General features: G+C 47.1%; 2 protein-coding genes and 1 non-coding gene across 3 annotated transcripts; 2 read left to right on the forward strand and 1 right to left on the reverse strand.

The window, feature by feature from the left end:
- Positions 1-7,934: 7,934 nt before the first annotated feature.
- Positions 7,935-9,195, reverse strand: LOC109769094 (uncharacterized). The gene has a single exon (XM_020327832.4). The coding sequence runs from the start codon at positions 8,840-8,842 to the stop codon at positions 8,237-8,239; it is 606 nt and encodes a 201-aa protein (XP_020183421.1). The 5' UTR covers positions 8,843-9,195; the 3' UTR covers positions 7,935-8,236.
- A 6,774-nt stretch (positions 9,196-15,969) lies between these two features.
- Positions 15,970-23,809, forward strand: LOC109769091 (eukaryotic translation initiation factor 3 subunit A). The gene is made up of 14 exons (XM_020327824.4): positions 15,970-16,131; positions 16,353-16,433; positions 17,267-17,748; positions 18,144-18,359; positions 18,428-18,796; positions 18,885-18,914; positions 19,497-19,724; positions 19,858-20,019; positions 20,656-20,877; positions 20,954-21,157; positions 21,506-21,709; positions 21,801-21,881; positions 22,298-22,499; positions 22,908-23,809. The coding sequence occupies exons 2-14, from the start codon at positions 16,388-16,390 to the stop codon at positions 23,498-23,500; spliced, it is 3,039 nt and encodes a 1,012-aa protein (XP_020183413.1). The 5' UTR covers positions 15,970-16,131; positions 16,353-16,387; the 3' UTR covers positions 23,501-23,809.
- Positions 23,810-25,777: 1,968 nt separating this feature from the next.
- On the forward strand, positions 25,778-25,851 carry TRNAD-GUC (transfer RNA aspartic acid (anticodon GUC)). Its single transcript has one exon. It is a non-coding gene; the product is annotated as a tRNA-Asp (tRNA).
- The last annotated feature ends 46,238 nt before the right edge of the window (positions 25,852-72,089 follow it).

Consider the following 72,089-nt stretch of genomic DNA (forward strand, 5'->3'; position numbering starts at 1 on the left):
ATTTTCGAGGACCCCAGAGATGAATCCTAGCACCATTTGGCGAAGGTATGGATGGTGTAGTTCACAAAAGATTCGATGATGTTGAGATGGTCACTCTAATACTTCTTGGCCCATCAAACTTTCCCCCAAAGCTCTAGCTCTCGGTTCTCAAATTTCACTGACACGTAGGGCGCACTCATCAGTGGTCATGTTGTTTTTTCCTTTGTATTCCCTGAGTCCCTTGCAGTGCGCGGATAGGGAACCAGGGAGGCGACTATCCTCCCCGAGCTCATGGAGGAAGTACTCCTCCTCGGGGTGGGTGGAGGTGCGGGAGTTCTGCCTGAAGGGGCGACGACACAAGTGGAGCGGATGTGGGAGGGGGTGATGTGTCCTAAGAGATCTAGACGGCGATGGTGTTGCCGCCTGGGGAGGGGCAACAGACACGGAAGTTGTGGGAGGGAGAACGCGCCACAACGGAGCATGTCGGTAACCCCGTCATCACGTGGGCCATATGTGAGGAGGGCGTGGGGCGAAAGTTATTCTCAATAGTGTCATTAGTGGATGGATGGGGAGTTGTAGTGTGGGGTGTTGGAAATATGCCCTAGAGGCAATAATAAATTGGTTATTATTATATTTCCTTGTTCATGATAATCGTTTATTATCCATGTTAAAATTGTATTGATAGGAAACTCAGATACATGTGTGGACACATAGACAACACCATGTCCCTAGTAAGCCTCTAGTTGACTAGCTCGTTGATCAATAGATGGTTACAGTTTCCTGACCATGGACATTGGATGTCGTTGATAACGGGATCACATCATTAGGAGAATGATGTGATGGACAAGACCCAATCCTAAGCCTAGCACAAGATCGTGTAGTTCGTTTGCTCAGAGCTTTTCTAATGTCAAGTATCATTTCCTTAGACCATGAGATTGTGCAACTCCCGGATACCGTAGGAATGCTTTGGGTGTACCAAACGTCACAACGTAACTGGGTGGCTATAAAGGTGCACTACAGGTATCTCCGAAAGTGTCTGTTGGGTTGGCACGAATCGAGACTGGGATTTGTCACTCCGTGTAAACGGAGAGGTATCTCTGGGCCCACTCGGTAGGACATCATCATAATGTGCACAATGTGACCAAGGAGTTGATCATGGGATGATGTGAGTTACGGAGCGAGTAAAGAGACTTGCCGGTAACGAGATTGAACAAGGTATCGGGATACCGACGATCGAATCTCGGGCAAGTAACATACCGATAGACAAAGGGAATTGTATACGGGATTGATTGAATCCCCGACATCGTGGTTCATCCGATGAGATCATCGTGTAACATGTGGGAGCCAACATGGGTATCCAGATCCCGCTGTTGGTTATTGACCGGAGAACGTCTCGGTCATGTCTGCATGGTTCCCGAACCCGTAGGGTCTACACACTTAAGGTTCGATGACGCTAGGGTTATAGGGAATAGATATACGTGGTTACTGAATGTTGTTCGGAGTCCCGGATGAGATCCCGGACGTCACGAGGAGTTCCGGAATGGTCCGGAGGTAAAGATTTATATATGGGAAGTCCTGTTTTGGTCACCGGAAAAGTTTCGGGTGCTATCGGTAATGTACCGGGACCACCGGGAGGGTCCCGGGGGTCCACCAAGTGGGGCCACCAGCCCCAGAAGGCTGCGTGGGCCAAGTGTGGGAGGGGACCGGCCCCAGGTGGGCTAGTGCGCCCCCCACCAAGGCCCAAGGCGCAGGGAGAGTGGGAGGGGGCAAACCCTAGGTCCAGATGGGCCTTAAGGCCCACCCTAGTGGCGCCCCCCCTCCTCCCCTTGGCCGCACCCTAGATGGGTTTGGGGGCTGCCGCCACCCCTGGGGAGGGAACCCTAGATGGGGGCGCAGCCCCTCCCCTTCCCCTATACATACTTGAGGTATTTGGGGCTGCCATACACACGAGAACCTCTCTCTCTTGGCGCAGCCCTACCCCTCTTCCTCCTCCTCTCCCGCGGTGCTTGGCGAAGCCCTGCGGGATTGCCACGCTCCTCCATCACCACCACGCCGTCGTGCTGCTGCTGGATGGAGTCTTCCCCAACCTCTCCCTCTCTCCTTGCTGGATCAAGGCGTGGGAGACGTCACCGGGCTGCACGTGTGTTGAACGCGGAGGCACCGTTCTTCGGTGCTTAGATCGGAATCAACCGCGATCTGAATCGCTACGAGTACGACTACTTCATCCGCGTTCTTGCAACGCTTCCGCATCGCGATCTACAAGGGTATGTAGATGCACTCCCCTTCCCCTCGTTGCTAGATTACTCCATAGATTGATCTTGGTGATGCGTAGAAAATTTTGAATTTCCGCTACGTTCCCCAACATGGGGGACTTAACAGTTTGAGGTGGGGTGGGGGTCAGGATGTGGGTCGGGCCGGCCCACCAGGTCGTTGACCTGATCCAAAAATTCAAGGCCACTTGTGACGCCCCTGATTCGACCGTACACTAATCATGCACGCAAATGTGTACGATCAAGATCAGGGACTCACGGGAAGATATCACAACACAACTCTACAATATAAATAAGTCATACAAGCATCATAATACAAGCCAGGGGCCTCGAGGGCTCGAATACAAGTGCTCGATCATAGACGAGTCAGCGGAAGCAACAATAGCTGAGTACAGACATAAGTTAAACAAGTTTGCCTTAAGAAGGCTAGCACAAAAGTAGCAACGATCGAAAAGGCAAGGCCTCCTGCCTGGGACCTCCTAACTACTCCTCGAAGCCGAACTCCACGTAGAATCATCCTCGGGATCTCTAGCTCCTGGACTCCAGCATCTGGTTGTGACAACCAGGTATAGAAAGGGGAAAAGAGGGAGAAAAGCAACCGTGAGTACTCATCCAAAGTACTCGCAAGCAAGGAGCTACACTACATATGCATGGGTATATGTGTAAAGGGCCATATCAGTGGACTGAACTGCAGAATGCCAGAATAAGAGGGGGATAGCTAATCCTGTCGAAGACTACGCTTCTGGCCACCTCCATCTTGCAGCATGTAGAAGAGAGTAGATGGTAAGTTCACCAAGTAGCATCGCATAGCATAATCCTACCCGGCGATCCCCTCCTCGTCGCCCTGTCAGAGAGCGATCACCGGGTTATATCTGGCACTTGGAAGGGTGTGTTTTATTAAGTATCCAGTTCTGGTTGTCATAAGGTCAAGGTAAAACTCTGGGTCGTCCTTTTACCGAGGGACACGGCTATTCGAATAGATAAACTTCCATGCAGGGGTGCACCACATAACCCAACACGCTCGATCCCATTTGGCCGGACACACTTTTCTGGGTCATGCCCGGCCGCAGAAGATCAACACGTCGCAGCCCCACCTAGGCCCAACAGAGAGGTCAGCACGCCGGTCTAAATCCTATGCGCACAGGGGTCTGGGCCCATCGCCCATTGCACACCTGCACGTTGCGTACGCGGCCGGAAGCAGACCTAGCCTAGCAGGCGTTCCAGTCCAATCCGGCGCGCGCCGCTCCGTCGCTGACGTCAAGAAGAGCTTCGGCTGATACCACGACGTCGAGTGCCCATAACTGTTCCCGCGTAGTTGGTTAGTGCGTATAGACCATGGCCAGACTCAGATCAAATACCAAGATCTCGTTAAGCGTGTTAAGTATCCGCGAACGCTGACCAGGGCCAGGCCCACCTCTCTCCTAGGTGGTCTCAACCTGCCCTGTCGCTCCGCCATAAAGTAACAGTCGGGGGCCGTCAGGAACCCAGGCCCACCTCTACCGGGATGGAGCCACCTGTCCTTTCAGCCCCCCTCATCAGAATCACTTGCGGGTACTTCTCGAGCCGACCCGACTTTAGTCACCACATGTGTCATGTATATAAAGTATATAGTATATACCCGTGATCACCTCCCGAAGTGATCACGGCCCAGTAGTATAGCATGGCAGACGGACAAGAGTGTAGGGCCACTGATGGAACACTAGCATCCTATACTAAGCAGTAGGATAGCAGGTAAGGGTATCAACTGTAGCAACAATGACAGGCTATGCAACAGAATAGGATTAACCGAAATCAGTAACATGCTACACTACTCTAATGCAAGCAGTATAGAGAAGAATAGGCGATATCTGGTGATCAAGGGGGGGGCTTGCCTGATTGCTCTGGCAAGAAGGAGGGGTCGTCAACAGCGTAGTCGAACGGGGCACCAGCAGCGGCGTCGGTCTCGTAGTCTACCGGAGAGAAGAGGGGGGAAGAAACAGTAAATACGGAGCAAACAAAGCATCACAAAACCTAATGAGGTAATACGCGGTGCTAGGTATGCCATAACGCGGTATTAGGTGATACCGGCGAAGGGGGAAACATCCGGGAAAGTATCCCCGGTGTTTCGCGTTTTCGGGCAGATGAACCGGAGGGGGAAAGTTGCGTGTTCGCTATGCTAGGGATGTGTGGCGGACAAACGGGCAGCGTTTCTGGATTCGTCTCGTCGTTCTGAGCAACTTTCATGTACAAAGTTTTTTCATCCGAGGTACGGTTTATTTTATATTAATTTTCAAAGTTTAAAATCATTTTTAGAATTAACAGAATTAATTTAATTCGAAACTGGATTTATGACATCAGCAAGATGTCATGCTGACGTCAGCAGTCAACAGGCGTTGACTGGTCAACCTGACCAGTGGGTCCCACTGGTCAGTGACACATTTTAATTAAACATATTAATTAACCTAGTCAGGATTAATTAGGGGTGGGCCCCACTGTCATTGACTACTTAATTAGCTAATTAGGTTAATTAGGTAACTAATGCTTAATTAGTTTAATTAATCAAAATTAATTAAGTTAATTATTTTTATTATTATTATTTATTTATATTTTTTATTATTTTTTTAATTTTCGTTCTGGGGTGTGGGCCCCTATGTCATAGGCCCCGGGGGCCTTAACGGGTGATGGGTTCTCGGGCGCTAGCGCCCAGGGGCGTGCGGGCGTGGCCGCTAGCGGGCCCGAGCGGTGCAGCGGGGTCGTGTCCGGAGCGGCGCGAGCCCGGTGCGGGGCGCGACCGGTGAAAGGAGCGGGCGCGTTCGGGGAGCTCGACGGAGGCACTTGGTGCGAGCGACGGCGAGCCTGGGCGAGGGGGAAGAGGCCCGGCGAGGCAGGGCAGTGAGAGGTAGGGGCGGAGCCGGCTATGAGGGAGATGATAGCGCGTAGCAGCAGGGGCGAGAGGGTCATCGAGCGGGAGCGAGGCGGCTGCGGGGCGTGCCCGACGAACGGCATCAGGGGCGGCAGCGGGAGCAGTGGGGCATCGGGGCGGTGCGCGGATGGGCGTCGGCGCCGAACAGCAGGAGCGACGGCACGAAGCGGGCCGGGCGCAGCCTGTGCAGCGGTGTGCGCGTGCGAGACGGCGCATGCGCGCGGTGACCGGGCTAGGAGAGGGGGAGCTCACGGGGTAATGTAGGGAACTGGCAGTGGGCGTCGAGGAGGAGGACGGGGACGAGGTCGACGGCGAAGAGGACGGCGGGGCAGCTCCGGCGAGATGGCTCCGGCGACGGGATCCGGGGAGTCGCGGCGTCGGGCGTGCGGCGAGGGGAACCGTTGTCCCCGATCCAGATCGGGACCGAGAGGGGGGGGCGCCTGGAGAGAGTGGGGGTCGGGGGGTAGCGGTTTTAGGGTTCCGGGGGGGCAAGGGGGCCATATAGTCCAGGGGAGGTGCGGGATGGGCCGGCTGGGTCGGCCTGGTCAGCTGAGCCGACTGGGCCAAGAGGCCCAGTGGGGGAGGGGCTGGGGGCCTTATGTTTTTATTTTATCTTTTGTTTTTGTTTACAATTTTGCCATTTCTTTTTATTTTATTCTCTTTTCTATTTTGGCTAATTGTCTGGGCACCAAATGAGTTTTGTAAAATATAATAGCTGGCCCACAAATCACAACACAATATATCCTACCATCAAAAACTAGTTTGGCATAAATATCATTTCAGATTTATTTTGTATTAATAAAAAGGTTATTAAATAATGTTTTCAGCCACTGTTTGAGGTTGTTTAAGTCACCTATCAAATTTCAATAATGTTGTTTACAATTTTATCATAGCCTCTGATTTATCTACTATTTATTGAACATTTTAGTTTTAATATTTGAAAACTTTTATTGTTTGCATGATTTTAAATTTTGAATTTGAATCGGTTTCGAACTAACGCGAGATTAGCAACAATAACCAAGGTGACGTGGCATCGTTAACGTGGGATTACTGTAGCTTAATTATCCGGGCGTCACAAATGGGTCCTGTGGGTCGGTCTCAAACGATATTTGGGTCAACAGAGCTGGCATCAGGTGACCCGTTGGGTCAGTAATAGTCTTATATCTCACAACAGTTGCGATCTTGGGTGTGCCGGTGTTTTCATAGGACCCGATTTTGCGACACGGTGTTTCGTATAATATGAACAACAAAATTGTCTTGATATGTTTCGGCAAGATGAGCACGTACGAAACCACAAGCAGACATCTTGATTTCTTTCTATTAACCACGTATTAGAAATCTTATTAATTTTACATTAGTCGGATTCCATTAAACCTTACCTGATTTTAACATCTCATTTGTCGAAAAGTTAATGTAAAGCAAGATTTTGAGTTGACCCGAAATACCCATCAGGCCAACAAGGCCATTGACTACTTTTTATATGGGTCGGCCCGTGGCCTCTGAAATTGGCCTTGAGGCCACAAGGGCCGGGTCCAAGGCCAGGTCCAGACCGGCCCATTCCCATTATGAGGTGGGTGGCTCCCATTTTCGAGACCTCGGCAGATGAATCATAGCACCGTTTGATGAAGGTATGGATGGTGTACTTCACGGAAGATCCGACGATGTTGAGTTGGTCACTCAAGGCGCACTATGCGAGACCAACACAACATCAGATGAAATATACTCCCTCCGTTTCAAAATAAATGACTCAATTTTATACTAACTTTGTACTAAAATTAGTACAATAGTACAAAGTTGAGTCACTTATTTTGGGACGGATGGGGTACTTTAAATATACAATTATATCCACCTGGCGTATTATTTTTTATAAATGGATGGTTAGAGTTTCACTTTAATGACCATACAATACAGGACACAACCTACATTTGCGATAAAATCAATGGATTTTCACAGCTCGACGATGCCAACACCAACAGTTGGATTTCGGACTGATAAAGTGAGAGCACAAGGAGAGGCTCGAAGTTTTAAAAGGAATGAAGAGTCTGTCTATAGCTGGAATTTGATCACGTCAGTGGACTTTCTGATTTAACAAACCACCCACTTAAAAACATGATTAAGGAAGGACAGAGTGCATGCATGATGCATTGATCCGAATATTATCTTTGGTATCTCATTGTTTGCATCCACACAAGCCAACATGGACTAAAATAATGCCCATTTGTGGCTTGTTGTTTAGCTTGGCAACTAGCAAGTCCAGCTGAGGTCCAGTGCACAAAGATATCCTTCCTGCAAATGCAAAGTAGCATCCAGCTCCTCCCTCCAACCTGTGTGCCGTCTGTCTGGCTATCAATCATGGCACACCAGATCATAATAGGGTCATATATTGTGTAGATCATTTTCACAATTTTTTTGTGCATCCCTAAAAAACTAACAAAAATTACAGTTAAAAATGGAGCATTGTTGACATAATTTTTTTGATTGATGCCCCAGGATCTTCTTTATTGTATATACCAGAGGTATGTAGATTGTAGAATGGATGGGAAAACAGATTTGTCAATTTGACATGGGCCAAAAGAATGTAGTGTAGAGCACTTTACAGAAAAGAGGAAAAAGAAATGGAGAAAAAGAAGCTATCCTTCCTGCAAAGTACTACTAGCATCCAGCTCCCTACACCACAACCTGTGTGCCGTCTGTCTGGCTATCAATCATGGCACACAAGATGATAACAGTATCAAATATTTATGAGATCATTTTCACTATTTTATCGTGAACCCCTAAAAATCTGCCAATACCAAATTGCAGTTAAGAAATGGAGTGTTCTTGTCATACCAAATATTTTTTGATTGATGTGCCCAGGATCTTCTTTATTGTATACTTGTGGATGGAGAAAAAACAGATTTGTCAATTTGACACAGGCCAAAAGAATGTACTGTAGTGAACTTTACAGAAAAGAGAAAAAGAAATGAAAAAATAAAAGAGAAAGCTAGAAGCTAATTCGACCATGTACACTCGAGAGCCAGCTCAATCTAGCTGCCTAACACTAGCGTGGCACCAACCGGCCGATCGGGCCGGCCGCCGCGTCGCGTCACGGCGCCTCCTCGATGGTGTCCAGCACCGGCTGCCACGACCGTAGCCGCCTCAGCCCGACGGTGGTGCCGCTCGACTTGGCCCCGGCGCCGCTCGTGGGGTGTCCGGCGGGGGCATCCTGGAGCTGCAGCAGGCCGACGACAGGGAACACCCTGCCGGCGTCGCCATTGCTCGGCCTGGAAGAGGCGCCGCGGCCGCCGTTGCTGCTGTTTCCGCCCCGTCGCCGTCTGGTGGTGGTGACCACGATCCTCCGCCACGCGGCGGTGGCGGCCGTGGCGGCGCCGTGGGAGGCGGCGGCGAGCGCGGCCATCTCGTCGTCGGTGAGCACGGAGTAGAGCATGTCCATGGGGAGCAGGAAGTAGGCGCGGCGCGGCTGGAGGAGCTCGTCGGCGGCGACGCCCGGCACGCGGCAGCCGACGGCGAGGCGGCACGCGTCGCACACGAACTTGCCCGGGTGGTCCAGCATCAGCTCCGACGCCCGCACCGGCCGCGCCAGCCGCGTCACCCGCCCGTCCGCGTGGATCACCTTGCATCCGCCGCCGCTCGACGCCGAAGCCGAGCCGGGCACCGGCGCCAGCGACATGCACGCCGGCTTGTTCCCCATGAGAGAGGTAGAGGTAGAGAGAGAGAGAGAGAGAGGGTCAGGTGGTGTGACCGTGTGAGAGAGGGGTGGGGTGGGGGATCAATGGAGACGGTGTGGGTATATGATCGACGGAGGTGGTGGTAAGTTGATGGTGGGTGATGCATGGAAAAGGACAAGCAAATGATTAGTGTGCTGCAGCTCAGGGGTTAGGACAGCAGCAGCAGCTGGCTATCAGCATTCAGCTCGCTGAACTTGTGGCCACAGCTAGCTACCACTCTGCATTGTTTTATTAGCTAGCAATGGCGATGTGGCAGCGGGAGGCAGCCGGACAGCTTGGCGTCGATCGCCATGGACAAAAGCGAAGAGGAAAACAAAGCAAAAAAAGAGTTCGGGTTTGATCTCATCCGGCCGGCGGGCTTGATTATAATTAGCAGCATAATTTGACAGACCATGGTCTTGGTAGGACGTCACTGTAGCGCTAGTCTCTCCCCGCAGGCTGCGCCGCTTAGAGTATGTGGACGGGCGACGGCGACGACCACGACCGGGGAGGGCTTAACAAATTGAGTCCGGCAGCAACGACCTCTCCGTGCTTGCTAGCTAGCTACTCATTGCTGAGTTGGACACCACGAACAATTCAGAGGTTTTTCTTTTTCGTTCTTGATTAGTTCAAGTAAGGGGGGACGCATCGGGCCATTTCCCTTCTTCTAATTAACTGATGAATTCAATAAGAAGAATATATGATGGGTTCAATCTGCAGAGAGGATCGAGTCACTGGATCTGTCAATCTGCAGATCCATCATAAGCAATCTGCAGAGAGCTTGCTTGTTCTACGGAAACGTACACCGCACACGATCGAGTCACAGTGAACGATCGATCACTCGGTAAATCGTCAAAAAATTCAGAGTTGCTCGCCGTCCTTGGGACGTTCATTTGACATTTGGAGTGGACCATGGAAGATGATAATACTATCATTTATCAACGCCACGGCGGTTGCTTTTGAGTTCAGACTTGAGAGCCTAACTGAACATTGAGGTTGATTATCAATTCAGTAAAATAAGCGTGATTGGAAATCCCAGCTTCAGGAGCTAGTTTAATATATGCATATATATTAGCTTACTTTGGCACATCGTGTTTTAGTTTTGCTTTCATTCCAACCATTATTCTGCTGCTCTATAAAATTGGACGGACGGATGGATGTATGGATTAACAATTCAGGATTTGGGGGTTGGGGAGACTTGGCCTGGCTCTGGAGCGGCGCGAAAGCGACGCGGACGGACGCCAGCTTGGCATTCAACGTACGGGAGCTGCAAATCTCAGGACCTGGCATATGTATATTTGGTTCTCGAACCATATATTCCCGCAATCTCTGCCTACCTCTGTGCTTGCCACGCCAATCATCTCTAGTTTTGTTTTTTTTATTATCATCGGCGATGCAACGATACTTTTTATATGAGCTTTTCATGGCGAGATTGCTGTGAGCCTCTGACATGCTTCTACGCCTTTGGATCAGCACACAACCATCTTGTGTCTCCACGTAACCCAGATATGTATAACCAACAAACCACAATTTTGGTAAATATAAAAAAAAAACGCACACACACACACACACACACAATTTTGCTATACCACTCTGCTCAAGTTGTACCTTTTTTTATTAATGATAAATAATAATGCTGTAATTCTGAAACTAGTAATGATAAGTTAGAATTTCAAAAAATAGGAAGGACGCCATCAATACTAGCGTCCAGACCTGGTCGCTGTTGCAAACCACGTCCACACCTGGACGCTATTCTTAGCAGCGTCCGTTGTTTGGCTCAACCTAGCCCAGAAAAGTCCTCGCCTTCGTCCGACCTAAGGGCAACTCCGACGCGGCAACCTAAATTGACGCAGATTTTGTTCGTTCTTTGTTCATTTGGATCGGTCAGCCGGATGTCAATTTCCATTTTTGTCCGCCGGTCCGAAGATGCGAGCAACACGGACGAACATATTTCACATTTGCGCTGGATTTCATTTTTTTTAGATAAAACAGCCAGCAGAAGTCCAATTTACATTAATTAAAACTAAAAAAAATAAATGAAAAGATAAAAGAAACAGTTAGCGGCGGGCAGTAGATCTAGGCATCGTCATTTTCCTCCTCCTCCTTGGCCAGGTCGACATAGATGGCGTCTCCATCCACGGGAACGCCTGATGGATGGCTGGCAGCGTAGCCGCTTGCTGCGCCACCAACTGATGCTTCTCCTGCCGCTCGGCCTCCTCGTCTATCATGCTCACCCGCACGGGCGTGCATGATATACGATGGCAACGTGCTCGTCCACGACCATGATTGCCCAAGCAGCGACCATGGCTCCTCCTCCATAGGCTCGGGCGCGAGCGGTGCTGGTGGCGGTGGGGGCATGTTAGCCTCCACTCTAGCCGCCGATTCAACCTGTGTGTGTGCAAGGCTAGGCCACTTGGCGAGCTCCTTGCACTCGGCCTCCTCAATGGACCTCATTGTGGCCTCCTCGAGGGCCACAATGTAGGACTCCTAATCCTCGCCCCTTCACCATGACCGATGGCGATGGTGGACCAGCGAGCGCGCGTGGTGCGCGGGACGCATCCTTGAAGCACGACCGACAACGCTGGTCATGCTCAGTGGCGAACTACGCGTCCTAGTTCGGCGAATCCATCATGGAGGATGGGTCGCGGCGATGGTCGTCCGGGAGTAGACACGATGATGGTGGATCTCCATCAGCTGCGTGCGGCCTGAGTCCGGCACGGTCGGCACCAGAACCCTATCGAGGTTGATATGCCACCCGTGCGGCAGGTTCACGTTGGGCTACGACACCGACACACCATGCTTCCAAAAGTGCCGGCAGTGGTGCACTGACACATAGAGGCAAAATCACGACAGCCGACTCAAGATCGACTTATCTGTTATCATAAACTAGCCAGTTACCAATTGTATTGCCCAAAAGTAACAACCTAGTCACATATATAATATACGCTTGTAACCATTGAGTAAATTGTACACAAGACCAAACAAAGAAGATTCAACGAGGCCATGGAACAACTCACATGCTCCAACCATAGGTCTAGTGGATGATCCTAATGATGAGTGAATGATCCTAATGACAAGCAGCTAGTGAGATGATGTTGCTCCTGTGATGATCGATGATGTCCGTGCTAGAGCTTGCTTACCACCTAGCAAGGTAAGAAGCGATGGCTGCAGATCGTATTAGAGTATATAGGTCATGAAATCTCTATCTATCAAAGTAAAATGACTCGGTTGAGCCCAATCAGAGCACCAATGAAAGGGCAATGACTGGACGCCATCCGTACTAGAGTCCAGACCTGGACGCCATCCGTACTAGCGTCCAGACCTGGACGCAGTTAGCAATGGAGTTCATCCTGGACGCTGTTATTCCTAGCGTCCTTCCTATTTTTATAATTTTCACCGGCCATTTATCAGTTTCGGAATTATAGAATTATCATTTACTATTAATAAAAAATTCGGCAAGTTGTACTTGGACAACCTGAGGGACAGCATTTCGAGGATACTGAGCTACCTTGATTTGACCTTTCTGGTGGCTCGAGTGTTGTGGGGTCGCTAAGGGTGTGTTTGGTTCCTTGCATAGCCTCACGCTGCAGCGTGTCCACCATCCTGGCCGAGTCTAGGCTGACTTAGCTGATGCAAAATGAGTTTGAGATGTATGTTTGGTTGTGTGCATGTTCTAAGGCAGGCCAATGTGAGGCGTTGTTTGGTAGGTTGTACACTATATCCTGGCTGAGCTATTGAACTTTGTTAGGTCAAGCCGATACCAGGTGCGCGTCATCCGCACGAGCTCTTTACCAACGCTTCATGACGCCGTCGCGACGCCGAGCGGTCATGCCTGGCCGGCATAGGCACGCCTCCCCATCCGATGAAGCTCCTGCAAAGCACACGCATCGGATGCGTGTTCACCATCCTGGCGCCAACGGGCAGAGCAGCACGGACGTCCGGCGGCAGGGTCACGGGAGCTTGGACCGGTGGATGAAGGGAAAGCTTGGATGTTGGGATTGAGGCGGACGAGGGAGCTCGTATCGGCGGCGAGAGGGAGCTCCTAGCGGCGGCTTCGCTTGGTTGGTGTGCTCGATCCCATCTGATGCGTGAGAGAAGAGAGATATGGGAGGTTGCGGTGGCACTTTTAGAGTAATTACGGAAAATATAAGGGACAATCCAATGTACCATTTCGTTTTAAGTGGTGGCGCGGTTGCGGGCGCGAGGCTGCATTGAAGAAACGTCTGATTCCCGCGTTCCTCTTAGCCAGGCTGAGAGACCTCTTTTTGCATGAGGAGGCCATGCTGAGGAGGCCACACAGGAAACCAAGCGACTAGGATTTTGTATCCCCGATACGAGCCAGGTGCGACCTAGTTAACCAAACATGCCCTAAACTCTCCACTTCGGTGTGTGTTGTTGGTTATGAGTAAAAAACATCTATATAACCATAATGCATCTGTTGGTTTTAGCAAGGTTCTAGAAGGTTTAATATTTTTTTCTTTATTTTTGTGTTTTTTCTACCGGTTTTGATATACTTTTTTTTCTCCCTTCCTTTTTTTTCCTTTTTTTTCTTTTCATGTTTTAATTCACGAACATTTAGAAAATATATTTAAAAAATTCTAAATAAAATTTCCAAAATCATCAATATTTTTAGAAGTTATGAATATTTTAAAGTTCACAAACATTAAAAAAATATGTGTGCCATGAAACAGTTTTAAAGTCATGGATATTTTTTTTCAAATTTATGTTTTTTTAATTAGCAACTACCTCAAAATCCATGAACATCTCTTGATTCGATGAACCCTTTGAAATAAAAAAAAGATAAACGGTTTTTTCCGAGTTACAAGGGGAATGAGAGGTGAAAAAGCTAAGCGAGCGAGTGTAATAGGGAACCACACTATGCAAGAGTATCATGGGCTGCATGTGAGTGTTATAGCAGCAAATCCATTGTTTCAACATGGAATAGCAGCAAACCACCACCGACCGACACCAAGACCGAAATGTGTAAGGACAGGATAATCACGCACAAACAAGTCTGCTCTATTATCAGAACAAATACCAACTCCAACAACAGCCCTACTCGGTATACAAATGAAAAAACCACCACCAAAATATTTAAAGCGCAAGCCAACGCATCTAAAATCAGAACCTAGCAACCAACCAAACATGTTTTTGATCAAGTTGTTTAAAGTTCATAATATGATTTCTCAAATAAATGATTTTTGCAGGAGGATAATACTTTCCAATAAATGCATTTTTACATTTTGACTAATGCTATTTCTGGGCAAAGACAACAACCATTCCTTAGCTCTATCTCTTATGGAGAAGGTAAATAATTTTAGTTTTATAATGTCATTATTGTCCACATCTTTAGATTTTTGCATATCACAAAGTTCAACAAAATTATTAAGATGAGCAGCAACATCTTCATTATAATTTGCATAAAATGGTTGTTTCATAACAAGATTTGACTGAGCAGGTTTAATTCACACGACCTTGCACTGGTGGCGGGAGTAGCAATAAGAGTACTAATAAAATCATTATTATTGGTATTAGTAAAATCATAAAGCTTTGTATTGTTGGCAGTAGACATGTTTGCAATAAGAACATGAGCGGCAATTAAAGAGATTTTTGGTGTTTTGATTTTTTTAAGCAAGCAAAGCAAAAAAAAAGTAACTAGGCAAGATAGATAACAATAATGTAGTGTGATAATGTGAAATACCTCTTTGTATAAGACTCCCCGACAATGGAGCTAGAAATCTTGCCTTGTAAGAGTGTTTGGGTACCCCTCAAGTATAAGGATGAAGCAACCTAACGGTGAGTATTTTCCTCGGACGGCGTGTTTCGAGATGTCTGCCGGACTTTGATCGCTACGGCTACCCAGATGGTGTATTTTACCATGTCTGCTCGGCCTTCCAACGCTGCGGCCATCGCACTCTTCCTTATTCTGTCAATCGTCTGGTCGTTTATCCTAGGTTCCTTATGCTCACGTGGTTTTGGGTGGGGGTGCCCGGTTCAGGTCATTTGCCGAGGGGAGGGTAGTCGAGTTTTCTATCTACCCAACTGTAATATGAAAAGAATATCTCAGTTCATTTGCTCAAGCTAACGACTTTTATATCACCCAAAGAAAGACATGTACAACGATCATCATTGCCCATTGTTAGTAAATACAAGGCAAATAATACGCAATACAAACATAATCACTTGCAGACAATTCACATAAAAACATCCTTCAAATAGTTAATCTATGATCTTAGTTACATTTGTCGTTTGCCTCTTTGTGAATCATTCATAAAATACGTTGTTCATAAGTTGCTTGCCTTCTTGGCTTCAATTGGTCTTTGTGCCAAAGGCGTAACGGGTCATCTATTTTTTTTGAGCCAACAATGATTCCGAAGCATGAAAACATAGTAATTGATCATTATTATGTTATAGACTTCATTAGGATGCACGTGGGTTACAATGGGCTTCCGGGCTGAAATTTGTGTTGTTGGATACTACAAGCATCCATTTCTGATTGCATAGACCCATTTGAACAAAGGCCGAATCATGGACACAATAGTCTTTGCGCAAAAAGACGAATCATCCACTTCAATTTATCTTTTTGTACCCCCCCCCCCCCCCCCCCACCCAGCCCCCCCCACACACAAATTAGTCTTTTTGTGCCAAAGGCACAACATGTCATCTTATTTTTTTGAGCCAGCAATTGTTCTGAACCAAACCCGAGACTAGCGGGCAAAATAACATCATTGTGTTTTTTTTAGGGGAAACCATCGTTATGATTTAAATTTCATTAGGCCGCACATTTTTTTACGTGGGTTACAATGGGCTTCCGGGCTGAAATTCGTGCTGTTGGGTAGGACAAGCATCCATTCGAACAAAGGCCGAATCATGGTCTGAAAAAAAGAAAAGAAAACCGAACTTGGGCCCTGACTTTTGCTCAAACCTCCCTCTGCTTCCCGCGAAATTACCCCGTCCCGCGGGCGAAAGCACCACCTCTGGAACGGGACAGGGAGAGCCACAGCCTGATCCCAGCCGCTCGTCCCACCATCGGACGGTCCCATCGCCCGCGAAACGGGCGCCGAGAGCCGTGGCATCAACAAAATTCCTCAAATGCCCCCAGCATCTTACCATTTTCTCTCTCCACCCCATCCCGGCTCGCTCCCCACGCAACCCTAATAAACCCTACCTCCTCCTCCCCGCCGCCGCCACATCCACTCCCCCTCCGCCCCCAGATCCTCCCGCGCGCCCCCGCCTCCGCCGCCCTCCGCCCCCCGTCTCCGGCGATCTACAGGTACCCCCGCTCCCCACCCCCGACGGCCATCGCCGCCCCCTGCCTTTCCACCTCATCCGATATAGCGTCTCCTCCGTCATTTTCGGCGATTTTTTCCCGGGATTTCCCCATCGGACCGGCTCGTTCGTCGGAGGCCGGCGTTCGATGCATGTTTCGTCGTTGGTTTGCCGTGAATCCGTGAGCTAATCCGGCTTCCTCTGTTGTTTGTGGCTGGGATGCAGGAGTAGATCGCCCCCGGAGACCCCGCGCCCCGACCATGGCGACCTTCGCGAAGCCTGAGAACGCGCTCAAGAGAGCGGAGGGTGAGTCACCGGGATCTTGTCTCACTTCGGCCGCTCAATTTTATCCGCCGTGGTTTCCGATTGTTGTTGTTTGCGGTGGTGTTGCTGTGATGCCTACGTACGGGAACTTAGGGCGACTATAGGTTCTACTGTCTGGTTCATTTGGTAGTTCAATCAATCTCACATGGTCACGAAATGTATAACGTATCTGTTGAGCGGTGCATTTGAAACATTCGAGTTGATTTGGAACCACCGAGTCCATACCACAGAGGATAGGCTCTGTTACAACTACTGAATGAACTTACATGTTCCATTTTGGTTCTCTGGCTTATGACATAGCCCATAGGCTTCCTTTTTGTCCATATATATGCCTGGACGCCCGAACTGCAAGATAGTCTTAAAGGCAAGTTAAGCTGGTTTTGAGACATTTATTGGATCCTAAGTTGCTCCTGGTGTTATGTATTATACTACCTTTTATTCCCTTCTGCGCCAAGACCACATAACTTTGCAGAAGCCCATGATTTGTTGACTTGTGACGGGCTTGGCATTGTGGCTCCTCCTACCAGTTTTATCCTGATCGACCAACTTGTTTCTAGTTGCAGCGTTTTCCTTTCCACAGCAGATTATAAACTGAGCACAATGTAGCACAGTTCAACAACCGCAAACTTGAGCCTCAAGTAAATTGATTAGGATGTTCCAGTGCAATTATTACCGTATGGTTGTTAACTTCTTGCACCAAAATATAGTCAACAGTGGTTCTCTGCATGCCTTTCTCTTATATGCAAAATCTTGGGCAATTTTTCATATTTTACTACAAGATGTTCACACTGTTTACCACCTTTGGTTTACTGCAGAGTTGATACATGTTGGACAAAAGCAGGCGGCGCTGCAGGCGCTGCATGATCTCATTACATCAAAGAGATACAGATCATGGCAAAAACCTCTTGAGAAGATCATGATGAAGTATGTGGAGCTTTGTGTAGATCTAAGGAAGGGCAGATTTGCCAAAGATGGCCTTATTCAGTACAGAATTGTCTGCCAGCAAGTTAACGTGTCATCTCTGGAGGAGGTCATAAAACACTTTATGCAGCTGTCCAATGAGAAAGCTGAGGAAGCCAGGAATCAGGCACAAGCACTGGAAGATGCTCTGGATGTCGAAGATCTAGAAGCTGACAAGCGCCCGGAGGACTTGATGCTCAGTTATGTGAGCGGTGAAAAAGGCAAAGACCGATCAGACAGAGAGTTTGTCACTCCATGGTTCAAGTTTCTGTGGGAGACATACAGGACAGTGCTCGAGATACTGAGAAATAATTCAAAGCTTGAAGCGCTATATGCTGTAAGCTATTTTACTGCCTTGCTATTACCCTAGTGGTCACTTAATACGTAGTTATATTTTTTGGTTCTGTCCTTTTACATGGACTTCCTATGAAATGAACTATTTGATTCCATCTGCACATACTTGACCAATTCACTCTATTGGCACCCTTTTCTTTCCTTTGATGAAAAGAAACCTGTAGCGTGGACTTTGTTCCATGAACATACTATTCTTTTACTTGATAACTTGTCTGGTTCTTTTGCACTCTCCCTAATTTGTAAGAAGTAATAACAATTTGGCTCCTTTTGTACAAAACATTACCAATGCATTATGTAACTACTGTTATTTACCTTTTGTATTATTGTCTACTAAATGCTTTTCACTAGCTGATCTTCCACTGACTTTTCAATATGCAGATGACTGCGCACAAGGCTTTTCAATTTTGTAAGCAGTATAAAAGATCCACCGAGTTCCGTAGGTTGTGTGAGATCATTAGAAACCATCTTGCAAATTTGAACAAATATCGCGACCAGCGTGATCGTCCTGATCTGACTGCCCCCGAAAGCTGTCAGCTGTATCTTGATACCAGGGTTGAACAACTGAAAATTGCTACAGAACTTTCCCTATGGCAGGTCTGTCCCACAACTCATCTTATCTTAAAGCTAAAAGAAATAAAATTCACCCAGCCTTTTTCTTGCAGGAAGCCTTCCGATCTGTGGAGGATATCCATGGCTTGATGAGCTTGGTTAAGAGAACTCCAAAGCCATCTGTCCTGGTCGTATATTATGCCAAGCTGACTGAAATATTCTGGATATCTGAGAGTCACCTGTATCATGCATATGCATGGCTGAAGCTTTTCAACTTGCAGAAGAGCTACAACAAGAATTTAACTCAGAAGGATCTGCAATTACTAGCATCTTCTGTTTTGCTTGCTGCACTTTCTGTTGCACCATATGACCATAAATATGGTGCATCTCATCTTGAGCTTGAAAATGAGAAGGACCGTAGCTTGCGTATGGCCAACCTTGTCAATTTCTCCCTCGACTCCAAGCGCGAGAATAGAGAAATGGTTTGCCTTCCATCTGTTCTCCAAGTTTAAGATAATTTTCCATAATATAATTATTTGTTTTCTGATAAATCTTCTGTTCACTTTTCAGGTTTCAAGAGCAACTCTTCTTTCTGAGTTGGTATGCCTTGGATCCTTTTTGGTTGCTGTTATTTTTATGTTATATACTGCCATATTGTTCAAGGTCTCTTTTATCACATGGACATGCCACACATGGGCATCTTGAACATAATCTGCTATTATGCGGGTGCTTGTACACATTACAAAGCATTCAGATATGAGAGTAATCTCCTCTGATGCCTGCACTTGATTGTATGCGCTTAGCTGATTGCTTTTTCTGCTTTCCAGTCAGAATAATGCATAACCACATTGTGAGCATCGCTGTCTCGTCAAGCAGCGTTGCTAAGATGTACACACTTATCTTGTACTACATGGCATGAGAGTCATTTTTCCTTCTAATCACACCTCCCACACCCTAATATCTGTTCAATCGCTTTAGTTAGCTTGGTAGCTCTGACATATATGAAGATTTGCAAGTCTACGCAGAACGGAACATCTGTTGATGCATCCCTGATGTTCTGTTCTGTTTCTGTGATGATTGAATTTACTTGCATTGCTTGTGATATTTTACTAGCTGGCTGTCTACATCATGCAATTTGTCTTGCATACACACTCACTCTCATTCTGATTGCTATGAAAATAGGCCGCCAAAGGTGTGATTTCATGTGCTTCCCAAGAAGTAAAAGATCTATACAACCTTATGGAGCATGAGTTCCTTCCTCTGGATCTAGCATCAAAAGTACAGCCTCTGCTATCCAAGATTTCTACTATTGGAGGAAAGCTTTCAGCTGCATCGTCAGTTCCGGAAATTCGTTTATCACAGTACCAATCTGCATTGGAGAAGCTTACTGCACTGAGGGTGCTGCAGCAGGTCCTATGCTATGACCCACTAGCGATAATATATGCATTCATGTCATTTTTTTTGCGAATATGTATTCACTTTATCATACCTTAACATTACTACCTGTAAAACATGTTTCTTAACTCTTCTTTAATCATTTCAGGCATCTCGTATTTTCCAGTCCATGAAAATTGATATGCTATCTAGAATGATCCCATTCTTTGAGTTCAATGTCGTGGAGAAGATTGCTGTTGATGCTGTCAAGCACAATTTTGTTGCTATGAAAGTTAACCATTTGGCAGGAGCTGTTCATTTTGGCAACATGGTATGTGGCTTGATTCTGACCACTGCTGCCACCTTTAGACTTCTCAATGTCCTCATTGAAGGCTTTATTTTTCTGATGCTGTTTATTTGAATTTCCTCATCGTCTGCTTTGCGGTTTTACATTATTTGTCTTAGCTACTCATTTCCTTGGCCTTTAAATTTTTTTCTAGGAACTAACCATTCATAGTGAATGGTTTCATTTTTATAGATTATATTACAACAACAACAACGAAGCCTTTCAGTCCCAAATAATTTGGGATAGGCTAGAGTTGAAACCCATAAGATCTTGAAACCTAGTCATGGTTCTATTCACGTGGATAGCTAAGTTCCACGCACACTTGTCCATGACAATGATATAAAGTTTGCTTGATTGTTGATGAGAAATATGTGCAGCTACAGTCTGTTCACAACAATAATATTAAGTTTGCTCGATTGTTTCTTTGTTTATTTTAGCATCGACATGTGGTGACTGATTGAGTGTATTGTTCCATGAAATTTTGTCACAAACATTTGGAATATGACGACATTGTCAGCAGTTAATCTTCCGTTTCCATCTTGTCTCTACAGATAAATAGATCATCAGGCAACATCAATCTTCCCATATATTCATTGTTATCTGACATATTTACCTTTGCAGGACATAGAATCTGATGTGCTTAGTAGCCACCTTAGTGTCCTCGCTGATTCCCTGAACAAAGCATTGAGTCTTATTCATCCACCTGTGCAAAAGCCATCCAAACCTAGTGAAAACTTGACCAATCTTGCTGGAGTGGTGGAGAAAGAACATAGAAGACTCCTTGCGAGGAAATCAATTATTGAAAAACGTAAAGAAGACCATGAGCGTCAAATATTGGAAAAGGTTTTCTATTTGCTCATTCTACCTCTTAGTTGTTTTATGGAGTCTTTGTTTATGGCTTATGCGTTTGCATTTCCAGGAAAAAATAGAGGAGACAAAGAGATTGACTATTCAGAAGAAATCTGCAGATGAAGAAAGGGAGAGGCTTTTGAAGGAACAGAGACTTAGGGAGCAGCAGAGGATCCGTAAAGAAATAGAGGAAAAAGAGGCGAGGGAAGCAGCAAAAATGATAGAAGATTTAACAGGAAGGGGGAAGAATAAGAAAAAAATTCACATTGAGGGGGTAAGATAATATTTTGGATTTCCAGTAATTTTACAGCTCCATTCTAACTGGCCATGTTTTCATAGTTTGCTTACTTTCTTGGAATGTAACTTAATTCTGTTTAGCGCTAAAATCTGGATGCACTATATTATGGGACCGAGGGAGTAGAATTTTGATAAAGGTCATATTTCTGTGGTGTTGATAGTCAGCTGCAGATGATGACAGGTGGTGTAGTTAAAGTGCAGGATCATTTGTTTCTGCACACTGCTTAAGTTTTTATCACTTACAGTTTGTAACGCATAGATACATGCATGTACAATTGTAGTTTAGGTGTATGGCGTTCTAATAAATTGAATGCTCACATGGCAGGATATGACAAAACAACACGCCATGGAGGTGGTGTTGAATCAACAGGTGAAGGAGCGTCAGGAGATGGAAAAAAAACTGGCGAAACTTGCAAAGACAATGGATCACTTGGAGAGGGCAAAACGGCAGGAGGAAGCACCACTAATCGAGGAGGCCTTCCAGAAACGCCTCGAAGAAGAAAAGATCCTTCATGAGCAAGAGCAGCTGGTTTGTCTTCACTGTTATTTTGTTGTTTACAAGATGTTGATTTTGATGGTCGTTCTCATGCTCACATTTATTATGTTTTTCTACTTGGCAGAGAGAGATTGAGCTCAGCAAGCAACACCATGCGGGTGACTTGCAGGAGAAAAATAGGCTTTCTAGATTGTTGGAGCATAAGGTATGTGTCCTTCTTGCGGCTGCATTCAGCAGCGCTGATTCCGTCACGTTGTTTTTATTCTTAATCAGCATTCCGAACTTTTAGTTGTAGAGTCTATTTGTCCACCGAGGGATGCTGAGTAGAGTTGTTTCAGTGATTACACTTTCTACCCTGAATTGTTTTTGTTTTGTTTGGATGATATCATTTGCTGGCCTCTCTGCTGCTGATACTGATTAACCCCAGAATAGATAGATTCAAATTTGGTTTTCAGCATATGATATTTCAAGTTTTGCCTCTAAGGGTATTGTCAACTTATAAGCTTTTGTCAGCATGTACTTTTTTCCTTTAAAGAAGACTACCTTCCATCTTGTTAATCTTTCCAAAACTTTGGCTTGTTGTCTATCATACCTTTACCAAATTTCCCTTTTCTGTTTCAGAATGCTTTCCAGGAAAGAATTGTCCAACGCCGTGAATCTGAGTTTAGTAGCCTAAGGAAAGAGAGGGAAGAAAGGATTAATCAGTTGCTATCTTCAAGAAAGCGTGAAAGGGAGACTGTACGCAAATTGATGTATTTTCTGAACATGGAGGAACAGCGGATCCAAAGGGAGCGTGAGGAACAGGAGGCTAGAAAGCGTGAAGGCAAGTGGATTACTGTACTAGCTTTACTATTTGTTCTACTCGCTGAGCATAGTACTAGAGCTTTATTATTATCATCATCTGGAACTGGAATCTTGCAACTTAATTATTCTTCTTGCTAACCTTATATGATCAGACCAAATCTACAATAATCTAAATTTCTTAGTTTTAGTCTATTCTGGCTCTCTACTCAACTGTTCAAACTTGTTTGAATTGTCATTATCTTAGATGATTGACTGCAGTGCAGTAGTTATTTCTCATACTTGGACGGTGGATAGCTGAAAAAATAGATCTTACTAGCTGTTGCTTTGTTACTATTCCATGTTGTTTGTGTCATTTGGAAGCAAGGCAAACACATTGTAGCTGATCAATCATTGCTGGCAATAATGAAATCACCTCTTTGGTTTGCAGAGGAAGAGAGGAGAAAGAAGGAGGAAGCCGAGAGGAAGCTCAAACTTGACGCAATCGCTGCTAAGCAGCTGCAGAGGGAGAGGGAGTTAGAAGAGAGGGAGAAACAGAGAAGGGAGGCTCTCCTAAGAGGAGCAGAGCCCGTGCGCGCAGCTGATGCACCAGCTGCTGCTGCTGTCGCACCGCCAGCCCGTGAACCAGCAGCGGCAGCCCCAGCTGCAGCAGCTGCAGCAACTGGTGCTGCTCCTAGCAAGTATGTCCCAAAGTGGAAACGTGAGGGTGATAGTAGCAGTCAGAGGCCGACTGCGGCAGCTGAACCAGACCGGTGGGTCCGGGATGATCGTCCTCGCCCTGCCCTCCGCCAGGATGCTCCTCCTGTGCGCGATGCTCGTCCCATCCGCCAAGAAGCTCCTCCTGCACGTGATGCGCGTCCCTTCCGCCAGGAGGCTCCTCCCGCCGCACGCCAAGAGGCGCCCCCTGCTGCCCGCCAGCCGGACGGTGCTGCTCCAGCTGCATCTACTGAACGCTGGCGTCCTGGATCTAGGACCTCTGCAAATTCCTCATCCACCTCCTCGTCCACCGGCTGGAGGCGCTGAAGCTGCCTGGCCTGAAATGCGCTGTGCTCTGCCCGCTGTCTGAGATTTTTGCCGTCCTACTTCCATGTCTTGGAGCTTCATGCACAATGGAAGTCTGCCACTGATATCTGGGAGCACGGTTACTTGAATTTGCTTGTTGCGCACCTAAATTTTCGAATTGAAACCTTGCACTGTTTCTCAGTCATGTTTGATGTTTTGAGAGTCACAGTACTCCATGCATAATGTGTTGCTCTTTGTTGGCGTATATGTTCCAGACTATGCTGTTGTTTTGTCGAGTATGCATAATGAAAGCTACCGCTGAATTTTTGAGATTCTCAGATATATTTATTTCGTATATGCCTGCATGTGGCAATAAAGATAAAAGTACATTAATAGAGCTACTACGTCCTCCTCAAAATAAGCGTCAATTTTGTACTAACGTTAGTACAATCTATACTCGAGCCTTTGACTTGGCCCCTGGCAGGATAGGTGAGGAATCACTCATGAGATCTGATCTATTGGGGCCTACAACTTCGCCAAAGCCGACTAGCATCTCTTTCCGTGGTGAACTGGCCGTCCCATACCTTCATTTTGTCTCATGTGTGTTGAACATTGTCTTCTTCGGTTCTAGCTTCACTGATGTAGGTAGGGCTGGGCGAGAAAGGGTCCCCTCTTGCCTATTAGTAAGCGGGCCTTCGATTCCATCGGGGTCTTACGGTCTCATAGAGGGGGGAGAACTACCTAACTAAAGAAGAATAGTGCTCTTTATAAATAAAAGTAGGCGTGGAGAGCTTTTTGCGGGGAAACTTGCAAGTCAAGTTTGGGGGGAGGCGGGCGTCGACCCAACCTTATGAGTATTCGGACTATAACAGTTCTGATGAACAGTCACTCACTTTTGACAGTTATACGATTCCAGAAGATGATCTAGAATTGGGTCAATCACGTTTATTAGAAGTTGACAATAGAGTGGTTGTACCAGCCAAAACTCATCTACGTATGATTGTAACACCCGCTGATGTACCTCATAGTTGGGCTATACCTTCCTTAGGTGTCAAATGTGATGCTGTACCTGGTCGTTCAAATCTTACCTCCATCTCGGTACAACGAGAAGGAGTTTACTATGGTCAGTGCAGTGAGATTCGTGGAACTAATCATGCCTTTACGCCTATCGTCGTAGAAGCAGTGACTTTGAAAGATTATGCAGATTGGGTATCCAATCAATTAATCCTCCAAACCAACTAAACCGGGGAAGCTGAAGCGGAAATGCAATTCTCGGGTGAGGGAAGGGAGAAGCTCCAGGAAGGCTTCGCTCGCTCGCTCAAAAAGCTCTAACGCTCGTTTATGAGTGGAGTGCATAAGCCCTTATTGAAGTAGGGTGAGGCCTTACTACACGAGCTCGTAAGTCAAGCACGGAACGAGCCTTGTCTACGAAGCTTCGCTTCATCATCTTGCTTGCTTCTGGCGAAGCTTAACGCACTATAACATAGGCATGCATGATGGTATGGTAGGAAGACTCCTTTTAAGGCCGACCACTACATAGGAGCGATAGGAAGCCAAGCCGTCAAAAGGAAAGGCGAGCAGCCCTTATTGCAATAGCAAACGGCCTACTTATAGCCCTATTTATACCCTTTCTCGGGGACTTCAACGGGCCTTACAAGCTCAATAAATTGCAATTCTTCACCTTTTCCTCAGACAGTGGGAATGCATTTTCTTACTTGATTGACATTGATAGATATGTGTACCACACCGAACAAGCAATATGTCATATGCTTGATGTACCAGCCAAGCCAGCTCTTTTTTTCTCACTTCCCTTATCCTTAGCGCAAAAGTAAAAAGAAAATGAAAGAGAGTTTGTATTTGCAAATGAAAATGAATATGGATCTAAATAAATTAGATAATCAATAAATAAGAACTGGAATAATAGAAAAAATATCCCTCGCCCCTTATCTCTTCATCATCGTCGGTTCCGTCACTTGTGGTATTCGTTTAGAATCTTGTTGACCCTACTCGCTTACTCCTATTTTCCTTATTTCTTTTTCTACATAATTAATTAGAACTTTCGTGAAAGAATGGGGTTCTCTCGGGGGGGGGGGGGGGGGCGCACCCTCTCTTCCTTTTTGAGAAAGATGGGCTTGTTTTTTTTTTCAATAAGTTCTATTGCTTTGACACAATTAGTATATAACATAATATATATAAGAAAAGTACTAAAGGCGAAGGGCATTCTGTTGTACAACTACTTTGGGTATAGTTACAAAGGTAACCGGTAGGTGACTGTTGAATCGACAGTAGTTACGAAAGGGGGAAATAGCTCAGTTGGTTAGAGTGCTGGTCTGTCACGCCAGAAGTCACGGGTTCGAACCCTGTTTTCCCCGCCCGATCTTTCTTTCTTCCCGAGGTCATACCTCTGCCACTTTACCCTGAGTTTCACTAAGGCATATAACCCCATTCGGGTAAGAGGAGCAAGCAGTGGGGAACATCTATTTATATGCGTGTTAGCATCAACAGCATCTTTTTGAAAGTAAATTACATCGATCCTCGGTGCTAGGTACTGAGGTAAGTAAATCCTGAGGATAGAACTAGAGCAAGTAAGCTCATCGCACTATCAAGTGAGTCAGGAACTAGTCTGCCAAGCTTAAGAAGAAGTGAAAAGTAAGCAAGTTGTCATCTAGTGAGGGCTAAAAGACACGGAGAACATCCCCCCTCTATTTGCCAATTCCGCCTTCCTCTCTTTCATTTCATGTCGGTTCAGCCGAGCCAATAGATTCCATAGGCGGGTCAGTTATAGCTGTAGTAGCCTTTGATTAGGTCCTTTCAATAGACTTTCCGTAGCTATAGTTCGATAGACTTTCCGTAGCTCAGTACTGCTGATCGTTGACGCCCGCAACTGTACTTACGGCTGTACTTGTGAAAAGAGATAGAGCCGTCTCGCTATGACTCAAAGATGGTCAAAAAGCTAATAGATGGGCCACAAAAGGTAGAGGAGAGGGGGTAAGAAGAGTAGACTTACTACTGGATACAAGATAGGGTATACAACTAAAAGGGTGAGATAGAGGAATGAAATGAGCCAGTGAAACGGTCCACGACCACAAGTATTGAGCTATAACCATAAAACTTGGGGAGTGCCTCAAGAAAATCCATTGAAATAGAAGACCCAGGTTGTAATGGAACAGACAAAGGTTGAAGAAGACCAGCAGGAAGGGTGTGCTCACTCTTGTTGAGTTGACACACATTACAGTGAAGAACAAACTTGGAGGGAGAAAAATAAACCAGAAGGGACCCATTGTTTCTGTGCAAGTTGAACAATGATGGAAAAGCATCCAGTATGTAGCCGACATATGCCAACAACCCAAATGCACATATGCTAGTTAAGTTGAAACTCCTAAATTAAAGCGCCCGAGTGCTCTGCTCTCCAAGCTTATTTTGGGACTGAGGAAGTATATAATAAGCCCCCCTTTCTTTTGTGAAAAAACTGGTTTAGGTTGATTGGGCCAAAAAAAAAACTCTCATAGCGACCTGTAAAATCACCCCGACTTCCCTCCCCTCTAGGGGAATATTCGACTTCCTGCAGACCTTCAAAACTTTTTTTGAAAGATAGTAGGAGAACTGTTATTATGCATTAAGAGGAAGCGGTAAAGAAACCGATGCTCGGTTAATAACCTTCTTCAAAACTTCAGGGGTGCAAATTTCACACCGGCTCGATGCCAAACCTTCTTCAAAACTTCGGGGGTGCAAATTTCACACTGGCACGATGCTGGTGACGTCCCGCAACTGTGTTGTGCCACATAAGGGAGTATGGATCCATGTTATGTCCAATTAAATTTTTTCACTGGCTGTATAATGCATGTAACCTATTCATGCCAACATTTTAGTGCATTCCAAATGTCTATACTACCGTTGCAATTTGAATTGAATTTGAATTCGTTTCTCTATTTCAATAAGCATCTACAATCATGATTGTTGCCAACTTTAACCATCATTCGTGTATTACCTGAACAACACACTACATGATTACTATAGAGATAGATATGAACTGTGTGTACTATATGAACTCGAATTCAATTTTTTGAATACACTTGATGTTGATTCCAAATAATAGTACATTTGATGTACTAACTATATATTCATAATCTAAACCATGTTCCATACGTACACCGTGTTTATCACACAAAGTATAGTGCCCCGCCCCCTATATTATGACAAGTATTTAGCTCTGAGATGCAAAAGCCACACATTAGCCCAAATTATAATCAATGTTCTATATATTATATGTAGTACTAGCAAGATGCCCATGCGTTCCATGGAACATCAACATGATCAAGGGGAGGCCTTATTTGCAAATATGGAGAGGGGTGTGGGTATCTTTTTTCAAAATTGCCATAGTTTCTTTCCTATCCGCCAGATATAAATCGGACGGCCTATATTGCAGGATGGCAGGCACACCATCATCAACAACTCTGTTTTTTATAAGAGTAGAGATAAAAATATATTATATGTAGTATAACATGTTCATAACCACACCATGTGTATCACCGTTATATATAATCACGCATGCGTCGGTTTAAAACACTATGATAAATTCTTCAAATATCCGAATTCGTTTTTTATAATGAATTATGGTCTCTATTCGTCTTTTACACCCACACAATCCTCTTATCTTTGTAGCTAGCGCTAACATTCTCTCGTGCATGCACACGCCCGCATCCCTCTCACCCTCCCTCAACATTCTCTAGCTCCATCACGCAAATTCGTCTTTTCACTTTAGGTCGTTCACCCACGGTGTGTGTAGGCCCCCCAACTCCTTCTTTACGGCACACATCGATCGATATGCCTCTCTAGCCAGGTGTGCCTGCCACAAACACAAGCTTCCCCTCTTCTCTTCTCACCGTCCATGCCTCACTCCCACCACTCTTTTCATCGATCTCGTACTCGCACACTCCTTCCCCCTCGATATAGTATGCCTCTCGCACCACCTCTTAGATGCATCCCTCTCTCTCTATCCTTCTCCCCTGGCCTTATTTGCTTCTAACACATACATGCATGTATACCGATCGATCTCCCTACATATACCTAGGTTGACTTTAACTATTTCCCCCCCACCCATCGATCGACGTACCTCACAAGTTATGTCTCTCCTTTCTGTGATAGAGGACGATTGATCTTCCTATGTAGTTATGTCTGCTTACCACAGCCATATCGCCCCCCCTCATCATTCATGCATGCCTCCTGACCCGTCTCTCACACGCACGCGCACAGACAGGCAGCCATCCCCTCTCTTATTGATATTGCAGGCGTGCCCTCCGTTTGTCTAGCAAGCCTCTACCACCATTTGTTAGAAGCAACTCCACTACCACCCCCTCCAACACTCTAGCTCTGTCTCTCTCCCAACCTTATTCCTCTCCTACACATATGCATGGATGTCGATCGATCTCCCTTAATAGATAAGGTAGGCCTCTCTCCTCCTCCACACATATACCAGTCATTGTACCTCTATAGTTAATAAGGCCTCCCCCACCACACACCGGTAGTCGAGCGCTGTAGGTAGGTATCCATGCCACAGAGACAAACTGCACCTGTCCCCTCTCACGTTCCACTAGGCTAGCCACCCTATATCTTTGACGTGGGCACACACAAATTCGATGGCACTCTTTATCGATCGCGCACGCACCCCACACACACACACACATCATCCCTGTCTTCGATTCTATGGATACCTCAAGCCGATGATACCTCCACTCTCTTCTCGTGATCGCCCCCTCTATATATATGATATATCCAGGACTCTATTTTCACACACATTGCATATGTTACATTTTTTGATTCACACCCCCCCAAAAAACACTCACGAACCCACACACTATATCTCTCTATGTTTGTATCTGTCTCACACAACCCCACGTAGGTGGTGTACGTACACGAAGAGAATAGGTGCACGTACTCACGCTTCGTGCCCAGCCACACCCACGCGGGTACACGGTGGAGCTCATTTCTGTACGAAATGGCAGCCCACGTGCTAATTTGAACGCGTGTAGCGGTTGTTTACCTACGGAGGTTGTGTACCACGCGTGCACGAAACAAAGTTCGACTTGATGCGTTGGCGCGTTATTTTTAAATAAAATTATATCGCTCAATGGCACGTACACAGAATATAAAACGATTTTTATGGAGAAAAAGGTAGCCCGCTCCACTATATACAATGGTGCCTGCCTGCCTGGGTTTGTCTCTCTTCATAGTATTCACACAAGGCGGCGGTGGCCTCTGCTACCTCTTGAGCACTGCGTTGGTTTTCCCTTGAAGAGGAAAGGGTGATGCAGTAAAGCAGCATAAGTATTTCCCTCAGTTTTTGAGAACCAAGGTATCAATCCAGTAGGAGACCACGCACGAGTCCCTCGCACCTACATAAACAAATAAATCATCGCAACCAACGCGATAAGGGGTTGTCAATCCCTACACGGTCACTTACGAGAGTGAGATCTGATAGATATGATAAGATAATATTTTTGGTATTTTTATGATAAAAATGCAAAGTAAAATAAAAGGCAAATAGAATAACTAAGTGTTGTAAGATTAATATGATGGAAAATAGACCCGGGGGCCATAGGTTTCACTAGTGGCTTCTCTCGAGAGCATACGTATTACGGTGGGTAAACAAATTACTGTTGAGCAATTGATAGAATTGAGCATAGTTATGAGAATATCTAGGTATGATCATGTATATAGGCATCACGTCCAAGACAAGTAGACCAACTCCTGCCTACATCTACTACTATTACTCCACACATCGACCGCTATCCAACATGCATCTAGAGTATTAAGTTCATAAGAACAGAGTAACACTTTAAGTAAGATGACATGATGTAGAGGGATAAACTCATGGAATATGATATCAACCCCATCTTGTTATCCTCGATGGCAACAATACAATACGTGCCTTGCTGCCCCTACTGTCACTGGGAAAGGACACCACAAGATTGAACCCAAAGCTAAGCACTTCTCCCATTGCAAGAAAGATCAATCTAGTAGGCCAAACCAAACTGATAATTCGAAGAGACTTGCAAAGATAACCAATCATACATAAAAGAATTCAGAGGAGATTCAAATATTGTTCATAGATAAACTTGATCATAAACCCACAATTCATCAGTCTCAACAAACACACCGCAAAAGAAGATTACATCGAATAGATCTCCACAAGAGAGGGGGAGAACATTGTATTGAGATCCAAAAAGAGAGAAGTAGCCATCTAGCTAATAACTATGGACCCGAAGGTCTGAGGTAAACTACTCACACATCATCGGAGAGGCTATGGTGTTGATGTAGAAGCCCTCCGTGATCGATGCCCCCTCCGGCGGAGCTCCGGAAAAGGCCCCAAGATGGGATCTCACGGGTATAGAACGTTGCGGCGGTGGAATTAGGTTTTTGGCTCCGTATCTAGTAGTTTGGGGGTACGTAGGTATATATAGGAGGAAGAAGTACGTCGGTGGAGCAACATGGGGCCCACGAGGGTGGAGGGCGCGCCTGGGGGGGGGGGGGGGTAGGCGCGCCCCCTACCTCGTGCCCTCCTGGTTGATGTGTTGACGTAGGGTCTAAGTCCTCTGGATCACGTTCGTTCCGAAAATCACGTTCCCGAAGGTTTCATTCCGTTTGGACTCCGTTTGATATTCTTTTTCTGCGAAACTCTGAAATAGGCAAAAAATAGCAATTCTGGGCTGGGCCTCCGGTTAATAGGTTAGTCCCAAAAATAATATAAAAGTGTATAATAAAGCCCATTAATGTCCAAAATAGAATATAATATAGCATGGAACAATAAAAAATTATAGATACGTTGGAGACGTACCAAGCATCCCCAAGCTTGATTCCTGCTAGTCCTCGAGTAGGTAAATGATAAAAACAGAATTTTTGATGTGGAATGCTACTTAGCATAATTTCAATGTAATTCTCTTAATTGTGGTATGAATATTCAGATCCGAAAGATTCATAACAAAAGTTTAATATTGACATAATAATAATAATACTTCAAGCATACTAACTAAGCAATCATGTCTTCTCAAAATAACATGGCCAAAGAAAGTTATCCCTACAAAATCATATTGTCTGGCTATGCTCCATCTTCACCACACAAAGTATTTAAATCATGCACAACCCCGATGACAAGCCAAGCAATTGTTTCATACTTTTGATGTTCTCAAACTTTTTCAATCTTCACGCAATACATGAGCGTGAGCCATGGACATAGCACTATATGTGGAATAGAATGGTAGTTGTGGAGAAGACAAAAAGGGAGAAGATAGTCTCACATCAACTAGGCGTATCAACGGGCTATGGAGATGCCCATTAATAGATATCAATGTGAGTGAGTAGGGATTGCCATGCAACGGATGCACTAGAGCTATAAGTATATGAAAGCTCAACAAAAGAAACTAAGTGGGTGTGCATCCTACTCGCTTGCTCACGAAGACCTAGGGCATTTTGAGGAAGCCCATCATAGGAATATACAAGCCAAGTTCTATAATGAAAAATTCCCACTAGTATATGAAAGTGATATCATAAGAGACTCTCTATCATGGAGATCATGGTGCTACTTTGAAGCACAAGTGTGGTAAAAGGATAGTAACATTGTCCCTTCTCTTTTTTTTTCATTTTTTTATTTGGGCCTTTTCTCTTTTTTTTTAGTCCGGAGTTTCATCCCGACTTGTGGGGGAATCATAGTCTCCATCATCCTTTCCTCACTTGGGACAATGCTCTAAAAATGATGATCATCACACTTTTATTTACTTACAACTCATAAATTACAACTCAATACTTAGAACAAAATATGACTCTATGTGAATGCCTCCGGCGGTGTACCGGGATATGCAATGAATCAAAAGTGACATGTATGAAAGAATTATGAACGGTGGCTTTGCCACAAATACGATGTCAACTACATGATCATGCGAAGCAATATGACAATGATGGAGCGTGTCATAATAATCGGAACGGTGGTAAGTTGCATGGCAATATATCTCGGAATGGCTATGGAAATGCCATGATAGGTAGGTATGGTGGCTGTTTTGAGGAAAGTTTATGGTGGGTGTATGATACCGGAAGTGCGCGGTATTAGAGAGGCTAGCAACGATGGAAGGCAGAAAGTGCGTATAATCCATGGACTCAACATTAGTCATAAAGAACTCATATACTTATTGCAAAAATCTACAAGTTATCAAAGCAAATTATTACGCGCATGCTCCTAGGGGGATAGATTGTAGGAAAAGACCATCGCTCGTCCCCGACCGCCACTCATAAGGAAGACAATCAATAAATAAATCATGCTCCGACTTCATCACATAACGGTTCACCATACGTGCATGCTACGGGAATCACAAACTTTAACACAAGTATCTCTCAAATTCACAACTACTCAACTAGCATGACTCTAATATCACCATCTTATATCTCAAAACAATTATCAAGCATCAAACTTCTCATAGTATTCAAAACACTCATAAGATTTTTTTTACTAATCTTAGATGCCTATTACCTTAGGACAAATTTCTCAATTTAAGTAAATTACCATGCTGTTTCGTAGGACTCTCAAAATAATCTAAGTGAAGCATGAGAGATCAATAGTTTCTATAAAACAAATCCACCATCGTGCTCTAAAAGGTATAAGTGAAGCACTAGAGCAAAAACTTTATAGCTCAAAAGATATAAGTGAAGCACATAGAGTATTCTAACAAATTCCGAATCAAGTATGACTCTCTCAAAAGGTGTGTACAACAAGGATGATTGTGGTAAGCTAACAAATAAAGACTCAAATAATACAAGACGCTCCAAGCAAAACACATATCATGTGGTGAATAAAAATATAGCTCCAAGTAAAGTTACCGATGGAAGTAGACGAAAGAGGGGATGCCTTCCGGGGCATCCCCAAGCTTTGGCTTTTAGGTGTCCTTAGATTATCTTGGGGTGCCATGTGCATCCCCAAGCTTAGGCTCTTGCCACTCCTTGTTCCATAATCCATCAGATCTTTCACCCAAAACTTGAAAACTTCACAACACAAAACTTAGCAGAAAATCTCGTAAGCTCTGTTAGCGAAAGAAAACAAAAGACCACTTCAAGGTACTGTAATGAACTCATTCTTTATTTATATTGGTGTTAAACCTACTGTATTCCAACTTATCTATGGTTTATAAACTATTTTACTAGCCATAGATTCATCAAAATAAGCAAACAACACACGAAAAACAGAATCTGTCAAAAACAGAACAGTCTGTAGTAATCTGTAACTACGCAAACTTCTGGAACTCCAAAAAATCTACCAAAATAGGACGACCTAGACAATTTTTTTATTGATCAGCAGCATTGGAATCAATATTTTATCACGTTCTGGTGTTTTTTAACAAATATTTTCGTGAACAGAAAGTTTCTGGAATTTACAGCAAGATCAAATAACTATCATCCAAGAAGATCCTATAGGTTAAACTTGGCACAAACACTAATTAAAATATAAAAATACATATAACCAGAGGCTAGATCAAATATTTATTCCTAAACAGAAGCAAAAAGCAAAAAAACTAAAAATAAAATTGGGTTGCCTCCCAACAAGCGCTATCGTTTAACGCTCCTAGCTAGGCATAATAGCAAGGATAGATCTAGGTATTGCCATCTTTGGTAGGCAATCCATAAGTGGCTCTCATAATAGATTCATAAGGTAATTTTATTTTCTTTCTAGGGAAGTGTTCCATGCCTTTCTTTAATGGAAATTGGAATCTAATATTCCCTTCCTTCATATCAATAATCGCACCAATCGTTCTAAGGAAAGGTCTACCAAGAATAATAGGACATGAAGGATTGCAATCTATATCAAGAACAATACAATCTACGGGCACATAGTTCCTATTTGCAACAATAAGAACATCATTAATTCTTCCCATAGGTTTCTTAATGGTGGAATCCGCAAGGTGCAAGTTTAAAGAGCAATCATCAAATTCACGGAAACCTAGCAAATCGCATAAAGTTTTTGGAATCGTGGAAACACTAGCACCCAAATCACACAAAGCATAGCATTCATGATTTTTAATTTTAATTTTAATAGTAGGTTCCCACTCATCATAAATTTTTCTAGGGATATAAACTTCCAACTCAAGTTTTTCTTCATAAGATTGCATCAAAGCATCAACGATATGTTTGGTAAAGGCTTTATTTTGACTATAAGCATGTGGAGAATTTAGCACGGATTGCAACAAGGAAATACAATCTATCAAATAGCAATTATCATAATTAAATTCCTTGAAATCCAAAATAGTGGGTTCATAATATCTAGAGTTTTGATCTCTTCAATCCCACTTTTATCAATTTTAGCATCAAGATCTACAAACTCCGAATTTTGGAACGCCTTCTAGGTAAAGGTGGATCATATTCAGTCTCATTATTATCAAAATTCATATTGCAAAACAAAGATTTAATAGGGGACACATCAATAACTTTTAGATGTTCATCTTTATTTTCATAGAGATTAGAAGAACACGCTTTCATAAAGCAATCTTTCTTAGCACGCATCCTAGCGGTTCTTTCTTTGCACTCATAAATGGAAATTCTCATGGCTTTGAGAGACTCATTGATATCATGCTTAGGTGGAATAGATCTAAGTTTCAAAGAATCAACATCAAGAGAAATTCTATCAATGTTCCTAGCCAATTCATCAATCTTAGGCAACTTTTCTTCAAGCAAAGCATTGAAATTCTTTTGCGAATTCATAAATTCTTTAACACTAGTCTCAAATTCAAAAGGTATCATATTAAAATTTCCATAAGAATTGTTGTAGGAATTACCATAATTATTAGAGGAATTACAAGGATACGGCCTAGGATTAAAGTTTCCCCTATACACGTTGTTACCAAAATTATTCCTACCAACAAAATTCAAATCCATAGATTCATTATTATTCTCAATCAAAGTAGACAAAGGCATGTCATTAGGATCAGAAGAAACACTTTTATTAGCAAATAATTTCATAAGTTCATCCATCTTTCCACTCAAAACATTAATTTCTTCTATCGCATGCACTTTTTTATTAGTGGATCTTTCGGTGTGCCATTGAGAATAATTAACCACAATATTATCTAGGAGTTTAGTAGCTTCTCCTAAAGTGATTTCCATAAAAGTGCCTCCCGCGGCTGAATCTAAAAGATTTCTAGAAGCAAAATTCAACCCGGCATAAATTTTTTGTATAATCATCCACAAATTCAAACCATGTGTAGGGCAATTACGTATCATTAATTTCATTATCTCCCAAGCTTGTGCAACATGTTCATGATCAAGTTGCTTAAAATTCATAATATCGTTTCTAAGAGAGATGATCTTAGCGGGAGGAAAATACTTAGAGATAAAAGCATCTTTGCACTTATTCCAAGAATCAATACTATTTTTAGGCAAAGACGAAAACCAAGATTTAGCATGATCTCTAAGAGAAAAAGGAAATAGCTTCAATTTAACAATATCATTGTCAACATCTTTATTCTTTGGCATATCACACAAATCAACGAAGCTATTTAGATGGGTAGCGGCATCTTCACTAGGAAGGCCGGCGAATTGATATTTCATGACAAGATTCAATAAAGCAGTATTGATTTCACAAAATTTAGTATCGGTAAGAGGAGCAATCGAAGTGCTAAGGAAATCATTGTTGTTGGTATTGGTGAAGTCACACAATTTAGTATTATCTTGAGCCATCGTGATAAGCAAGCAATCCAACACATGAGCAAACAGGAAGCGAGCGAGAAAAAAGGCGAACGGAAAAGAGAGGGCGAATAAAACGGCAAGGGTGAAGTGGGGGAGAGGAAAACGAGAGGCAAATGGCAAATAATGTAATGCGGGAGATAAGGGTTTGTGATGGGTACTTGGTATGTTGACTTTTGCGTAGACTCCCCGGCAACGGCGCCAGAAATCCTTCTTGCTACCTCTTGAGCACTGCGTTGGTTTTCCCTTGAAGAGGAAAGGGTGATGCAATAAAGTAGCGTAAGTATTTCCCTCAGTTTTTGAGAACCAAGGTATCAATCCAGTAGGAGACCACGCATGAGTCCCTCGCACCTACACAAACAAATAAATCCTCGCAACCAACGCGATAAGGGGTTGTCAATCCCTACACGGTCACTTACGAGAGTGAGATCTGATAGATATGATAAGATAATATTTTTGGTATTTTTATGATAAAGATGCAAAGTAAAATAAAAGGCAAATAGAATAACTAAGTGTTGTAAGATTAATATGATGGAAAATAGACCCGGGGGCCATAGGTTTCACTAGTGGCTTCTCCCGAGAGCATAAGTATTACGGTGGGTAAACAAATTACTGTTGAGCAACTGATAGAATTGAGCATAGTTATGAGAATATCTAGGTATGATCATGTATATAGGCATCACGTCCAAGACAAGTAGACCGACTCCTGCCTGCATCTACTACTATTACTCCACACATCGACCGCTATCCAGCATGCATCTAGAGTATTAAGTTCATAAGAATAGAGTAACGCTTTAAGTAAGATGACATGATGTAGAGGGACTCATGCAATATGTTATAAACCCCATCTTGTTATCCTCGATGGCAACAATACAATACGTGCCTTGCTGCCCCTACTGTCACTGGGAAAGGACACCGCAAGATTGAACCCAAAGCTAAGCACTTCTCCCATTGCAAGAAAGATCAATCTAGTAGGCCAAACCAAACTGATAATTCGAAGAGACTTGCAAAGATAACCAATCATACATAAAAGAATTCAGAGGAGATTCAAATATTGTTCATAGATAAACTTGATCATAAACCCACAATTCATCGGTCTCAACAAACACACCGCAAAAGAAGATTACATCGAATAGATCTCCACAAGAGAGGGGGAGAACATTGTATTGAGATCCAAAAAGAGAGAAGAAGCCATCTAGCTAATAACTATGGACCTGAAGGTCTGAGGTAAACTACTCACACATCATCGGAGAGGCTATGGTGTTGATGTAGAAGCCCTCCGTGATCGATGCCCCCTCCGGCGGAGCTCCGGAAAAGGCCCTAAGATGGGATCTCACGGGTACAGAAGGTTGCGGCGGTGGAATTAGGATTTTGGCTCCGTATCTGGTAGTTTGGGGGTATGTAGGTATATATAGGAGGAAGAAGTACGTCGGTGGAGCAACGTGGGGCCCACGAGGGTGGAGGGCGCACCTGGGTGTGACACCCAAAAAATTTTTGGCCTTATTTTTATTTATTAAAATATTTCCAGGGAATAAAACTTTTCCAATTGTCAAGTTTTACCTTTTGTGATTTTGGATTTATACCTCTTGTGGGAAAAAACCTTCAAAGGTATTGTTGGACTTGATTTCTCTCTATAATAAAACAATTATTTTATCAGTGGATTTATTTGCATGTTTATTTTTCATGAGTTCTAATTCTTTTAAAATGATCTTGCATAAATTTGGGGCTCCTTTTTGCACTGCAACCATTTGATAAATGCTTCTAAAAATTTCACCAAAATTTGGAGATGTCATGTGATGTTCCCACATCACTTCTATGCAAAAATACCTCTTGGCCATTGGAGATTTTGAGCTCTACACCAACTTTTCCAATCTGGTCCAGTAGGCACTTTTGCACTGCAACCCTTTTAAATATTTCTTCAAAAATTCTTCCAAGTGTTTGGAGATGTCAGTGGATGCATACAATTCATCTTCAAGCAAAAACCCAGTGATGTTCCTTGGAAAATTTGAGTGGATCAACCTCTTTTGCTTTCTGGCCCAATTTGGTGATTTGTACTGCAACCATATTTTTCCTTGCTCTAGTGACCCTGAGCTCTTTCCTACTTGTAGCCCTCCCTACCAAACTCTTAAGTCCAGGAGATTGGGCTCATTGGAGGTTTTGAAGTGCATGTTCTAAACCCTTTTTATTTCTGCCCAAAACTGGTATTTTGCAAAATGCACTAACAAGTTTCTGGTTTTGCCCAAGTGATCTTACCATCATCTCCTACACCTAAAGTGACCCTGATCTGGAGACTTTGGCCACTCCAAGAGTTGCCTAAGTGCACTGCACATTATGTCGAACACCTGGTGTGCACAACCACTTTTGGCAAGCTCTCTGGTTTGCATTGTGGACTTGAACTCCTGACCTATCCACCTTGTCCACTGAGTGTCTTGCTACCCCTACCTCCATCCTGTGCAGTGCCAGCTCCACCCTCGAGCTCTAGAGCGCGCTGACATTTCGTCAAGCAGGTGCCGTGCGTGCTCTGGGCGCGCCCAGAGCGCACGTTTTGCACGCGCGCGCACTACGCCGACACGCCGCACCGCCGCACTCGACGCGACCCGACCCTGGCCCCCTCTGCATCGCTGAACCGCGCACTAGCCGCCCCCTGCTCCACGGATGCCTCTGACGCCCTGCTGCGCCGCTGGCCGCGCCCTTGGCGGCACGCCGGCGTCGGCAGCGGATTCCGCCGCGGACGGCGCCGCCCAAACCACCAGCGTACGCCAGCTGCCCCAGAGCACAGGCCGTGCTTATCCTCCCGCTCGTCGGAACGCGTTCGTCGCTGCCACGATGCCCTGCAGCTACAGGAAAGTGGTCGCCGGCGATCTTATCTTCTGCCGCCATGGAGCCAGCCTCGTCGCGCTATAAAAAGGGAACCCCGAGCCCCTCCGAGCACTCACGCGACATCAGACCCACCCCGTAGAGCTTCCCACGCAGTAGATCGACCCGTAGTGGCCGTCTTCCTCAACTCCGGCCAGCTCGGCCGCCGCCAAGCTCCGGTGCCGTTCGTCGCAGCCAAGCCCTCCCCCACCAATCCAACACCACCAGTCGCTCCCTCTGGTCCTTGCGGAGCTGCCCAGCTGCTCATCTTCGATCAGAGACCACCGGAGCACAAAAAGCACTTCACCACCGTAGCCTTTCTCCGCCGCGAAGCTCGCCGCCGGCGATTCCTTCCACCTCCGACGACCCAACAACCACCCAGAGGATCGCCTCGGTCTAGCCAACCCATCCCTGCCCGCAGATGCCCTCGAGGAGCCGCCGTTCGTCGCCGGCGATCGCCGGAGCCTCGCCACCGTTCGGGCACAGAGAAAGGAGGGAGAGGGAGACCAGTCAAACCTGACTAGTGGGCCCTCTGGACCCACTGTCAGTGGCCCGCGCGTCCGCCCTCTCTGTTTAAGTGGTGGCGCAAAACCCCGCGTGCGTTTCTCTGCTGCGTAAGCGTATTTCCCTCGAAGCGTTTTCCTTTTTTTCTGGTTTTAATAAAAACAGAGTTGACCAAACTTTGACTGGCTATAACTTTTAATATAAAACTCCAAATGAGTTGATTCTTTTTCCTACCTCTCTCAAATTTCATCTAGTTTATTTTAAGATTTATTTCAAAAATATTTGAGACAGTTTTTGGTACTGTGTTTGAAATATTTGTTATTTGTGTATTTTGCAAAATAGGATCTTTGGAGGAAAAGGAAAGCTTCCAATAAGTGCATCCTTTGCATACTCTTGAAGGCAAGCATTTCTGAACTCTGGCATAATATTTTGTTGTGGTGTTTGGATGCGACCACAACACCTTTTGACTTGGAGTGTGTGATAGTTTAGGTATCGATATGGTCTCGTGCATGAGTGCACTTTGGAGTTGTTTTGTGGTCAGCAAGGATACACTACTGATTTGGATCATCCTCGTGAGCTTCTCTTGCACACCGGTAGGAAGCCGGGAAAGTCGTGGTCTTGGGTAGACACGAGCTTGTCCCTAATCCCTCGTCAAGACGAGTATGCCCGGCATAGCTTGGTGAGGCTCGAGGAGTGGTGATTTATTTCACTAGTGGTAATATGGTTGGTGGATTCTTGGACCACCTGAGTCGGTTGTAGACCGAGTCTTGATCAATAGCCTCCTTCTTTGTCGGTACCACCACTTGTCCCTGCAGGGGTCAGGGTATGGTTCAGTAGGTTGTCAACCCCTTTCCAAAGCACACACCGTACAGAGAGGCCGTGATGAGGGTCCCATGGCCATGGATTAAAGCCTGTCATTCGGTCCGGGGGCATGGGTGTTTTTGGTTGTAGCCGAAGGGGGTAGCTCCCCCAGTTTGCGCGCGGTATAAATTTTGTGATCCCATGCTACGTCGAGGTTGTAGCCTCCCCACTTAGAGTTTTGCTTGGCAGGTGTCGTGGGTGATTCCAGACACTGGTGAGTTAAGCTGGTGTGTGCAGGTCAGGCGTGTTTTCAATCAAAAGACCGTAGACGGAATTAGTCCCGAGGGACTGAGTAATCCCGTTACTCGTGGAAAATGGTACTCCCTCTGCAGAGGATATATCCTGTTGGATAGTCTTGTTCTTGAGTAAAAACCACAGTCTGAGCTGAATCTCAGTAACGGTATTCGGATGGAGACGATTAATCTAGAACTCTGTAACGGTATTCGGATGGAGACACGGTTAACTGGATCGTAGTAACGGTATTCGGATGGAGATACGGCTTGACTAAATTATCGGTTTTCGGATGGAGAAACGACTGTACTAAATTTTATTTGTGATTGTGGCCCCTATGGATTATGATCTTTATTATTTTGGACTAACCATTTATATTGCGTATATTATTGAGTATCCCTGGGATGGTTCTACCTCCTGGATATTCACTGTGATTATTCTCTTATAAGCCCTTTCTGTGGCGTCGCTCAGACGCCCGACTGCGGCATGCTTGTTGTTCATTTATCTTTTATAAGCCCTTTATGTGGTGTCGCCCCGACGCCCGACTGCGGCATTATTATCTCTGCATTTTCCGCTCGAGGAGTCATTCAGACACTCGTTTGGCACCAGTATTACTATTCTGCATTTTCCGCTCGAGGAGTCATTCAGACACTCGTTTGGCACCAGTATTACTATTCTGCATTTTCTGCTCGAGGAGTCATTCAGACACTCGTTTGGCACCAGTATTACTATTCTGCATTTTCCGCTCGAGGTCATTCAGACACTCGTTTGGCACCCCAGTATTTTGTTTTGATATTTTTTTTAACCGTATGTGTGCATCTTGGTCTTTCGTATTGTTCGTGACAGACGTGTGATCATCTAATTAACCCGGAGCATGTTTGGTATATTATACCCGTGTTCTTAATGTTTGCGAGTACATTCAAACGTACTCACTGGCTTGTCCCTGGCTATTGTCTTGGCAAGATTCCTTGCTTGGAGATAAGCATCGCGGTGACAACCTCGGAACCTGCGCGTTGACGTTTGCAGCCTCGCGAAGATAGGAGTTATCCTGGTCAGCTGTTCTTGTGGGAAATGGAGTCCCATAGACGCAGATGTACCCAATCGCTTCCGCCCTCTATCATTAGAAACAAAATGTTGTACTCCTAGGCCTGAATGGTCTTGTACTACATATTTTTGTTCTTGCTTGGATTTCCTTGTATCAAGTTGGGTGCCTCATCAGCTAACAGTAATCCTGGGGCTGGTGAGCTCACAGGCCGTATTTCTGGGAATTTATACCCCCAAAAATCCGGTCGTGACAGACTTGGTATCAGAGCCAGGCTGACCATTGGCTAATCCTATCCTAGCCAGGTCAATAAACCTAGGTTAACCAAACCACCAGACCTTAGCCTAACCCCGGTCAGGCTTCCCGCGTAAGGTAGCCCCACAGTGACCCGACGTCCTTTTCGGCGGTCGGTGCCCAACCTATCAGCCTAGCCCGTCGATCACGCGCCAGTGACCGACACCCAACCCGCCTCTATCACAAGCGTGCGGAGGAAGACTCCGTCCCTTTTTCCTATAAAAAGGGCACGCTAGCCTCAGTCACAGCACAGCCTCTTTCCCCCAAACCGAGCCACGATGCCTGGCCCCATTGTTCACAATGAGACCACAGCAACCAACCTTGGAGGTTTTGTGACCATGCTCGCAAACCTCACCCGCCGTGCCTATGCGTTAGAAGAGCCTCCTGAGTATGTTGTGTACCAGGGACCCATGTACGGTGAGAGCCGTCAGTACTGGGCCACTGTGCACATCTACGGTAGGGGTCTGTCGCCAGAACGCCCCTACAGGTTCACTGGAAGAACAACTCCCTTTGAGCCACAAGCCATCCAACTGGCAGCCCGCGAAGCTATAGTTCAACTCCGGCACCTGTCGCCCAGAGTTAACTGTCGCTCGTTCTACTACTACCTCAGTCGTGACGGGTATGGTAGGCCGCCCCAAGTTGCCAACGGAGACCACGAGACGGATCCTGCGCTGTTGCATCTGGTGCGCTATGTAAGCGCACTAGAGCAACTGTTCGACCAGGTCACTCTTGATCTGATCGCAGCTCGTGGAGAGCTGGTTCGCCGAGCCCCGGCAAGAAGAGAAGCGGAGCCCGACACCGACAACCCAGTCGTGCTGTTCGGACACCCGATCGATCCCTTGAGGTCTGCGCCAGCCCTCAACCGGAGCACTTTGGTGACCCTAGAAGCACTTCGTCGCCTTTTGGAAACCCATTCCAACGGGATTTGGGCCAACAACCCCCGGGAGGGTCATCACCATCTCCCCGACCCTGCAGCACCTCAGCCTCAACCAGCAAACCCCGACGGTGAGAACCGTGGAGAAGCATCGGCGTCCGCAAGGCCAACCCACTTAGACATTAACGAAGTAGACTAAGTCGCTCAAAGTTGTATCGAGCCTTGGTTTTCCTATGCTTTGTAATGTGTGGCCTTGTATCGCTTTTGTTGCATGCTGTCTGTTTGAGCGCTCTTATTTTCGGAGTAGTAGCTATGCATGTGTACGTTGGCGTACAGTTGCATTTTTTTCGGGCACAGCTGCCAAGACCAACCCCGACGGCACACACAGGAATGCATCACATTTATGTGATAGCATCTCTGTGGATTTGACCCGAGTACAGGATCGGCAGCCAGCTACCCTTTCCCCCGGTAGAGATCCCAGCCCCGGTGCTATATAAAGGCCACTTCGTAACCTTGCCGAGCACCCCTCACCTTGTGCGCAGCACCCACAGCCAATCCTTGCCATGTCGACCCCCAACATTTATCTGAGAACCCCAGACACAACCCCCGGTAGCTTTGTCAAGTTATTGTGGGACTTTACCTGCAGTACTATGAGCGCCACCCGTCCACCCCAGTACGAGTTGCTCAAATCGAGGATCACTCCATCCACCTCGAAATATTGGGCAGTAGTGCACATCCCTCCCGCATACCCAAACCAAGATCCCACGGAAGTCTCCTTCGTGGGGAAATCCATGCCGACTCCGCAGATGGCCATAGAAGCTGCTGCGTGCGAGGCGCTCGCTCGTCTTCGATTCGTAGTGCCCTATGCCAGCGAGCGAGGATACTATTATTTTCCGAGTCGTGCAGCACCCGGAGAAGTTGCATCTTTTCCCGGTGGGCGCATTGAGAGAGATCCAGTACTGGCCAACCTTGCCCAGTACGTCATCGCTCAGGAGCGTTTAAATCAGCGAGTAATGGGCTATCTCCAGAGCCTCGCTGATTTAAATCCTCGGATCGCTATTGGCAGACCACTGAGGCCTGACCAAGAAGGACGCATTCATCGACTGGTCAACCCGCTTTCCCCGATAGAAGAGGAGTGTGCCCCAGTGCCAGAGGCATTTTCTCAGGACCCTGTCTTTTTGCCGTTCTCCTTGTAAACGCCTCCGATGTATTTATTGTCCAGTACTGGTATTTATGTGTTGCAGCATGTCCGTAAAATCTTTGTGCAACGGATCCGATTTTCTTTAGTTCCTGTTTTGTGAGCAGTGTTACTGCTGTTGGTTTTGTTTTAATTATTTCTTCTCTCACAACATGTTTTCGAGGAGATTTCTTTTCCCCGAGTTATTGCTGCGTATTTGTACTTTTTATCGACATAGATTTTTATTCGCGCAACATCATTACAGCAAACTCTCAGCAGCCACCCCTCGACCTCGAGCACTGTTACAAATCCGCGAGCACATTTTTGCGCCTATCTAGCCACACTCGAAGACACCACAGTCTCAGTGAGAGAGACTTGTGAGTGTTCATTCGAGCGCAAGCTGCCCCGGCACTCCGACAGCAGTCAGCCCCGATGCCGCGCCTAATCCACATGATCGCCGCCACCGCGAAGAGCTAACAGTCGCGCGGCAGCATCACGACGATCATCCAGGATCATCGCGCACAGGAGCACGGAGAACCCCAGCAGCACCGCCAAGCCTCCACACACCAGGACCACATACCAGTCCGGCATTGCCTCCGCCATTAGAGCCTCGACCCGAGCTCCTACCAGCAGCTATGGAGGAGAAGGAAGGAGGAGTGAAAGCGAGGCCGGGTGTGAGGAAGAAGAGAGGAGCACCGCGATCGTTTTATAGCCCGAGATCGGTGTACGGTGGGCGAGGTCCACCAGCGCCACTCGTCGCTCGGCCGCCGGTGTTCGGAGGCGAGTCCGCGAGCAGTGCCGACAGCGCCCTAGCCCGCGAGGTGAGTGCACGCTGCACCGGCAGCTAGCACGCCGCGCACTACCACGGTACGGCCTCGATGCCCTACGAGCTAGGCATCGCCGGTGGAGGAGGCACGGGAGAACGCACGAGAGAGAGAGCCAGAGGAAGGAGAAGAGGCCGACAGTGGGCCCTGGGCCCACCTGTCAGCCAGAGAGAACACTGTGCTCTCGGGTGCGACCAGCGTAATTTTTGTAATTTAGAATTTATTCTAAATTACTGTATCCCGTAGAAATATCTCGTTTTCCCCAACCGTGGACTTTTCCACACTGCGCCAGTATACCACACTGTGGTTTTACACCACTTATTGCCCTCTCACTGTAGCCGTTTGTTTTCGTGCAATTGAAGGATTTCTTTGATAAAAACAATTTTTATTTCAAAACAATTTCTTGTTCAAAACAGCTTTTAACAAATCTCGAGGACAAGATTTTTCTTAAGGGGGGTAGTGTTGTGACACCCAAAAATTTTTTGGCCTTATTTTTATTTATTAAAATATTGCCAGGGAATAAAACTTTTCCAATTGTCAAGTTTTACCTTTTGTGATTTTGGATTTATACCTCTTGTGGGAAAAAACCTTCAAAGGTATTGTTGGACTTGATTTCTCTCTATAATAAAACAATTATTTTATCAGTGGAGTTATTTGCATGTTTATTTTTCATGAGTTCTAATTCTTTTAAAATGATCTTGCATAAATTTGGGGCTCCTTTTTGCACTGCAACCATTTGATAAATGCTTCTAAAAATTTCACCAAAATTTGGAGATGTCATGTGATGTTCCCACATCACTTCTATGCAAAAATACCTCTTGGCCATTGGAGATTTTGAGCTCTACACCAACTTCTCCAATCTGGTCCAGTAGGCACTTTTGCACTGCAACCCTTTTAAATATTTCTTTAAAAATTCTTCCAAGTGTTTGGAGATGTCAGTGGATGCATACAATTCATCTTCAAGCAAAAACCCAGTGATGTTCCTTGAAAAATTTGAGTGGATCAACCTCTTTTGCTTTCTGGCCCAATTTGGTGATTTGTACTGCAACCATATTTTTCCTTGCTCTAGTGACCCTGAGCTCTTTCCTACTTGTAGCCCTCCCTACCAAACTCTTAAGTCCAGGAGATTGGGCTCATTGGAGGTTTTGAAGTGCATGTTCTAAACCCTTTTTCTTTCTGCCCAAAACTGGTATTTTGCAAAATGCACTAACAAGTTTCTGGTTTTGCCCAAGTGATCTTACCATCATCTCCTACACCTAAAGTGACCCTGATCTGGAGACTTTGGCCACTCCAAGAGTTGCCTAAGTGCACTGGACATTATGTCGAACACCTGGTGTGCACAACCACTTTTGGCAAGCTCTCTGGTTTGCATTGTGGACTTGAACTCCTGACCTATCCACCTTGTCCACTGAGTGTCTTGCTACCCCTACCTCCATCCTGTGCAGTGCCAGCTCCACCCTCGAGCTCTAGAGCGCGCTGACATTTCGTCAAGCAGGTGCCGTGCGTGCTCTGGGCGCGCCCAGAGCGCACGTTTTGCACGCGCGCGCACTACGCCGACACGCCGCACCGCCGCACTCGACGCGACCCGACCCTGGCCCCCTCTGCATCGCTGAACCGCGCACTAGCCGCCCCCTGCTCCACGGATGCCTCTGACGCCCTGCTGCGCCGCTGGCCGCGCCCTTGGCGGCACGCCGGCGTCGGCAGCGGATTCCGCCGCGGACGGCGCCGCCCAAACCACCAGCGTACGCCAGCTGCCCCAGAGCACAGGCCGTGCTTATCCTCCCGCTCGTCGGAACGCGTTCGTCGCTGCCATGATGCCCTGCAGCTACAGGAAAGTGGTCGCCGGCGATCTTATCTTCTGCCGCCGCGGAGCCAGCCTCGTCGCGCTATAAAAAGGGAACCCCGAGCCCCTCCGAGCACTCACGCGACATCAGACCCACCCCGTAGAGCTTCCCACGCAGTAGATCGACCCGTAGTGGCCGTCTTCCTCAACTCCGGCCAGCTCGGCCGCCGCCAAGCTCCGGTGCCGTTCGTCGCAGCCAAGCCCTCCCCCACCAATCCAACACCACCAGTCGCTCCCTCTGGTCCTTGCGGAGCTGCCCAGCTGCTCATCTTCGATCAGAGACCACTGGAGCACAAAAAGCACTTCACCACCGTAGCCTTTCTCCGCCACGAAGCTCGCCGCCGGCGATTCCTTCCACCTCCGACGACCCAACAACCACCCAGAGGATCGCCTCGGTCTAGCCAACCCATCCCTGCCCGCAGATGCCCTCGAGGAGCCGCCGTTCGTCGCCGGCGATCGCCGGAGCCTCGCCACCGTTCGGGCACAGAGAAAGGAGGGAGAGGGAGACCAGTCAAACCTGACTAGTGGGCCCTCTGGACCCACTGTCAGTGGCCTGCGCGTCCGCCCTCTCTGTTTAAGTGGTGGCGCAAAACCCCGCGTGCGTTTCTCTGCTGCGTAAGCGTATTTCCCTCGAAGCGTTTTCCTTTTTTTCTGGTTTTAATAAAAACAGAGTTGACCAAACTTTGACTGGCTATAACTTTTAATATAAAACTCCAAATGAGTTGATTCTTTTTCCTACCTCTCTCAAATTTCATCTAGTTTATTTTAAGATTTATTTCAAAAATATTTGAGACAGTTTTGGTACTGTGTTTGAAATATTTGTTATTTGTGTATTTTGCAAAATAGGATCTTTGGAGGAAAAGGAAAGCTTCCAATAAGTGCATCCTTTGCATACTCTTGAAGGCAAGCATTTCTGAACTCTGGCATAATATTTTGTTGTGGTGTTTGGATGCGACCACAACACCTTTTGACTTGGAGTGTGTGATAGTTTAGGTATCGATATGGTCTCGTGCATGAGTGCACTTTGGAGTTGTTTTGTGGTCAGCAAGGATACACTACTGATTTGGATCATCCTCGTGAGCTTCTCTTGCACACCGGTAGGAAGCCGGGAAAGTCGTGGTCTTGGGTAGACACGAGCTTGTCCCTAATCCCTCGTCAAGACGAGTATGCCCGGCATAGCTTGGTGAGGCTCGAGGAGTGGTGATTTATTTCACTAGTGGTAATATGGTTGGTGGATTCTTGGACCACCTGAGTCGGTTGTAGACCGAGTCTTGATCAATAGCCTCCTTCTTTGTCGGTACCACCACTTGTCCCTGCAGGGGTCAGGGTATGGTTCAGTAGGTTGTCAACCCCTTTCCAAAGCACACACCGTACAGAGAGGCCGTGATGAGGGTCCCATGGCCATGGATTAAAGCCTGTCATTCGGTCCGGGGGCATGGGTGTTTTTGGTTGTAGCCGAAGGGGGTAGCTCCCCCAGTTTGCGCGCGGTATAAATTTTGTGATCCCATGCTACGTCGAGGTTGTAGCCTCCCCACTTAGAGTTTTGCTTGGCAGGTGTCGTGGGTGATTCCAGACACTGGTGAGTTAAGCTGGTGTGTGCAGGTCAGGCGTGTTTTCAATCAAAAGACCGTAGACGGAATTAGTCCCGAGGGACTGAGTAATCCCGTTACTCGTGGAAAATGGTACCCCCTCTGCAGAGGATATATCCTGTTGGATAGTCTTGTTCTTGAGTAAAAACCACAGTCTGAGCTGAATCTCAGTAACGGTATTCGGATGGAGACGATTAATCTAGAACTCTGTAACGGTATTCGGATGGAGACACGGTTAACTGGATCGTAGTAACGGTATTCGGATGGAGATACGGCTTGACTAAATTATCGGTTTTCGGATGGAGAAACGACTGTACTAAATTTTATTTGTGATTGTGGCCCCTATGGATTATGATCTTTATTATTTTGGACTAACCATTTATATTGCGTATATTATTGAGTATCCCTGGGATGGTTCTACCTCCTGGATATTCACTGTGATTATTCTCTTATAAGCCCTTTCTGTGGCGTCGCTCAGACGCCCGACTGCGGCATGCTTGTTGTTCATTTATCTTTTATAAGCCCTTTATGTGGTGTCGCCCCGACGCCCGACTGCGGCATTATTATCTCTGCATTTTCCGCTCGAGGAGTCATTCAGACACTCGTTTGGCACCAGTATTACTATTCTGCATTTTCCGCTCGAGGAGTCATTCAGACACTCGTTTGGCACCAGTATTACTATTCTGCATTTTCCGCTCGAGGAGTCATTCAGACACTCGTTTGGCACCAGTATTACTATTCTGCATTTTCCGCTCGAGGTCATTCAGACACTCGTTTGGCACCCCAGTATTTTGTTTTGATATTTTTTTTAACCGTATGTGTGCATCTTGGTCTTTCGTATTGTTCGTGACAGACGTGTGATCATCTAATTAACCCGGAGCATGTTTGGTATATTATACCCGTGTTCTTAATGTTTGCGAGTACATTCAAACGTACTCACTGGCTTGTCCCTGGCTATTGTCTTGGCAAGATTCCTTGCTTGGAGATAAGCATCGCGGTGACAACCTCGGAACCTGCGCGTTGACGTTTGCAGCCTCGCGAAGATAGGAGTTATCCTGGTCAGCTGTTCTTGTGGGAAATGGAGTCCCATAGACGCAGATGTACCCAATCGCTTCCGCCCTCTATCATTAGAAACAAAATGTTGTACTCCTAGGCCTGAATGGTCTTGTACTACATATTTTTGTTCTTGCTTGGATTTCCTTGTATCAAGTTGGGTGCCTCATCAGCTAACAGTAATCCTGGGGCTGGTGAGCTCACAGGCCGTATTTCTGGGAATTTATACCCCCAAAAATCCGGTCGTGACAGACTTGGTATCAGAGCCAGGCTGACCATTGGCTAATCCTATCCTAGCCAGGTCAATAAACCTAGGTTAACCAAACCACCAGACCTTAGCCTAACCCCGGTCAGGCTTCCCGCGTAAGGTAGCCCCACAGTGACCCGACGTCCTTTTCGGCGGTCGGTGCCCAACCTATCAGCCTAGCCCGTCGATCACGCGCCAGTGACCGACACCCAACCCGCCTCTATCACAAGCGTGCGGAGGAAGACTCCGTCCCTTTTTCCTATAAAAAGGGCACGCTAGCCTCAGTCACAGCACAGCCTCTTTCCCCCAAACCGAGCCACGATGCCTGGCCCCATTGTTCACAATGAGACCACAGCAACCAACCTTGGAGGTTTTGTGACCATGCTCGCAAACCTCACCCGCCGTGCCTATGCGTTAGAAGAGCCTCCTGAGTATGTTGTGTACCAGGGACCCATGTACGGTGAGAGCCGTCAGTACTGGCCCACTGTGCACATCTACGGTAGGGGTCTGTCGCCAGAACGCCCCTACAGGTTCACTGGAAGAACAACTCCCTTTGAGCCACAAGCCATCCAACTGGCAGCCCGCGAAGCTATAGTTCAACTCCGGCACCTGTCGCCCAGAGTTAACTGTCGCTCGTTCTACTACTACCTCAGTCGTGACGGGTATGGTAGGCCGCCCCAAGTTGCCAACGGAGACCACGAGACGGATCCTGCGCTGTTGCATCTGGTGCGCTATGTAAGCGCACTAGAGCAACTGTTCGACCAGGTCACTCTTGATCTGATCGCAGCTCGTGGAGAGCTGGTTCGCCGAGCCCCGGCAAGAAGAGAAGCGGAGCCCGACACCGACAACCCAGTCGTGCTGTTCGGACACCCGATCGATCCCTTGAGGTCTGCGCCAGCCCTCAACCGGAGCACTTTGGTGACCCTAGAAGCACTTCGTCGCCTTTTGGAAACCCATTCCAACGGGATTTGGGCCAACAACCCCCGGGAGGGTCATCACCATCTCCCCGACCCTGCAGCACCTCAGCCTCAACCAGCAAACCCCGACGGTGAGAACCGTGGAGAAGCATCGGCGTCCGCAAGGCCAACCCACTTAGACATTAACGAAGTAGACTAAGTCGCTCAAAGTTGTATCGAGCCTTGGTTTTCCTATGCTTTGTAATGTGTGGCCTTGTATCGCTTTTGTTGCATGCTGTCTGTTTGAGCGCTCTTATTTTCGGAGTAGTAGCTATGCATGTGTACGTTGGCGTACAGTTGCATTTTTTTCGGGCACAGCTGCCAAGACCAACCCCGACGGCACACACAGGAATGCATCACATTTATGTGATAGCATCTCTGTGGATTTGACCCGAGTACAGGATCGGCAGCCAGCTACCCTTTCCCCCGGTAGAGATCCCAGCCCCGGTGCTATATAAAGGCCACTTCGTAACCTTGCCGAGCACCCCTCACCTTGTGCGCAGCACCCACAGCCAATCCTTGCCATGTCGACCCCCAACATTTATCTGAGAACCCCAGACACAACCCCCGGTAGCTTTGTCAAGTTATTGTGGGACTTTACCTGCAGTACTATGAGCGCCACCCGTCCACCCCAGTACGAGTTGCTCAAATCGAGGATCACTCCATCCACCTCGAAATATTGGGCAGTAGTGCACATCCCTCCCGCATACCCAAACCAAGATCCCACGGAAGTCTCCTTCGTGGGGAAATCCATGCCGACTCCGCAGATGGCCATAGAAGCTGCTGCGTGCGAGGCGCTCGCTCGTCTTCGATTCGTAGTGCCCTATGCCAGCGAGCGAGGATACTATTATTTTCCGAGTCGTGCAGCACCCGGAGAAGTTGCATCTTTTCCCGGTGGGCGCATTGAGAGAGATCCAGTACTGGCCAACCTTGCCCAGTACGTCATCGCTCAGGAGCGTTTAAATCAGCGAGTAATGGGCTATCTCCAGAGCCTCGCTGATTTAAATCCTCGGATCGCTATTGGCAGACCACTGAGGCCTGACCAAGAAGGACGCATTCATCGACTGGTCAACCCGCTTTCCCCGATAGAAGAGGAGTGTGCCCCAGTGCCAGAGGCATTTTCTCAGGACCCTGTCTTTTTGCCGTTCTCCTTGTAAACGCCTCCGATGTATTTATTGTCCAGTACTGGTATTTATGTGTTGCAGCATGTCCGTAAAATCTTTGTGCAACGGATCCGATTTTCTTTAGTTCCTGTTTTGTGAGCAGTGTTACTGCTGTTGGTTTTGTTTTAATTATTTCTTCTCTCACAACATGTTTTCGAGGAGATTTCTTTTCCCCGAGTTATTGCTGCGTATTTGTACTTTTTATCGACATAGATTTTTATTCGCGCAACATCATTACAGCAAACTCTCAGCAGCCACCCCTCGACCTCGAGCACTGTTACAAATCCGCGAGCACATTTTTGCGCCTATCTAGCCACACTCGAAGACACCACAGTCTCAGTGAGAGAGACTTGTGAGTGTTCATTCGAGCGCAAGCTGCCCCGGCACTCCGACAGCAGTCAGCCCCGATGCCGCGCCTAATCCACATGATCGCCGCCACCGCGAAGAGCTAACAGTCGCGCGGCAGCATCACGCCGATCATCCAGGATCATCGCGCACAGGAGCACGGAGAACCCCAGCAGCACCGCCAAGCCTCCACACACCAGGACCACATACCAGTCCGGCATTGCCTCCGCCATTAGAGCCTCGACCCGAGCTCCTACCAGCAGCTATGGAGGAGAAGGAAGGAGGAGTGAAAGCGAGGCCGGGTGTGAGGAAGAAGAGAGGAGCACCGCGATCGTTTTATAGCCCGAGATCGGTGTACGGTGGGCGAGGTCCACCAGCGCCACTCGTCGCTCGGCCGCCGGTGTTCGGAGGCGAGTCCGCGAGCAGTGCCGACAGCGCCCTAGCCCGCGAGGTGAGTGCACGCTGCACCGGCAGCTAGCACGCCGCGCACTACCACGGTACGGCCTCGATGCCCTACGAGCTAGGCATCGCCGGTGGAGGAGGCACGGGAGAACGCATGAGAGAGAGAGCCAGAGGAAGGAGAAGAGGCCGACAGTGGGCCCTGGGCCCACCTGTCAGCCAGAGAGAACACTGTGCTCTCGGGTGCGACCAGCGTAATTTTTGTAATTTAGAATTTATTCTAAATTACTGTATCCCGTAGAAATATCTCGTTTTCCCCAACCGTGGACTTTTCCACACTGCGCCAGTATACCACACTGTGGTTTTACACCACTTATTGCCCTCTCACTGTAGCCGTTTGTTTTCGTGCAATTGAAGGATTTCTTTGATAAAAACAATTTTTATTTCAAAACAATTTCTTGTTCAAAACAGCTTTTAACAAATCTCGAGGACAAGATTTTTCTTAAGGGGGGTAGTGTTGTGACACCCAAAATTTTTTTGGCCTTATTTTTATTTATTAAAATATTGCCAGGGAATAAAACTTTTCCAATTGTCAAGTTTTACCTTTTGTGATTTTGGATTTATACCTCTTGTGGGAAAAAACCTTCAAAGGTATTGTTGGACTTGATTTCTCTCTATAATAAAACAATTATTTTATCAGTGGAGTTATTTGCATGTTTATTTTTCATGAGTTCTAATTCTTTTAAAATGATCTTGCATAAATTTGGGGCTCCTTTTTGCACTGCAACCATTTGATAAATGCTTCTAAAAATTTCACCAAAATTTGGAGATGTCATGTGATGTTCCCACATCACTTCTATGCAAAAATACCTTTTGGCCATTGGAGATTTTGAGCTCTACACCAACTTTTCCAATCTGGTCCAGTAGGCACTTTTGCACTGCAACCCTTTTAAATATTTCTTTAAAAATTCTTCCAAGTGTTTGGAGATGTCAGTGGATGCATACAATTCATCTTCAAGCAAAAACCCAGTGATGTTCCTTGGAAAATTTGAGTGGATCAACCTCTTTTGCTTTCTGGCCCAATTTGGTGATTTGTACTGCAACCATATTTTTCCTTGCTCTAGTGACCCTGAGCTCTTTCCTACTTGTAGCCCTCCCTACCAAACTCTTAAGTCCAGGAGATTGGGCTCATTGGAGGTTTTGAAGTGCATGTTCTAAACCCTTTTTCTTTCTGCCCAAAACTGGTATTTTGCAAAATGCACTAACAAGTTTCTGGTTTTGCCCAAGTGATCTTACCATCATCTCCTACACCTAAAGTGACCCTGATCTGGAGACTTTGGCCACTCCAAGAGTTGCCTAAGTGCACTGGACATTATGTCGAACACCTGGTGTGCACAACCACTTTTGGCAAGCTCTCTGGTTTGCATTGTGGACTTGAACTCCTGACCTATCCACCTTGTCCACTGAGTGTCTTGCTACCCCTACCTCCATCCTGTGCAGTGCCAGCTCCACCCTCGAGCTCTAGAGCGCGCTGACATTTCGTCAAGCAGGTGCCGTGCGTGCTCTGGGCGCGCCCAGAGCGCACGTTTTGCACGCGCGCGCACTACGCCGACACGCCGCACCGCCGCACTCGACGCGACCCGACCCTGGCCCCCTCTGCATCGCTGAACCGCGCACTAGCCGCCCCCTGCTCCACGGATGCCTCTGACGCCCTGCTGCGCCGCTGGCCGCGCCCTTGGCGGCACGCCGGCGTCGGTAGCGGATTCCGCCGCGGACGGCGCCGCCCAAACCACCAGCGTACGCCAGCTGCCCCAGAGCACAGGCCGTGCTTATCCTCCCGCTCGTCGGAACGCGTTCGTCGCTGCCATGATGCCCTGCAGCTACAGGAAAGTGGTCGCCGGCGATCTTATCTTCTGCCGCCGCGGAGCCAGCCTCGTCGCGCTATAAAAAGGGAACCCCGAGCCCCTCCGAGCACTCACGCGACATCAGACCCACCCCGTAGAGCTTCCCACGCAGTAGATCGACCCGTAGTGGCCGTCTTCCTCAACTCCGGCCAGCTCGGCCGCCGCCAAGCTCCGGTGCCGTTCGTCGCAGCCAAGCCCTCCCCCACCAATCCAACACCACCAGTCGCTCCCTCTGGTCCTTGCGGAGCTGCCCAGCTGCTCATCTTCGATCAGAGACCACTGGAGCACAAAAAGCACTTCACCACCGTAGCCTTTCTCCGCCACGAAGCTCGCCGCCGGCGATTCCTTCCACCTCCGACGACCCAACAACCACCCAGAGGATCGCCTCGGTCTAGCCAACCCATCCCTGCCCGCAGATGCCCTCGAGGAGCCGCCGTTCGTCGCCGGCGATCGCCGGAGCCTCGCCACCGTTCGGGCACAGAGAAAGGAGGGAGAGGGAGACCAGTCAAACCTGACTAGTGGGCCCTCTGGACCCACTGTCAGTGGCCTGCGCGTCCGCCCTCTCTGTTTAAGTGGTGGCGCAAAACCCCGCGTGCGTTTCTCTGCTGCGTAAGCGTATTTCCCTCGAAGCGTTTTCCTTTTTTTCTGGTTTTAATAAAAACAGAGTTGACCAAACTTTGACTGGCTATAACTTTTAATATAAAACTCCAAATGAGTTGATTCTTTTTCCTACCTCTCTCAAATTTCATCTAGTTTATTTTAAGATTTATTTCAAAAATATTTGAGACAGTTTTTGGTACTGTGTTTGAAATATTTGTTATTTGTGTATTTTGCAAAATAGGATCTTTGGAGGAAAAGGAAAGCTTCCAATAAGTGCATCCTTTGCATACTCTTGAAGGCAAGCATTTCTGAACTCTGGCATAATATTTTGTTGTGGTGTTTGGATGCGACCACAACACCTTTTGACTTGGAGTGTGTGATAGTTTAGGTATCGATATGGTCTCGTGCATGAGTGCACTTTGGAGTTGTTTTGTGGTCAGCAAGGATACACTACTGATTTGGATCATCCTCGTGAGCTTCTCTTGCACACCGGTAGGAAGCCGGGAAAGTCGTGGTCTTGGGTAGACACGAGCTTGTCCCTAATCCCTCGTCAAGACGAGTATGCCCGGCATAGCTTGGTGAGGCTCGAGGAGTGGTGATTTATTTCACTAGTGGTAATATGGTTGGTGGATTCTTGGACCACCTGAGTCGGTTGTAGACCGAGTCTTGATCAATAGCCTCCTTCTTTGTCGGTACCACCACTTGTCCCTGCAGGGGTCAGGGTATGGTTCAGTAGGTTGTCAACCCCTTTCCAAAGCACACACCGTACAGAGAGGCCGTGATGAGGGTCCCATGGCCATGGATTAAAGCCTGTCATTCGGTCCGGGGGCATGGGTGTTTTTGGTTGTAGCCGAAGGGGGTAGCTCCCCCAGTTTGCGCGCGGTATAAATTTTGTGATCCCATGCTACGTCGAGGTTGTAGCCTCCCCACTTAGAGTTTTGCTTGGCAGGTGTCGTGGGTGATTCCAGACACTGGTGAGTTAAGCTGGTGTGTGCAGGTCAGGCGTGTTTTCAATCAAAAGACCGTAGACGGAATTAGTCCCGAGGGACTGAGTAATCCCGTTACTCGTGGAAAATGGTACCCCCTCTGCAGAGGATATATCCTGTTGGATAGTCTTGTTCTTGAGTAAAAACCACAGTCTGAGCTGAATCTCAGTAACGGTATTCGGATGGAGACGATTAATCTAGAACTCTGTAACGGTATTCGGATGGAGACACGGTTAACTGGATCGTAGTAACGGTATTCGGATGGAGATACGGCTTGACTAAATTATCGGTTTTCGGATGGAGAAACGACTGTACTAAATTTTATTTGTGATTGTGGCCCCTATGGATTATGATCTTTATTATTTTGGACTAACCATTTATATTGCGTATATTATTGAGTATCCCTGGGATGGTTCTACCTCCTGGATATTCACTGTGATTATTCTCTTATAAGCCCTTTCTGTGGCGTCGCTCAGACGCCCGACTGCGGCATGCTTGTTGTTCATTTATCTTTTATAAGCCCTTTATGTGGTGTCGCCCCGACGCCCGACTGCGGCATTATTATCTCTGCATTTTCCGCTCGAGGAGTCATTCAGACACTCGTTTGGCACCAGTATTACTATTCTGCATTTTCCGCTCGAGGAGTCATTCAGACACTCGTTTGGCACCAGTATTACTATTCTGCATTTTCCGCTCGAGGAGTCATTCAGACACTCGTTTGGCACCAGTATTACTATTCTGCATTTTCCGCTCGAGGTCATTCAGACACTCGTTTGGCACCCCAGTATTTTGTTTTGATATTTTTTTTAACCGTATGTGTGCATCTTGGTCTTTCGTATTGTTCGTGACAGACGTGTGATCATCTAATTAACCCGGAGCATGTTTGGTATATTATACCCGTGTTCTTAATGTTTGCGAGTACATTCAAACGTACTCACTGGCTTGTCCCTGGCTATTGTCTTGGCAAGATTCCTTGCTTGGAGATAAGCATCGCGGTGACAACCTCGGAACCTGCGCGTTGACGTTTGCAGCCTCGCGAAGATAGGAGTTATCCTGGTCAGCTGTTCTTGTGGGAAATGGAGTCCCATAGACGCAGATGTACCCAATCGCTTCCGCCCTCTATCATTAGAAACAAAATGTTGTACTCCTAGGCCTGAATGGTCTTGTACTACATATTTTTGTTCTTGCTTGGATTTCCTTGTATCAAGTTGGGTGCCTCATCAGCTAACAGTAATCCTGGGGCTGGTGAGCTCACAGGCCGTATTTCTGGGAATTTATACCCCCAAAAATCCGGTCGTGACAGACTCGGTATCAGAGCCAGGCTGACCATTGGCTAATCCTATCCTAGCCAGGTCAATAAACCTAGGTTAACCAAACCACCAGACCTTAGCCTAACCCCGGTCAGGCTTCCCGCGTAAGGTAGCCCCACAGTGACCCGACGTCCTTTTCGGCGGTCGGTGCCCAACCTATCAGCCTAGCCCGTCGATCACGCGCCAGTGACCGACACCCAACCCGCCTCTATCACAAGCGTGCGGAGGAAGACTCCGTCCCTTTTTCCTATAAAAAGGGCACGCTAGCCTCAGTCACAGCACAGCCTCTTTCCCCCAAACCGAGCCACGATGCCTGGCCCCATTGTTCACAATGAGACCACAGCAACCAACCTTGGAGGTTTTGTGACCATGCTCGCAAACCTCACCCGCCGTGCCTATGCGTTAGAAGAGCCTCCTGAGTATGTTGTGTACCAGGGACCCATGTACGGTGAGAGCCGTCAGTACTGGGCCACTGTGCACATCTACGGTAGGGGTCTGTCGCCAGAACGCCCCTACAGGTTCACTGGAAGAACAACTCCCTTTGAGCCACAAGCCATCCAACTGGCAGCCCGCGAAGCTATAGTTCAACTCCGGCACCTGTCGCCCAGAGTTAACTGTCGCTCGTTCTACTACTACCTCAGTCGTGACGGGTATGGTAGGCCGCCCCAAGTTGCCAACGGAGACCACGAGACGGATCCTGCGCTGTTGCATCTGGTGCGCTATGTAAGCGCACTAGAGCAACTGTTCGACCAGGTCACTCTTGATCTGATCGCAGCTCGTGGAGAGCTGGTTCGCCGAGCCCCGGCAAGAAGAGAAGCGGAGCCCGACACCGACAACCCAGTCGTGCTGTTCGGACACCCGATCGATCCCTTGAGGTCTGCGCCAGCCCTCAACCGGAGCACTTTGGTGACCCTAGAAGCACTTCGTCGCCTTTTGGAAACCCATTCCAACGGGATTTGGGCCAACAACCCCCGGGAGGGTCATCACCATCTCCCTGACCCTGCAGCACCTCAGCCTCAACCAGCAAACCCCGACGGTGAGAACCGTGGAGAAGCATCGGCGTCCGCAAGGCCAACCCACTTAGACATTAACGAAGTAGACTAAGTCGCTCAAAGTTGTATCGAGCCTTGGTTTTCCTATGCTTTGTAATGTGTGGCCTTGTATCGCTTTTGTTGCATGCTGTCTGTTTGAGCGCTCTTATTTTCGGAGTAGTAGCTATGCATGTGTACGTTGGCGTACAGTTGCATTTTTTTCGGGCACAGCTGCCAAGACCAACCCCGACGGCACACACAGGAATGCATCACATTTATGTGATAGCATCTCTGTGGATTTGACCCGAGTACAGGATCGGCAGCCAGCTACCCTTTCCCCCGGTAGAGATCCCAGCCCCGGTGCTATATAAAGGCCACTTCGTAACCTTGCCGAGCACCCCTCACCTTGTGCGCAGCACCCACAGCCAATCCTTGCCATGTCGACCCCCAACATTTATCTGAGAACCCCAGACACAACCCCCGGTAGCTTTGTCAAGTTATTGTGGGACTTTACCTGCAGTACTATGAGCGCCACCCGTCCACCCCAGTACGAGTTGCTCAAATCGAGGATCACTCCATCCACCTCGAAATATTGGGCAGTAGTGCACATCCCTCCCGCATACCCAAACCAAGATCCCACGGAAGTCTCCTTCGTGGGGAAATCCATGCCGACTCCGCAGATGGCCATAGAAGCTGCTGCGTGCGAGGCGCTCGCTCGTCTTCGATTCGTAGTGCCCTATGCCAGCGAGCGAGGATACTATTATTTTCCGAGTCGTGCAGCACCCGGAGAAGTTGCATCTTTTCCCGGTGGGCGCATTGAGAGAGATCCAGTACTGGCCAACCTTGCCCAGTACGTCATCGCTCAGGAGCGTTTAAATCAGCGAGTAATGGGCTATCTCCAGAGCCTCGCTGATTTAAATCCTCGGATCGCTATTGGCAGACCACTGAGGCCTGACCAAGAAGGACGCATTCATCGACTGGTCAACCCGCTTTCCCCGATAGAAGAGGAGTGTGCCCCAGTGCCAGAGGCATTTTCTCAGGACCCTGTCTTTTTGCCGTTCTCCTTGTAAACGCCTCCGATGTATTTATTGTCCAGTACTGGTATTTATGTGTTGCAGCATGTCCGTAAAATCTTTGTGCAACGGATCCGATTTTCTTTAGTTCCTGTTTTGTGAGCAGTGTTACTGCTGTTGGTTTTGTTTTAATTATTTCTTCTCTCACAACATGTTTTCGAGGAGATTTCTTTTCCCCGAGTTATTGCTGCGTATTTGTACTTTTTATCGACATAGATTTTTATTCGCGCAACATCATTACAGCAAACTCTCAGCAGCCACCCCTCGACCTCGAGCACTGTTACAAATCCGCGAGCACATTTTTGCGCCTATCTAGCCACACTCGAAGACACCACAGTCTCAGTGAGAGAGACTTGTGAGTGTTCATTCGAGCGCAAGCTGCCCCGGCACTCCGACAGCAGTCAGCCCCGATGCCGCGCCTAATCCACATGATCGCCGCCACCGCGAAGAGCTAACAGTCGCGCGGCAGCATCACGACGATCATCCAGGATCATCGCGCACAGGAGCACGGAGAACCCCAGCAGCACCGCCAAGCCTCCACACACCAGGACCACATACCAGTCCGGCATTGCCTCCGCCATTAGAGCCTCGACCCGAGCTCCTACCAGCAGCTATGGAGGAGAAGGAAGGAGGAGTGAAAGCGAGGCCGGGTGTGAGGAAGAAGAGAGGAGCACCGCGATCGTTTTATAGCCCGAGATCGGTGTACGGTGGGCGAGGTCCACCAGCGCCACTCGTCGCTCGGCCGCCGGTGTTCGGAGGCGAGTCCGCGAGCAGTGCCGACAGCGCCCTAGCCCGCGAGGTGAGTGCACGCTGCACCGGCAGCTAGCACGCCGCGCACTACCACGGTACGGCCTCGATGCCCTACGAGCTAGGCATCGCCGGTGGAGGAGGCACGGGAGAACGCACGAGAGAGAGAGCCAGAGGAAGGAGAAGAGGCCGACAGTGGGCCCTGGGCCCACCTGTCAGCCAGAGAGAACACTGTGCTCTCAGGTGCGACCAGCGTAATTTTTGTAATTTAGAATTTATTCTAAATTACTGTATCCCGTAGAAATATCTCGTTTTCCCCAACCGTGGACTTTTCCACACTGCGCCAGTATACCACACTGTGGTTTTACGCCACTTATTGCCCTCTCACTGTAGCCGTTTGTTTTCGTGCAATTGAAGGATTTCTTTGATAAAAACAATTTTTATTTCAAAACAATTTCTTGTTCAAAACAGCTTTTAACAAATCTCGAGGACAAGATTTTTCTTAAGGGGGGTAGTGTTGTGACACCCAAAAAATTTTTGGCCTTATTTTTATTTATTAAAATATTGCCAGGGAATAAAACTTTTCCAATTGTCAAGTTTTACCTTTTGTGATTTTGGATTTATACCTCTTGTGGGAAAAAACCTTCAAAGGTATTGTTGGACTTGATTTCTCTCTATAATAAAACAATTATTTTATCAGTGGAGTTATTTGCATGTTTATTTTTCATGAGTTCTAATTCTTTTAAAATGATCTTGCATAAATTTGGGGCTCCTTTTTGCACTGCAACCATTTGATAAATGCTTCTAAAAATTTCACCAAAATTTGGAGATGTCATGTGATGTTCCCACATCACTTCTATGCAAAAATACCTCTTGGCCATTGGAGATTTTGAGCTCTACACCAACTTTTCCAATCTGGTCCAGTAGGCACTTTTGCACTGCAACCCTTTTAAATATTTCTTTAAAAATTCTTCCAAGTGTTTGGAGATGTCAGTGGATGCATACAATTCATCTTCAAGCAAAAACCCAGTGATGTTCCTTGGAAAATTTGAGTGGATCAACCTCTTTTGCTTTCTGGCCCAATTTGGTGATTTGTACTGCAACCATATTTTTCCTTGCTCTAGTGACCCTGAGCTCTTTCCTACTTGTAGCCCTCCCTACCAAACTCTTAAGTCCAGGAGATTGGGCTCATTGGAGGTTTTGAAGTGCATGTTCTAAACCCTTTTTCTTTCTGCCCAAAACTGGTATTTTGCAAAATGCACTAACAAGTTTCTGGTTTTGCCCAAGTGATCTTACCATCATCTCCTACACCTAAAGTGACCCTGATCTGGAGACTTTGGCCACTCCAAGAGTTGCCTAAGTGCACTGGACATTATGTCGAACACCTGGTGTGCACAACCACTTTTGGCAAGCTCTCTGGTTTGCATTGTGGACTTGAACTCCTGACCTATCCACCTTGTCCACTGAGTGTCTTGCTACCCCTACCTCCATCCTGTGCAGTGCCAGCTCCACCCTCGAGCTCTAGAGCGCGCTGACATTTCGTCAAGCAGGTGCCGTGCGTGCTCTGGGCGCGCCCAGAGCGCACGTTTTGCACGCGCGCGCACTACGCCGACACGCCGCACCGCCGCACTCGACGCGACGCGACCCTGGCCCCCTCTGCATCGCTGAACCGCGCACTAGCCGCCCCCTGCTCCACGGATGCCTCTGACGCCCTGCTGCGCCGCTGGCCGCGCCCTTGGCGGCACGCCGGCGTCGGTAGCGGATTCCGCCGCGGACGGCGCCGCCCAAACCACCAGCGTACGCCAGCTGCCCCAGAGCACAGGCCGTGCTTATCCTCCCGCTCGTCGGAACGCGTTCGTCGCTGCCATGATGCCCTGCAGCTACAGGAAAGTGGTCGCCGGCGATCTTATCTTCTGCCGCCGCGGAGCCAGCCTCGTCGCGCTATAAAAAGGGAACCCCGAGCCCCTCCGAGCACTCACGCGACATCAGACCCACCCCGTAGAGCTTCCCACGCAGTAGATCGACCCGTAGTGGCCGTCTTCCTCAACTCCGGCCAGCTCGGCCGCCGCCAAGCTCCGGTGCCGTTCGTCGCAGCCAAGCCCTCCCCCACCAATCCAACACCACCAGTCGCTCCCTCTGGTCCTTGCGGAGCTGCCCAGCTGCTCATCTTCGATCAGAGACCACCGGAGCACAAAAAGCACTTCACCACCGTAGCCTTTCTCCGCCACGAAGCTCGCCGCCGGCGATTCCTTCCACCTCCGACGACCCAACAACCACCCAGAGGATCGCCTCGGTCTAGCCAACCCATCCCTGCCCGCAGATGCCCTCGAGGAGCCGCCGTTCGTCGCCGGCGATCGCCGGAGCCTCGCCACCGTTCGGGCACAGAGAAAGGAGGGAGAGGGAGACCAGTCAAACCTGACTAGTGGGCCCTCTGGACCCACTGTCAGTGGCCTGCGCGTCCGCCCTCTCTGTTTAAGTGGTGGCGCAAAACCCCGCGTGCGTTTCTCTGCTGCGTAAGCGTATTTCCCTCGAAGCGTTTTCCTTTTTTTTCTGGTTTTAATAAAAACAGAGTTGACCAAACTTTGACTGGCTATAACTTTTAATATAAAACTCCAGATGAGTTGATTCTTTTTCCTACCTCTCTCAAATTTCATCTAGTTTATTTTAAGATTTATTTCAAAAATATTTGAGACAGTTTTTGGTACTGTGTTTGAAATATTTGTTATTTGTGTATTTTGCAAAATAGGATCTTTGGAGGAAAAGGAAAGCTTCCAATAAGTGCATCCTTTGCATACTCTTGAAGGCAAGCATTTCTGAACTCTGGCATAATATTTTGTTGTGGTGTTTGGATGCGACCACAACACCTTTTGACTTGGAGTGTGTGATAGTTTAGGTATCGATATGGTCTCGTGCATGAGTGCACTTTGGAGTTGTTTTGTGGTCAGCAAGGATACACTACTGATTTGGATCATCCTCGTGAGCTTCTCTTGCACACCGGTAGGAAGCCGGGAAAGTCGTGGTCTTGGGTAGACACGAGCTTGTCCCTAATCCCTCGTCAAGACGAGTATGCCCGGCATAGCTTGGTGAGGCTCGAGGAGTGGTGATTTATTTCACTAGTGGTAATATGGTTGGTGGATTCTTGGACCACCTGAGTCGGTTGTAGACCGAGTCTTGATCAATAGCCTCCTTCTTTGTCGGTACCACCACTTGTCCCTGCAGGGGTCAGGGTATGGTTCAGTAGGTTGTCAACCCCTTTCCAAAGCACACACCGTACAGAGAGGCCGTGATGAGGGTCCCATGGCCATGGATTAAAGCCTGTCATTCGGTCCGGGGGCATGGGTGTTTTTGGTTGTAGCCGAAGGGGGTAGCTCCCCCAGTTTGCGCGCGGTATAAATTTTGTGATCCCATGCTACGTCGAGGTTGTAGCCTCCCCACTTAGAGTTTTGCTTGGCAGGTGTCGTGGGTGATTCCAGACACTGGTGAGTTAAGCTGGTGTGTGCAGGTCAGGCGTGTTTTCAATCAAAAGACCGTAGACGGAATTAGTCCCGAGGGACTGAGTAATCCCGTTACTCGTGGAAAATGGTACCCCCTCTGCAGAGGATATATCCTGTTGGATAGTCTTGTTCTTGAGTAAAAACCACAGTCTGAGCTGAATCTCAGTAACGGTATTCGGATGGAGACGATTAATCTAGAACTCTGTAACGGTATTCGGATGGAGACACGGTTAACTGGATCGTAGTAACGGTATTCGGATGGAGATACGGCTTGACTAAATTATCGGTTTTCGGATGGAGAAACGACTGTACTAAATTTTATTTGTGATTGTGGCCCCTATGGATTATGATCTTTATTATTTTGGACTAACCATTTATATTGCGTATATTATTGAGTATCCCTGGGATGGTTCTACCTCCTGGATATTCACTGTGATTATTCTCTTATAAGCCCTTTCTGTGGCGTCGCTCAGACGCCCGACTGCGGCATGCTTGTTGTTCATTTATCTTTTATAAGCCCTTTATGTGGTGTCGCCCCGACGCCCGACTGCGGCATTATTATCTCTGCATTTTCCGCTCGAGGAGTCATTCAGACACTCGTTTGGCACCAGTATTACTATTCTGCATTTTCCGCTCGAGGAGTCATTCAGACACTCGTTTGGCACCAGTATTACTATTCTGCATTTTCCGCTCGAGGAGTCATTCAGACACTCGTTTGGCACCAGTATTACTATTCTGCATTTTCCGCTCGAGGTCATTCAGACACTCGTTTGGCACCCCAGTATTTTGTTTTGATATTTTTTTTAACCGTATGTGTGCATCTTGGTCTTTCGTATTGTTCGTGACAGACGTGTGATCATCTAATTAACCCGGAGCATGTTTGGTATATTATACCCGTGTTCTTAATGTTTGCGAGTACATTCAAACGTACTCACTGGCTTGTCCCTGGCTATTGTCTTGGCAAGATTCCTTGCTTGGAGATAAGCATCGCGGTGACAACCTCGGAACCTGCGCGTTGACGTTTGCAGCCTCGCGAAGATAGGAGTTATCCTGGTCAGCTGTTCTTGTGGGAAATGGAGTCCCATAGACGCAGATGTACCCAATCGCTTCCGCCCTCTATCATTAGAAACAAAATGTTGTACTCCTAGGCCTGAATGGTCTTGTACTACATATTTTTGTTCTTGCTTGGATTTCCTTGTATCAAGTTGGGTGCCTCATCAGCTAACAGTAATCCTGGGGCTGGTGAGCTCACAGGCCGTATTTCTGGGAATTTATACCCCCAAAAATCCGGTCGTGACACTGGGGGGGGGGGGGGGTAGGCGCGCCCCCTACCTCGTGCCCTCCTGGTTGATGTGTTGACGTAGGGTCCAAGTCCTCTGGATCACGTTCGTTCCGAAAATCACGTTCCCGAAGGTTTCATTCCGTTTGGACTCCGTTTGATATTCTTTTTCCGCAAAACTCTGAAATAGGCAAAAAACAGCAATTCTGGGCTGGGCCTCCGGTTAATAGGTTAGTCCCAAAAATAATATAAAAGTGTATAATAAAGCCCATTAATGTCCAAAACAGAATATAATATAGCATGGAACAATAAAAAATTATAGATACGTTGGAGACGTATCAGCCTCTCTCTCTCACCGTTGGTCACTGATTCGGCCGCATCCCATCTGCCGGCGGATAGGGAGGATGTGCATTGTTTCTCCATTCGACGGCGCCGAGGCAGCACGTCCTGATCTGCGGTACCCGCCGTTCTCTCTGACCAAGCTCCGGCGCGGTAGGGCCTACGCCACCTGCTCGCTACCGCAGTATGGGCAGATCCCGCCCGCCGCCGCTCACCTAGTTACATCCCGACGACCCCCAAGTATCCCCTCCGGCCTTGCTCCACTGCCCGTCTTCCCACGTCGCTGCATGTGGATCTAACATAGTTCTTTGCCCAAAACGTAGCTCGTCCGGCGTACTTTCCATATTGCAATCTCGTCCTCACACCGTTTTAGACGAACACAACCGGGTTGTTATCTTCCCTTAGGACATGGAATATGCTTCTTTTTTGTTGTCGCATGTGTCATCAACTGTTATTGGCCAGTAATTGTTTCCTTTCTACCTCTTTTTTGCAAACGGGGCTATCCATTTCACCTCGTTGCTATTGCAACCTTTTGGTGAACTGCACAAATAACTTTTTTCTTAAGAGTGTTTTGTGCAGTTGTACTAAAATGTCACACGGGCAACGTCTACATTTTAGTGCGACTGCACAAAGGGAGATTGGTTTTGCTCTGTCCTCCTCATCCAACTCCGAGCCTAATATTCTCCATCTATTTGCTTAATCTTCTCCAACTAGTTAGTCTTAAGAGAGACTGCAAAGGTTACCGACTTCTATTTGTGTGTTTATTGTTTCATCAGCAGTCCTCTATTATCGTAATCACACTTAATATCTTTGGAACAGGGACGCTCAGCTCTGTTTTAGTGGAACCTCACAAAATGATCGGAATGTTGCATGCTCCAGATAGCTACTTTTTCCCCCAACATGCCTTGTTGATTTAGACAGAGCTGGGGGGACGTTGCTGCCAATGAAAGCATGGATCAATTTTAATTTAACACCTTCTCACAACGTTGTCTTCAGTTGTGATGTAAATATTAGCTCTGATCTACTAATCACTGAGATGCGTTAGCAAGGAAGTTAGTTTTTTATTGTTTCCGAGAGAGCATCAATGGCTAGACACACGAAACAAAAGCTGAAAGCTCAGAGCATTGTACAATTTCATGTCGCTGGAAAATTATTTGTATAGTACGTCAATTATGTAAACAAATGCTAGAATCTTGATAGCATTGCCAGAAGCCTCTTCAGCATCCGGGTCCATGTGCCATGCACAAAATTATACTTCCTCCGTTCCTAAATATTTATCTTTTTACAAATTTCAATTGGACATATTTTAGAGTGTAGATTCACTCAGTTTGCTTCGTATGTAGTCACTCGTTGAAATCTCAAGAAAGACAAATAGTCCATTGTATATTTAAGAACGGAGGTAGTAGTGCACAACCGCATGGGAGACTCAGCCCGGTTGTTGCGCCGCACTAATAGTGAGTACTAGTAATGAGCAGTCAAATCATAAGCCCCACCTTTCCCACTGTAAGTTGCTCGGAAGAAGCAACCATCAATACACTCTAAAGTCTCTCTGGTGGTGGAAATACATGGAGAGAAATGCATCAGAATGAAGCGCGCCCTGTAAATTGTGACGGAGGGAGGAGTAGTATGAGGCCCTGTTTGGATCACCGTTTCTCTTTTGAATACACTTGTAAAAAAATACACACCTACGCCCGTCGTTTCAATTCCGGCTGGAATTTGCACAGCGGCCAGTAACTTACAGGTGTAAGTTATACGCCTCCGTATTGAAATACAACCATTCCAAGCATGGCCTGAAGGTGCAAAACCAAGTACACGTATGGCCAGTCGGTCAATGCACTTCCTCTTGGCATATCACTGACATCTGGGACCGGAGTGTGAGCAAAGCGATCTCAATTGACGGCAAAATGGCCAACCCGCCGTTCCTTGAGAGAGACGAGGAGCGAGAACGCACAGACGGGCTCGCATGGAGGCCAAGATATATTCGAGCATGGTTGATCGATACCATCATTACATGTTCGATATTTTTTAACACTACCATTGGGCTGCCGTTTTCCGCCCTTCTCCCGAATAAATGTGTACTTTATCAGAGATTAAAATAAAATAAGAGTACAGACGCTCCACCATGCGGTTCTAGTAGTAGTACTACTCGTACAACTATAAACCTTGCGCTTGGCTCTTCGCCTCTTCGTGAAGTCGAACAATGATGGTACTCCGCATGTTGGGTACTACAGTGTATGCATGTGGCAATCTGACACCGAATGAACTGCTGCATGTCCACCGCCTGGGCGAGGATAGGTTGCATTAGTCAAAAGGCGTAAGCGAGCTTCACCTTGTCCTGCAAGCTTCTCCTCGTTCTGCGAGTTGACGGGACACACCAAAAAGTAGAGCTAGTCCATACTCCCTCCTTTCCGGTTAATATGGCTTAATCTTTTTTGCGGTAAATGAGAGAGCTTTATTCATATATAAGCATTCTTAGGACGATCAGCCAAGAGACTGGTCACTAGGAAGCGAGGTACCGCGCAAAAAAAGAAGAAGGAAGCGAGGTGTTTCATCAAGCCAGCTCTCCGCCACATTCAAAGTGCAGCAAGCACGGTTCACACAAAGATGCACCGCAAGGTTTGCTGACCTGTTTACATGCTGAATAACAAAAAATAGGAAATATGACCGAGCGCTCCTATTTGTAAAAGGATCTGAGCCAGAATTAAGCGAGAATTGTGGCGAGTGTTCCATGCAATCAACTTCCATTATCACATGCGAGAACCCTCGAAGAGAACCAAATGTGTTGAAGATTGTTTTATCACATTTTTAAAATATAATAAGAGTGCAGACGCTCCTCCATCCGGTTCCTAGTATAGTATAGTACATACCACCGTAATTGTTTGACTCCCGGAAGAGGCGAAGAGCCAAGCGCAAGGCTAGCCATAGTGGGAGTAACATAAGTAGGAGTACCTCCTTTTCTTTATTCTAGAAACAACCACACGCGAATATTGGATGGTAGCAGCACAGCAACTGAATCAAAAATCGAAACCTTCCCGCCCGGCGCCAGCTGAGCCCGCCGCTCCACATTGATGGCAAGTCAGGGCGACGCAACCTCTCACTGCTTCCGCCGTTGAAGCGGCGCACCGACCGAGGGCACCGCCCGCTGCACGCCCGACATTTCAGACTACACATACTTTGTGAGACAACAGGTGGGGCCATTATTAGTGATATAGTAAACTTTGCGCTTGGCTGTTCGCCTCTTCGGGAAGTCAAACAATAATACTAGTACTAGTATAGTGTATGCTTCTGGCAATCTGACACCGAATTAACTGTTGCACGTCCACCGCCTGAGTGAGGGAGAGCTTGCATTAGTCAAAAGTTTCTCCTTGTCCTGCGAGTCATCGCGCCCAAGCTTCTCCCGTCCTGCAAGCTTCTCCTCGTTCGGCAAGTTGATGGGACACAGCAAAATAATGCTAGTCCATACTGCCTCCTTTCCGGTTAATATGGCTTAATTTCAAACAAGATAAATACACTGTCTGTCACTGTATATTTGTAAAAATACGGTCAGTGGACTTCATAATACGCTCATTGCGCTCAATATATACATTTTCCGGTGTTTATACGGTCACTAGCTCACACTGGCTGAGTATGTGTGTGCATGCACGTGTAGGTTGAGCACTTGAGCGTGACCGTGTGTGTTCCGTCGTGTGCTCGGACATGCATGCATTAGGGCGTCGCTCACGTTTTTGCGTCCATGTGTACGTTTGACTGTTGCATGCATGCACGAGGTTGTAGTCCCTTACATTCACATGTTCATAAGTCAATGCTTTGTCAAAACGTTGCATGCAAGGTTTAATCATTCGTTGTTCACGCATGCATTCCCGATATTAATACGTTGGTAAAGACAATTTCTTGAGGAAAACGAGCCCATGAATTGAGTACAAAGGGGACCAATAAGCCAGGACGGAGGGAGTACCAGTAGTGAACCGGAAGGAGGGAGTAGGTACTAGTAGTATAGTACTATGTAACAACGTGCAGTAACAAAATTCCTCTATCGCATCCTGTCTACTCACGTGTCATGCAAGAAAACAGAGATAAGTACAAGTGAGACTCAGGAATGGTCATACACGTAGGGGGAGTACGTGTAGGGGCCACTAAGGAGGAGTCAAATCACACAGTAAGTTAGTCGGAAGAAGCAACCATCATTTCACTCTTCAATGACAAGTACACAATATAAAATGGTTGATATGGAGAGAAAAAGAAAACCACTATATATACACTAGCAGGAGCCTAAGCTACAAGCCTGCTTGCTTGGCTTGCTCTCTTCACAAGCATAGAACGATGGTGGCCACACCGCTGGTCACATATCCGGCCTGATCCCGCCGCTGGGGGAAGGGAACAATGTTCTGCGTAGACGCGGTCGACATCGGCGAGGGAGAAAACCCATAGTCGGTGTGTCCCAATCGGGGGTCCCCGCGGTATGGGCTGATGCCGCGTCCCAACCGCCCTTCTAGCTACAGCCCGACGTCCCAGGTAGTACATCTTCCTTTTGGAGCCGGCTTGCTCCACTGCCGCAACTCCCCACGTAGCTCCATCTCCATGTCGATCTTTCTCTACTTCTACCGGCTTCTATTTGTGATGAGTTTATCTCTCATGAACTAGTGCCAGTACGATTATTCTAATCATACTTCAATATCTTTGCCATCAGGGATGCTCAACTCGATTTTAGTGGAACTGCACAAAAGCATCGTATGATCCGAGGGTGCCAGCCGTCTTTCCTTCGACAGGTTCTACCTAGCCAGGAAATTAAATCCTATTTAGGGTTTAGGGTTTAAGTCGTAGTGACCCCATCAGTAATTTTTCTTTTGTACACGCTCTCAAAACTTTTGTCTTTAGTTGTGAAGTAAATATTGGCTATGATCTGTGAATCATTGAGATGCATCAGCATGCGTGTTAGTTTTCCTTTGTAGTTAATGGAATGTTGTAACGGGGCAACCTTGGAGTAGGAATGAAAATGGAGTGGAAAGTTTCCGTTTTCCGAAGAAAAAATGGATACGGAGAGAAACCAACGTTTCGTTTCGTTGGATCGCGCCATCGAGCAAAACCAACGTTTAAATCACATCTTTCGCGTTCGTGTTTCACCCTCCTCCACGGCTCGACCCCACACGGTCGCTCGGCATGCCACTCACCGCAAACCTCCCGCCTGCTTGTCGATGGATCGCGCCATGGAGTACTAGCACTACTGGAAGAGATTGACGAGTTGGGGGAGGACAGCTAGCTATAGCACGGACTCTCAAGAACTTTTTACATGCATGTTGTAGCCGGCTATTGCGACCTTTGAACGCGGAGCAGTCGCGTGCACCGGGAAGCGGCGTGGGCGACGCTCTCTCGGCCGGCATGCCGCTTCAATGCCGGCGCTAGTGAGAGGTCGCATCCGCTCTGGCCGGGCATGAATGCGGCACTGACCATTTCGGGCGGGAAGCACGCGCGGGTGATGAAGAGGGTTCGGGTTGGTCAGGAGCGGGCGTGGCAGCGGTCCGGATGCCCGCAAACAAGAGTTGTTGTACGTTAATATTGCTGTGTATATATAATTAACAACGTAAATAATGTGCCAGTTGGACAAATATGATTGGAGATGGAGATGGAGATGGAATTTTACGTAAACACGGATATGCATGTCTATGCCTTTTTTTTGCGGGAACAAACTTGTATTACTCACGTAGCCAGGCTACACTCGGAGTTACAAAGTTCGACAATGCCATCAGGGCCTGAACCTAGCCAAACAGCGATACGGCCACTAGTCCTACCATAATGAGCTAAAGTATGACTGACAGTGTTGTTGTTTCGTCGAACATGAGCAATACAAGTATTTCGGAGTGCCATGAGCGATCTAATCTCACGCACCAAAAAACCAAACCGAGATCTATCAAGATCTTCATTCCTAATCCTCACCATGTTTGTAGCTTCAAGGCAGTCGGTCTCGATATTGATATTTGGAGCTTAGACCCCCCACGTACTTTATTATATTAATATAATTTACCGTAGAACGATTGTTCTACGGTGCGTGGATAAAAAAAGATTACTCCACTGCAATGCAAGCGACAAACCCTCTTTGATGGCCAACAATTCTTCTTCCAGTGCGTTCGCGCAATAACACAAGCTTCTACATGAAGAGAAAATTATAGCACCCCCATGATCCCTGTACGTTCGTGCAATTACACAAGCTTCCAGTGCGTTCGCGCAATTACACAATCTTCCAGTATCATGCCTGTACCAGCAGTTCCGTTCTCTGGCAAGAAGGAACCATCCGTATTCAGTTTTACCCAGCCATCCTCAGATGCATGCCTATGTCTATGTGTGTGTGCGCGACGACTCTCGCGACCTGGAAGCGGGGGCGTGTTTTTGATCGAGTTTTCTTTCTTGGTATGTTAAAAAATTATCCGCCAGTTTTCGTTTCTTTTTTCCGGGAACGCGCGTATTCTATTTAAAACCACTGCTATGGAGAGATTTTTTTACTCCATTGTATATATAGCCTCTTGTTTGATAGGGTTTCTCGCGTCTCGCTCTCTCACCCTCTCCATATCAAAACAAGATGACAGTGTCCACACTATCTCTCTCCTGACTGGTGGTCACAGATCCGGCCGAATCCCGTCCGCTGCGGGAGGTGAGGAGGTGCAGCGTTGACGTTGTCGCCGTCGGCAATGGAGGAAGCCGATGCGCACCGTCCTCTCGCAGCCGGCGCTGGCGCGGACGAAGGTCCTACGCGCCCTTGTTCGCTGCCGTCGTGTGGGTAGATCCCGCCCGCCCGTCTAAGCGACATCTCGCCCACCTGAGGTATAACTTCTTGTACTGGTCCAGCTCCCCAGGTCGCTGCATGCGGGTTTTCTTCTATG

This window comes from Aegilops tauschii, chromosome 3 (genome assembly GCF_002575655.3).
Source record: "Aegilops tauschii subsp. strangulata cultivar AL8/78 chromosome 3, Aet v6.0, whole genome shotgun sequence".
NCBI classification, from domain to species: domain Eukaryota; kingdom Viridiplantae; phylum Streptophyta; class Magnoliopsida; order Poales; family Poaceae; genus Aegilops; species Aegilops tauschii.

Coding starts and splice junctions, on each gene's coding strand:
- LOC109769091 (XM_020327824.4), top strand. CDS start 16,388: ATGGCGACCTTCGCGAAGCCTGAGAACGCGCTCAAGAGAGCGGAGG. Junction 18,797..18,884: donor AGCGCGAGAATAGAGAAATG/GTTTGCCTTCCA, acceptor TTCACTTTTCAG/GTTTCAAGAGCAACTCTTCT. Junction 21,158..21,505: donor AAAAAATTCACATTGAGGGG/GTAAGATAATAT, acceptor CTCACATGGCAG/GATATGACAAAACAACACGC.
- LOC109769094 (XM_020327832.4), bottom strand. CDS start 8,842: ATGGGGAACAAGCCGGCGTGCATGTCGCTGGCGCCGGTGCCCGGCTCG.